Source organism: Lactuca virosa, chromosome 9 (assembly GCF_052849685.1).
Source record: "Lactuca virosa cultivar CGN04683 chromosome 9, Lactuca_virosa_CGN04683_v6, whole genome shotgun sequence".
Classification (NCBI taxonomy): Eukaryota; Viridiplantae; Streptophyta; class Magnoliopsida; order Asterales; family Asteraceae; genus Lactuca; species Lactuca virosa.
The window spans coordinates 145,987,159-146,059,247 of NC_136434.1; the positions used below are offsets into that span (position 1 = coordinate 145,987,159).

At 37.2% G+C, this 72,089-nt stretch overlaps 3 protein-coding genes across 3 annotated transcripts; all 3 read right to left on the reverse strand.

Annotated features, from left to right (window-relative positions):
• Window positions 1–15,392: 15,392 nt before the first annotated feature.
• On the reverse strand, window positions 15,393–16,070 carry LOC145139893 (uncharacterized). Its single transcript, XM_079073563.1, has one exon. The coding sequence runs from the start codon at window positions 16,068–16,070 to the stop codon at window positions 15,393–15,395; it is 678 nt and encodes a 225-aa protein (XP_078929689.1).
• Window positions 16,071–18,611: 2,541 nt separating this feature from the next.
• LOC145139895 (uncharacterized) lies at window positions 18,612–19,463 on the reverse strand. The gene has a single exon (XM_079073564.1). It carries the CDS (start codon window positions 19,461–19,463, stop codon window positions 18,612–18,614), a length of 852 nt encoding a protein of 283 aa, XP_078929690.1.
• A 6,624-nt stretch (window positions 19,464–26,087) lies between these two features.
• Window positions 26,088–28,659, reverse strand: LOC145140479 (mitogen-activated protein kinase kinase kinase 1-like). The gene is made up of 8 exons (XM_079073956.1): window positions 27,638–28,659; window positions 27,482–27,566; window positions 27,326–27,388; window positions 27,084–27,241; window positions 26,929–27,001; window positions 26,784–26,843; window positions 26,583–26,696; window positions 26,088–26,480 (listed from the first exon to the last, which is right to left on the reverse strand). Exons 1-8 carry the CDS (start codon window positions 28,600–28,602, stop codon window positions 26,268–26,270), a joined length of 1,731 nt encoding a protein of 576 aa, XP_078930082.1. The 5' UTR covers window positions 28,603–28,659; the 3' UTR covers window positions 26,088–26,267.
• Window positions 28,660–72,089: the final 43,430 nt, after the last annotated feature.

Sequence of the window (72,089 nt, forward strand, 5' to 3'; positions counted from 1 at the left end):
CATATGAAGCAAAGTGTTCATTGAAAAGGTGCCATCCTGAGAAGTCGACATCTTCTAGGGTTTTGAGAAAAGAAGCGGAAAAGAGAAGGAGGGAAGGATCGGATGGTTTAGGTTGATACCATGTAAAACTGAGATAAATTGAACCACACACCAAAACGTGTGTATGATATTGTATATATACTAATGAATTATAATAATGAGATCCTATAATGTAGGATCTATAGAATACAGATATACATAACATATTTAACAATATATACAATATATTTATCTAATAGTTATCTAATAATCTGCCTTTAAACTAATCATTGATTTCATCTATGTCTACGACGAGATTTGAACCCTCGATCTCAAGGAGGAAGGACAAGATCGGATATGGTTGTGTTAAAAATCCTTTGGTGGTATTATAACATTTAATTAGTGGTTGATACATTTGTTTATCAAATGTTAAAACATGTTTTGGAAAATATTACAAAGTTTTATCCTTGTTTGAGATATTGGCGTGAACTAAAAAAAATGTTAAAGGTAAATATTTAGACCATGTTTATTGCTAAGAAATAGCGACAGTTTATCCTCTAAAAAAATAAAAAATATACATACGTACATTTAATGGTTGCAATTTGAGTCCAGTGACAACTCCAACGTCACGACCGATTGCGACGTAAATTGCCACATGTTATTAGTGCTTTGTATTTTTTATTTATTTGTTTTTCTTTTAAACTAAATAAGTATAATATTATACATTAGATTTATTATAAAAATATAAAAAATATTTTTTATTTTTACACAAAGTCACGACCGATTGTGACGTAAAATGCCACATGACATTATGCCATTAGTGCTTTGTATTTTTTATTTTTTGCTTTTCTTTTAAACTAAATAAAGTTTAGATTTAATACAAAATATAAAAAATATACTAATAAATTTTATTTTTAGACAAAACTGCAAAATTGGTCCCTGTGGTTTCGTAAAAACTGTGGATATGGTCCAAAAAATTTCCGACTTGCATGAAAGGTCTAAAATCAATAATTTTCTGTGGTTTTGGTCTTAAAAATGTTGAAAATACTATATTTCCCTTATTATTTGTTTCTTTTACAGTTTCTTTATTTACTTTTATATTTTAATAATTATAAAAAAATAAAAAATAAAATCCCCTAAACCACTTTCTCTCTCCCTCTCTTTCTCTCAAAAACACACACAACTCTCACTATCCGCATCGTCATCGGAACCTCAACCACCCCTCCTTCCCATCGTCTTTTATGTATACAGATCAGAGTGTCATCGGACATCCATAGCCCAACCGGAAAAGTTTCTATATACCTTCATCGATCTTTGTAGTGAAGAAATTCCTTTTCCACCGCCTTCTTTCCATTGACGAACAATTCAGAAGCTACCACCCGTTCTACCTGCACCTGCATCCAGATTGTTGATGAACATGGTACATGTTTTCCCCTTCTTGATGATGAACATGACACTATCGAAAAACCTCTATTAGTGCCACCACTTTTAACCTTGATCTCATGGCGATTTGCCATTGCGAAATCTATTCAACAAGAACATTAATCATCTTCACCCAATCTTAGTTTACCCTCTTGGTAAATAACGTAAGTTCAAATCAAGATTTTTTCCTTCTGATTTATCATCATCTCGTATTCGGAAGATTAGAATCGATGAGTACATGTTGATAAGAGATGTTTTGACCAACATATGCTTCTCTAAGGGTGTTTTTGCTATCAGGGCAAAGGGGGCTAAACCAAGTCTTGTATTTAGAAGAGTAGAAGCTGCTTTTAGTAACACAGGAAACATGAAGTTATTTGGGGTGAAGGTACTTGTTTGTTGCATCTATTAGTATGTGAGAACAACCTTGGTGTTCCTTTCGGTCATCGCTTTTCTCAATTAAATCTTGAAAGATAAACAGTGAACAGAGATTGAGAGGGGAGATGGGAGATTATGAAAAAGGAAATAGGAAATGGGAGAGGGGTGGGGTCTCCTTTGGTGATGGTGATGATGTTAGTGTTGGTAGCTACAAAAGGAGGAGGAAAGGTGAGAAACGTGGTGTCTTATCCGGTTGTGGCTCGTTAGGGTTTATGGACAAGGTGGCTTCTTCAGGAGAAAATGGTTGGAGTGGGGACGTGCAAGAACTCGATGATCTGGGTTTTTTCATCTTATTTGCAGGTCAAATATAAGGATGAAGATGAAGAAAGAGAAAAAAGAGTCAAGGGTACAGCAGAGAGGGGTGGGGTGGGTTGGGGGGTTTAATTTTTTATTTTTTAAATAATAAAGTATTAAAAATATATACAAAAAAATACAAAAAAGAAATTAAAAGGGCAAAACCATCCTTTCAAGTTTTCCAGGGACCAAAATCACTTAGGACTAAAACCACAGAAAATTCTTGATTTTGGACCTTCCATGCAAGTCGAAAACTTTTTGGACTCCATCTACATTTTTTGCGAAAGCACAAGGACCAATTTTGCAGTTTTGTCTTATTTTTATTTCTCTACAAATATGATATAAGGAATCAGTCATATTCTGATAAGGAGTTCATTGTTTGGGCTTCCACAATGAAAATTAGTACTACAAAAGCTTACAAACTTAAATCAACTTTGAAAGGCAGTTATCAGCATGTAAGGGTAAAGACTGTAGATTATAGAAACTTCAAGAAGGAAATTAGCTCCATCATCGGCTACAAAGATGCTCAACTTATCGTAAACAAGATGACTGATTGGAAAAATAACTCTCCAAATTGTTATTTTATTATAGATGCGATGAAAATAAAGTTTTGAATGCAATGTTTTGGGCTGATAAAACAGAGAAAACATACTACAATGAATTTGGAGATGTTATGTCGTTTGATGCAACCTTTCACATAAATAAGTAAGTTTTACTTATATAATTATGCTTCTAATCACATGTGATTGATCAATGCTCAAAAAGTATGATGATGTAATTATCCTTCTAAACATGTGATTGATTAATTGTCAACAAGTATGATGAGGCGATTATGATTGTAATCACATGTGATTGATAAATGATCAACAAGTATGCCGATGGGATTGTGTTTAATCATTGCTCAACAAGCATGTTGATGTGATTATGCAGCTAATCAAATGTGATTTATCAATGTTTAATATGTGATTAAAATCATTATATTTAATTTATAGCTAAGTACTAAATATGGTTAATCATATGTGATTATGTGTTTTTTTATGAAACAGGTATGGATTTGTTTTTGTTCCATTCAATGTTATTGACCATCATAAATCGTATGTTACAGCCCGAGTTGTTTTGTTAAGCATAGAGGATGTGGATTCATATAAGTGGTTAATCAATATCATTTGAAGGCTCGTTCGAATAAAAAACCATTATTAGTTTTAAGATCAAGATGCAACACTAAAGCAAGCCGTTGACTCTGTTTTTTTTTTCATTCAAAGCACAAATTGTGGATGTGGCATATCATGAAGAAACTTCCAAAAAGGTATGTTTTGTCTATATTTGATTTTGTTTACTCAGATGTGTATAATCACTCATGATTCTACGCAGACTTTTTAAGTTAATAAGAAAATCACATATGATTAAATCAAATCATGATAAACAAATGAATACATTGTTCATGGCAAATGCTAATCACATGTGATTGAATATCTTTATGTATACAAGAGATGTGTAATCATATGTTATTAAAAGAAAATTAACTTCAAAGACAATCTTATTATTAAAAAGTTGTGTATTATTAAATGTAAGTGTTCATAACAGATGCTAATCACATGTGATTAAATCAGATTGTTGGTTGTTTATATGCATAATCGCATGTGATTATTGCCTCGATATATTTTAATATTAATTTGTAAAATGTGAATCACATGTGATTATTGTAGTTATCTATGGAATTTCTTAAAAGCACAAATTTAAGAAATGATTCAATAAGCTTGTTTGGGACGTGTATATCGAACATGATGTCTTTGAGAGGAATTAGGAATTGTTGATGAAAGAATTTAATCTTGAAGAGAAGACATGGTTCAAAGATATTTTTCAAAGTAGGGAATTATGGATACCTGCATATTTTAAAGATTTTCCAATGTGTGATTGATGAAGACAATATCAAGGCCGGAGAGTACAAATTCATTTTTCAATTCAAATTCACAAAGTGAAAATTTCATTCTAAATTTCATGATTAATTATGATAATGACATTCAAAAATAACATACTACACAACGTGAACTTGATCATAAAATGAAGGGAGCACATTATCTTTGGAAGTCACCACGTAAGATAGAAGAACATGCACCAGATTGTACATGAGTAAATTATTTTTTGAAATTCAAAAAGAGATGTTTAAAGAAACATGGTATTCTGATGTTAAAGATTTAAGCGGGGAGATGGATATGAACTTTTTAAAGTTATTTATAACAACTAGAAAATTAAATTAAGAGCAATGTATAATGTATTTTTTTATTCGTACGTGATTTTTATATTATGATAATGTTGTAATAATATCTGATTTATTATAATAAATATAAGAAAAAATATCATAAATGGTCCCTATGGTTTCTCCAGATCTGAAGTTTCGTCCCCTTGGTTTAAAAACATCATAGATGGTCCTTGTGCTTTCAAAACTTTTGACGATTGGTCCTTATTGCTAACTCCGTTAATTTTGTCTGCTAAATGTACGACATTTTCGTCATTTCACTACCACAAGGACCATGTAACGTCCCAAAAATAAGGCCCAAAAATTTCATTTTTGATTTAATAAAAACATTAATCCAAACATTGTCATACAACCCTAAATGACCAAAGTATGTCACTACATCAAAACATATCAGAGTAAATCTCAAAATGCGGAAAAAGGTGGTGTGTGCTCTTGTCACAACTAGCAAATTTAGGGTTGAGATTGTGATTCATGTACAAACAATTCCTTGTGTAATCTTGTTCTTGGAATTCAGAAACGACAATGTTATTCGAATACATGTGTGCACACACTAAGAATCAAGTTGTAGCATCCTCTTATAAGCCCAAGTTTAATCTAATAGCTAAGCAAAACAATTGTTGGACTTGTGATTAGGAGTTCTCGGCCCAAATACCCTAGGTGAAAACCCTTTCTCCTTGGGCTTTATTGGACCGAAAACCCCTTATTTGGGCCAAATTAAGCCCAAAAGCCATACACACTCCAAAAACCAAAAACCCTTTAAGGATATAGGGTGTTTTCGGCCACCCTAAAACCGAAAACCCCCCTTGGGTAGCCACTATGGCCGAAAACCTCATAAGGTTTCGGTTTGGGATAAGACAAAACAAAAAAAAATCACAAAATGTGTGCCAACTCATTTCTTTACATTGCATTACCCCCATATATCAACACTACACATGCAATTAACTTCCATGCAACACATAGATTACCTCCCATGCAACAAAGCACTCATTTTCCTTTGCCTTTTAAATGTTGCGGCCGAGAAGGGGATTTCCCCCACTCATGTCATTTGTTCTTACTCCCTCATTTTCCATCTCTCTAAGAAAAAAACTATTTCCTTCAAGACTTCTCATCTCAAGGCCGATTCTAGGAGTTTTGGTAAGTTCCTTCATGAAACCTAAGTGTTTTTCATACATTTGTTGTCAAGATATCCATACTTACACACATTTTTCGTGTGCTTAATCCTTAGAACCCCACCCATTTTCGAGAATCTCTCAAAGATCAAGTCTAGGCTCGACATCTCTCTCTTTTCCTTCCTTCAACCCACGAAATCACCAAGGTGAGCTTCATACCCACATGTTTTTCGTGTTTTTCATGCTTTTCGGGGGGGGGGGGGGGGGGAGGAATACAAGTCAAGTTTCGTTTATCCATTGGATACTTACATGCACCAACTTGTTTATGGAATGATTTGTGCATTTGATGACAAACACTTCATGCTTACATACATAAAAATCGTGTTTTATAAACTTGTTATAAGTTGAAATGCGTTTGTCCATTGGACAATTTCATGCACTATGATTACATGATGAACATGGACAATATTCTTGTATAAAAAGGTTAATATCATGTGTTAACAACATAAAATTTTTGACACATGTGTTTGTTATCTTTTTGTTACATAAAAATCGTGATTTACTAGAGTCACCCAAAAATAAAAGTATTTCATGTTACAAGTTTATAAACCGGTAAAAAGTTGTTAAACACAATCTACAAAGTTTGATAGTTTTCTTTTACAAATAATTTTGTTAGCAAAATAGTCGTAGATTTGTCATCACTATTTTTGGATGGTTTAAAATCCCAAGAAAAACAATGTGATGTTTATTACTAGCCATAACTATTATTAGCTATTTATATAAAGATTTATAACTAGTTTTCGCAAAAGTGATTACAAGATAAATTGTTGACATAAAAACTTACGTGTCACAGAACACATGTCATAAAGCGTGTATTATGAAACTGTTAAAAACGTGTGTCATAAACTACATGTCATGAAACCTGTAAAATGTGTGTCATAAAACACCTGTCACGATTTTACACTAGTGAAGTCATTTCATTACATACTAAAAAGGGAGTCAAAGTTTGCGTAAATTCGTTAATGCTCTAGTGAGGCATATTCACTTCATCGTACCTACCTAGCGTACACTTTAAGTCCTGCATTATAACCAGAGTCTCCTGGAGGGAGAGCGAGATAGTTGTGTATAGATCTAGGGATTGACAATCCCACACCTGAGCTGTTCGCTACAGCTAGACGAGCCAGTCTAGGGTGACAAATATCTTCCCGATTCCGACGCTTGAAGAACGTCGTGTTCAGGCATAACAGTCACATTAGCATGGTTATAATAACTCACTTAGGGATTAACAATACTATCTTGGTTTACGGGAAGCTTACACTTCACCGTTTTTTTATTAAAATATAAAACTACATACTATTTTTCTGTACATTATTGGTTACATTTCTGGTCTTAGGGTTTGTAAGACTACAGTTTTTCATACATCAAGAAATATTGGATTTTCTGGGAACATACAAAGAAACATACATACATACATTTTCTGTCTTTGGTATAAGACATACAATTCACTATTATAGAAAATATCGGATTTTCTGGAAGCATACAATACTTCTCAAACAAAACAGATACAAACCGTTTTCATACAAAAATGCTTATGAACTCACCAACATTCATTGTTGACGATTTTCAAAATGACTTGTATTCTCAGGTAACCAGTAAGCAGGTACTTAAGTCATCGGGAACTGGATTTTTCTTGCATTTTGGAATCGTTACTTTTCAGTTAATGATGTGTAAACTTTGAACAAAAACACTATGTAACAATGTAAGTTTGTATCTGTTAATGTATGTTGTGTGGGTTGCTACGTCCATTTATATTCAATTGTTATGATACTATTCAATGACGTCATCCGCCCGGACGTTTCCGCCGTCCTGGTTTGGGGGTTTGACAGCTCTGCAATCATCCTGGGCTCTTCCCTTTCGACCCGGAAGTACCTGAAACATAAACTGAAAACCGTAAGCCCAAAGTTTAGTGAGTTCCCCAAAATACCACATACCATACATTAATAAACACATACTGGGCCCCCGCCCCACATCGTGCCTCACCCGGTATCAAGTCCCACTCGGCCTTGGACCCCGCCCGACATCGAGTCCCACTCGGATTACAGATTTGTCATTCGATAGGCCCTGCCCGGTACACATAATAACATATAAACATATAATCATGCTAACACATGCAAGAATCACAAACCAATAGCGTATAATACAGTCATAGGGCCTCGCCCGACATCAAGCCTCGCTCGATATACTAGCACATGACATATACAAAATTCACGCATACATCTAGCATCCTATCATAATAATCATGGGCCGACATTGGTACCTTTTACCCGCTAAACACAGTGAGGAAACTCACCTCAAACTGCTGAATCTCACAAATAAAACTCTGACTGCTGGCCCGCAAAAATCCCGGCGCTATAATCACAAAATAACATCTAATTAATATTTGGATCCCGACCCAACTTGGCCCAAGGCCAATCCCCAATCCAATTGTCCAAAAGCCCAAATATGGCCTAATTTTCCAAATTGGGCCCAAACCTCTTTCATGGGCCTTTAACCAAAAGAGTCCAAGAAAATATCAACAGCCCAACAAGTGAATTCTGATGTCCCAACAAGGCCAAGACAACAAAAGTCCAACATGGCCCAATACCGAGAAGCCCACAAATATGAAGCCCACTGCTGAGTACGCAGGGCGTACTCAGCTCATACGCTTAACGTACTCGCTTTAGGGCTTGTACGCGCAACATACCTGCTTGTATGCCCAGCGTATTCCACCAACTTGTCCAACTTTCTTATTCAACTCTTAAACGGTTAAGACTTCACTCCAACTCTTAGATCTGACTTCCTTAAGGTGGTTTATCACGTAAAGTTGCCAACTTTATGTGCATGCATGGCTTAATGAGGCTCTTAGAGCTCAAAAGAGCTTAACAAATGACTTAACACATGCATGAGACCACAAATACCATAAAGCTTGCATTTTTATGGACAAAGGGACCAAAAGGACCCTAGATATACCATCATTCACTTCTAGAGTGAATCAAGAGGCTCAACAATCAAACCATGGACTCAAAAAGCACAAAATGGCAGCAAACTAGATCTAACATCATGGATTAGAAAGATGGAATCTTTTTACCTCACAAGGAAAGCAAATGATGAACAAATCTCAGATCTTCAAGCTCCAAGCACAACTCTAAATGATTCACTTCTTCTTCTCCTTCACAAAGCATCAACAATCACACTTTAAAGCTCAAACTCTCAAGATCTCACTTAGGGTTCTATTTTCTGGACAAGAGGGGATGGAGGTTGTCTAAACATGACATAGTGAGGATATCACAAGGTTTAAATAGGGTGCAACACCGTAAAATTAAGGACTCATGACTACTCACATATGCCCAACGTACTCTACGTACGCCCAGTGTTTGTGGATGAGCTCCGCGACCAAACTCAGCTAGTACGCCAAGCGTATACTAGGGTACGCCCCACGTAATAACCAAAAGGACCGAAATGCAATACTTTTAATTATGGAGGGTTAAATATGAACATACCAAATTCAAGTGTTACAGACCATTTATGATGTTTTCTCTTATTTGGTTTTTAGAAAAAAATTAAATATAACTATTTAATATATAAAAGGTCCCACCCCTCTCTCTCTCTCTCTATTCTCTCTCTCTCTCTCTCTCTCTCTCTCTCTCTCTCTTCTCCCTTTCTCTATCTCTCTCTCTCTCCCCCCCCCCTCTCTCTCTCTCCCAAAACACATACCACCACCTTTATTGAAATCAATATCTCTTCTCCTCCACCTTCTCATCATCATTCTCGTGGGTTCGATTTTTTAGATGAATGTTAAGAAATAAAGGTAGAACCCACTAAAGCATCGAGATTTTTCAGTATCATAACTACAACCTACGATTGGTAAATAAGAAATCGAGTTTGAGCTTTCATATTCACCCTTGTTTTCCAGAATCTAAAATCTTAAATCACCTCCATTGACCCATCTCCTGCTTCCTTTCATCTTCACCCTTATTTCACTCACTCCTCTTCACAAACAAAACATTCACCCAAAGTTATCAAGTTGAAATCATTTCAAGCCCTAATTAACTTGTAACGAGATTCATAATGAGATTGTAGGTGATGGTGGATGAGAGATTTGGGGGAACATATTGATGATTCTTGGGAGGGATTTTCACGGCTGTAGATGGATTTGATGAATTGTGCGGATGAAAGATGAGAAGAAGGAGCAACAATACGTAGATGATGAAGATCGAGAGGATTCACCATTAAATCGACGACGGAGATGGAAAGGTTTCATCAGATTCTTTGCAGATTTGATTTCATCACTAAATAATGGCAGAATTTTTGTTGACATCGAGAATCAAAGTGGGTTTTGGGGGAGAAGAAACCATTGAAGCATTATCAATTAATGTGGGAAGAAATCATCTCACCACCATCATCAACCTTGCTTCACCATCTCACCAGCTGAGAACCTTGGCCTTGGGTTGGACGAGTAATCAAGGGTTTCAAATGCTTCGGTGGTTCTCAAATCCGATTGGAGGTTGTCGAGGCCAACAAAATTAATAACCCTAAATATTGCACACTAAAATAGTGTACAGTGGTAAAGGGATCGTATCCACGGAGATTGGTTCAACTTTATAACTCTATGGAAATCTCTTTGTAAAAATAACAATAAATTAAAAAAAAAAGGGGGGGGGGGGTTGGTCTTTTGAAATACTTGAAATAAACTAGTATTAAACTAAGATTTAAATATACAATTTCAACAAAAACAAGAGTTTGATGTAAAATCAATAAGAGAAAGATGGTTGACTTTAGGTTTCCTCACTTTGACTTTTGATGAACATATCATCAGAATCCAATGGTACAATACTTGATTTAAATCCTTAATTTGGCTATAGTAATCCAAGAAGCTTGAGATTACCTAGACTTTTATTAGTTGTTGAAATGGTTAGAGAAGCTCATAACAATTTCCTTAGTGAAAGTCATAAATTGTATTAAGCATGTAATTAGTGAAAGTCAACTAGCATTAAGAATTAAAAAGTCACCAAATCCAAGAAGAGTCAAAAGCTTCCACTACCATGTTGGTGAAAATGTTTTTATGATTGTGTGAAGTAAAACTAACACAAAAATCACTTGTTGCTTGCTAATTTGAAGATCCTTTACCTAATCAAGAAATTAGCCAACTAATCACCACAAACACATTTAAACTCATAAATAAAAACATACAAGTAATGATAAGATGTTAAAACACAAAACATTTTCATAAAGATTCAAACACAAGTTCATGGAGTCTTCAACATGCAACAATTAGTCAAAGGATTTCACCAAAAAGGTCGCGTGAGGATGACGGGGTTTTGGCATTCTTCAAGTCTTGGGCCTTCATAGCTTAGCCCATTTGCCCAGTTTGAGCCCGATCAAATCCTAGCCCATATTTCTTCAAGATTTCTTCAATTTGAGTCCAATTTGCCTTCTCCAAATCATTCATAACTTCCGCAAATGCCCGATCATCGATCTCCGCTCACTCGAAAATTCTCCCGCACCTTGCAAATTTAAAGTTCAATTCGTCCAAGCATTCAAGCAATTGAAAAACCCACTCCATGAATCACCTCCATAGCCATCAAGCCCAATGTCCTCGTTGTCCTCCAAGTCCAATCGACTCCCGTAGATTCCGCTCCGCTAGTCTCCAAAAAATCTCGAATTATGCTCAGGAAACTAGAAAGTACCCGAAATGGTTATAAAATAACAAAAAGGAAAATATGCATGAGAATTAACTAAAATGAGAATGAAATGTGTTAAAATAAACTATAAAAAGAGGTCAAATGAAACTATCAAATCACCCCAATAAAAATAAAAAGAATGGATAGAACCGTGAAACCTGATCACCGTTAGTCAACATGGTCAGAATTGATCTTGCTATTATCTCACGAGTTTTTCATCTGATGATAATGGGACCATAAACTACAGTCAGAACAACTCCTCTAGGTGAGTAAGGAGGGATGGTCAGTCGCAGCCCCAATGGAACATGCATACAATGAAGAACATCTGTAGTAGGGAGAAAGCAAATAGACGGGCTCGTATGGAGCTCTTCTTTTTTAAGTGCACACTCTTATCACGAAAGTTGTGTGATCTCACGTTTGTGGGTCACTCTCAAGTGTGATTGGGTTTTATCGCTCGGGCACCATTGTAGGAATCAGTTCACTTAGTGTTGACCCAAACCTCCCGTAGTATCCGACTCAACAATCTCTCTAACATCACCAATTTACGAAAAGAAACAACTCGATCTATATACAATAAGACAAACCTATATAAATTAATATCAAACGTCGGGTGACCAAAATGAAGGAAAATTTGTTCAATAATTGAACCGGTCACCTATCTAAGATTATTGCAGCCATATATCTTTTTTTTAACTTGAATGTAATGCACTAACATATTGAATTTTTGCTTTTATCAAGAAAACTTTTTAACTCAAAATTTGGTTCCCAATATTATGTAAGTGGAACCGAGGGAGTAACAATAATAATCCGAACGGTCTAAGTATGAAAATGACCATGTGTGGAGCGTAAATATGCAAACTCCTTTTCAAACTTGTGATTTTTCAAAAATAATGAAAATGCCCAAATATGGGCTAAAAGACTCTCTAAAGTCTTAAGTAAATCGCAAAAAGAATATGGTGATGTAAAGAGACCGGATATGAATTCTACTCGGGGACAAGCACCAGTGCTTCATCCTAACGGTTCAAACATGATCAAGTGTGATCCTCTCGGCGGTATGGACCGCAAGGCTAAGAACATCCATTGCTATAGTATGTCCTACAGTTGTTAGTATTGCATGCATAATTTTTCGTGAAACTACATGGCCATGATCGCTTACCCCTTTAAGCTTCCAGCATCTGATCCCAAGTATGAAGTCCCAAGTTGCAGCTAGTGGTCCCGGTTTGATGGGTGAGATAGCAACAAGATCTTAGACCAATAATGATACAATAACTGTGAACCTGTTCCATGACATCCAAGGGGGTGAGAATAAACATATAACAAAAATGCATGAATGCTAATGCCCTAAGCTAAGTGCTATGCAAAAATAGAAAGTAGAAAAGAAGAAAATAAAATCTTTTTGGAATTTTATAAAAAAATAAAAAAATAATGAATGCAAATTAGCTTAAAACTAAAATGAAATGCAACCTAACTAAAAAATGCATGAAAAAGTAAAAGTAAAAGGAAATGCCCCCCTCCAAGCTTAAGAACAAGCATTGTCCTCAATGCTTAAGGAAAGGGCGGAAATGACCTAAATCAGAGGGTCGGGCGGCGGAAAGTGTCCGTGGCGGTAGTGGTAGTCCCACATATCCTGGACCTGGCAGGAAGTGGGCGGGAAGGACTGCTCCAGCTGATCAACACGGGTCGCCACATCCTGGATGGCCCGGGTATTCTCCTGTGTCTGAGTATCGATGCACTGAATGGTGGAGAGCATTATGGCGAACTGGTCAAAGAAGGTAGGGGAAATATGGTGGGATCTCGTGTCCACCGGCTGTTGTGGCTGATATTGAGGTTGGGCAAAATGTTGTGGAGGTTGAAACTGATCATCTTCATAATCCACAGGAGGAGGGTAGTCGGATGGAATGACCCATTGTTCGGGGTCGGTTGGTTTGAAAGACCCTATATACTCGTGAGGAAGAATGAGGTATGGCTTATTATCGAGGTTCCAAATGTGACCACCGACTGATTCGCGGATGATTTGCATCCGTTGGAGTGCGAGGATGTCAAGGCGAGAGGACCCGATCGCTTTTTCAAATGGAAGGGTGGAGAGAAGAAGTTGAAGTGGGGGTCTAGATGCAATGAGTGTGATCAAGCCGCCAATGAAAATGTCCCCGATATCCATAGTGGTGAGATTGTAGCATTTTGTGAAGAAGAATGTTGCAAAATCCGGGTTGGGTCCATTTTCGCGAGTCATGCACAAAAGAAAAAATAATTCAGCTTTGGAAATTTGACCCACTTTAGAGCGGGAAAAAATGGTGTATGTAAGAGCTCAGTCAGCCAGGCGTAAACATGGATGAATGATTGAGGAAGCCTTGGAGGAAGATGATGAATACTGTGGCTCGTGAGTGATTTGTTGCCAAAAATGGTGTTCGTTAAAGGTGGCGGGCCAAAGATCATGTTGGGAGTAAGTGTGGTCCATCGGGGTACTCATTAGGGCATTGATGACCCGAAATGGCAATGATCTACTCTCGCCTAGCATTTGGAAGATGATGGTGTTTGTATCGTCATCAATGTGGAATGTGGAGAGGAATTCCAAGGTCGGCTCAACGTAGGTGGCTGCACGATTATGAAGAAACTGACCCCAACCAATGTTGTCAAAAAGTGCTTGAACACCCTCTAGCACTCCGAGAGCTTCAAAAGACTCTCTACGGAGGAACTTTGTTGATTTGACCTTGCGCTTATTGGAAACAAGAAAGTCATATGTTTTGCGGAGTTCCAGTTTTGGCACGCTTATACATTGTGGCACGGGACAAAAATTTGACAATAATAATTTGCAAATCACACTAAAGACCACAAGGATGGTAGCACAATTCCAACAACAAATGGGTATTCAAGATGTAAATAATCAAATGAAAGGAATGAGTGTACCCAATTTGCTTATAGCCGGGACGGATTGTGGAAGCGGAATTAGAACCACCAAAGAGAATCTCCAAGGCACACCCCAAGCTTATGATTTTGCTCCGTGTTTGACGCTTGAATTTCTAGAATGACCCCAAAAGCGAGCTTCAAGGTGATTTTCAGGCGACTAGAGTGGCGGCACATGGAATCGGGCGAAAATTTTTGGTGAGTTTTTGGGGGAAAATTGGTATGGTTAGAAAGCCCTTGAGGAGAGAAACAAAACGGCGTGCTCAGAATCTCCAACGGTGGCCGGAAAGTGCGAAAGAATGCGGCGGTGGGTGGTGGTGGCGCCCGGAATTCTGGCCACAGATCGGACCGGATTTTGGGTGGGGTTTGTAGAGCTTGAAAAATGGGAGAGAATGGCGGTGGTTTCACGAGATTCCAACCGGTAGAACTCCGAGAAATTGGATTTTTGTGAGAAGTGGGTTATGTGTTCTTGAGAGCTTGAGAGAGAATGGTGGAGTTTGTGTATGGTTTGAATGAAGAAGAAGAGTGGCTAGAATGTTTAATCCTTGGTCAAGAGAAGTCAAACTCGGTCAATGTTGGTCAACTCATTAAACTTTTGGTCAACGAAAGTCAAAACGAGTCAACAGTCCAAAAAATGTGGTCTTTGTGTAATACGCTGGCAGGGCGCGGGCCGCGTGGTGGCCGCATTTATTGCTCGATATGCCACTGATCCTTCTGACTCTTTGCGCGGGCAAGACTTGGGCCGCATAGAGGTCGCGTAACCTGAAACAACAACAAAAATGCTAACTGTTTGGAAACCCCATGCGGGCTAGGCGCGGGCCACATGTTGGCCGCGTCTAGTGCTCAAAACTCCCTTGCTCTTCTGATCCTTCACGCGGGCACAGCTCGGGCCGTGCTTGCTGAACGAGCTGGAGTTTGCTTCTTCTAAGCGGGTCGCGGGCTCATATTCATTCTTTTCACGCGGGCCGCGGGATCTTCCTGTGGGTCAAAAATCTGATTTTTCTAAAAACTCGATTCTTAAGCCAAAATGATCGCCGTAAGGCCCGGTTTCAAAATTTTGACAAAAGTTTGGAATAAAACGGGGAATGAAGGGTGAAACCTTTCAAAAATTTATTTTTCAAAATCCGAAAATGCTTTTTAAGATTATTTATTTGGATTTGGAAAAAGTGAAAGCACAATGCTTTCCAAAAATGCCATTCTTTAACGTCTTTGGCGAGACTTCCTCCAATCTTTTCTTCAACACTTCGAGGCATCCAAATGGATGATTTCAAGAGCATTAGCGTTGAAACCTTCATAGAATGGCTTCAAACGGTGCCCATTGACTTTAAAAAATTTTCCCGTCATTTCGCTTTGAATTTCGACTGCTCCATGGGCAAAAGTCTTGATCACAACAAAAGGGCCAATCCATCTTAACCTCAGCTTGCCCGGAAATAACTTCAATCGTGAATGGTAAAGTAAGACCCTATGCCCCGGTTCAAAATGCTTTCGGGTGATGGACTTGTCGTGGAAAAACTTCCTTTTCTCCTTATAAATCCTTGAGTTTTCATAGGAGTCATTTCTCAATTCTTCTAACTCTTGGAGTTGAAGCTTCCTATGTCTTCCCGCCTCATCAATATTGAAATTACATTGTTTGACCGCCCCAAATGCACGGTGCTCCAATTCGACGGGAAGATGACACGACTTTCCGAAAACCAACCTAAATGGGGACATTCCTATCGGGGTCTTGTAAGCGGTTCGATAGGCCCATAAGGCATCATCAAGCCTCAAACTCCAATCCTTTCTTGTCGGATTCACTGTTTTCTCAAGAATACTCTTCACCTCACGATTTGAAACTTCCGCTTGATCGTTCGTTTGAGGGTGGTAGGCGGTTGAGACGCGATGGGTCACATTGTACTTTCTCAATAGGGCCCCCATCATCTTGTTGCAGAAATGCGTCTCTCAATCACTAATCAACGCCCTATGCACACCAAATCTCACAAAAACATTAGATTTTAAAAAGTCGATAATCGTTTTGGCATCATCCGATCTTGTGGCTTTGGCTTCAACCCATTTAGAGACATAGTCAACCGCGAGTAAAATATAAATGTTGCCAAATGAGACGGGAAATGGGCCCATGAAATCAATCCTCCATACGTCAAAAACTTCACAAACAAGGATTGGATTTTGCGGAATTTGATTTTTTTGTAAAATGTTCCCCGTCCTTTGGCACCGTTCACAACTTTTACAAAACAAATAAAATGGTTGGCCAAAATAGTCCACACTCAAGAACCTTTCTCAAAGTTCGGTTAGGTCTGAAGTGTCCCCCACAAGCAAATTCATGACAAAATTGCAAAATGGATTGATGTTCTTGTTGGGGCACACATCGCCTAATGATTTGATCGGGACAATGTTTCCACAAATAAGGTTCATCCCACACGTAGTATTTTGCATCACTTTTCAATTTATCTTTTTGAGCACGTGTGAATGTGTCAGGATACCTTTTTGTGACCAAAAAGTTAACGATATCGGCATACCAAGGAGTAGATTGAGTAAGGGAAAAGAGATGCTCATCAGGAAACTCATCCCGCAACGGGAGAGGAGTTTCATTTGAAGTGATCCGGCTTAGATGGTCGACAACAAGATTCTCGCATCCACTCTTGTCCCGGTTTTCCAAATCAAATTCTTGCAATAATAAGATCCACCGGATGAGTCTTGGCTTTGCATCCTTCTTCGTCATCAAGTACTTGAGAGCCGCATGATCCGAATACACTATAACTTTGGTGCCAAGTAGATATTGCCTAAACTTCTCCAAAGCGAACACTAAGGCCAATAGTTCCTTTTCCGTGGTAGAGTAGTTGCATTGAGCATTGTCTAGTGTCCTCGATGCATAGTATATCACATGGGAGTCCCTTCCATTATTTTGACCCAAAACGGCGCCAATAGCATAATTGCTTGCATCACACATGATCTCGAAGGGGAGATCCCAGTTTGGTGCTTGTATGAGGGGGGCGGATGTAAGCAATTCCTTGAGCTTGTCGAAAGCTTCTTTGCACGCCTCATTGAACTCGAAATCAACCTCTTTTTGAAAGAGTTGGCACATTGGTCTTGCTATCTTTGAAAAGTCCTTGATGAACCTTCGGTAGAATCCGGCATGACCTAAAAAAGAACGAACTTCCCGAACACAAGTCGAGTAAGGTAAGCTTTGAATAAGATCGATTTTTGCTTTATCTACCTCAATTTCTTTCTTTGACACAATGTGACCCAAAATAAGACCTTGACTCACCATAAAATGACATTTCTCAAAATTTAAGACCAAATTCGTTTCAATGCATCTTTTTAAAAATTTGGTGAGATTTGTCAAACATTCTTGAAACGAGTTCCCGTATACCGTAAAATCATCCATAAAAACCTCAATTATGTTTTCAACATATTCTGAAAAGATACTAACCATACAACGTTGGAAAGTGGTCGGGGCATTACACAATCCAAACGGCATTCTCCGGTATGCGAAAGTGTCAAATGGACATGTAAAGGTCGTCTTTTCTTGATCTTCCGGTGCCACCGGGATTTGGTGAAAACCGGAGTACCCGTCGAGACAACAATAGTGAGATTTCCCGGCCAACCTTTCTAACATTTGGTCAATGAAAGGTAATGGAAAATGATATTTTCTTGTGCTTGCATTGAGTTTGTGGTAGTCAATACATACTCTCCACCCGTTTTGCACACGGGTGGGGACCATTATACCTTTGTTCTTCTCGACTACCGTGATTCCCGTCTTCTTTGGTACAACTTGCACCGGGATCACCCACTTGCTATTCAAGATTGGATAGATCATCCCCGCATCAAGAAGCTTCAATATCTCTTTCTTTACAACTTCCATCATAGGCGGGTTCAATCTTCTTTGCGCATCCCGACTTGGCTTGCATTCATCTTCCATTAAAATTTTGTGCATACAAGTGGATAGACTCAATCCCTTGATATCCGCAATCGTCCAACTCATTTCTTCTTTGTGTTCCTTCAACACCTTGAGGAGTTTCTCTTCTTCAAATTCGGTTAGATGGGTCGATATGATAACAGGAAGAGTTTTGTTCTTTCCCAAGTAGGCATACTTCAAGTGTTGAGGTAGGACCTTCAATTCCAATGCGGGTGGTTGAACAAGGGATGGCAACAACTTTGTATGGGTTGGGGGCAACTCAATTTGCTTGACATCAAATCTTGTAGATTTCTTCACCTCTAAATTATTGACCAACCTCTCAACCTCCGGATCCAAAGAATAAAGCTTTAATTGCTCGGCTAGCTTTCCACAATCAAACCCCTTGCTTAGGATCATCTCCAACATATCACCATGGGATAACTCAAACAATTCTTGGGTTATTGGCTCAATAACATCAACAAAGTACAAAGATGAAACATCACTAGGATATCTCATGGCATCATAAATATTAAAACTTATTGTTTCACCATCAAACTCCATTGTTAAACTTCCGTATACACGTCGATCTTCGTCCTAGCCGTCTTCAAAAACGGTCTCCCAATTAAGATTAGAGTCGATTTGGAGGACACTTGCTCATCTAGATTAATCATATAGAAATCCGTCGGAAAGACCAATTGGTTCACTTGCACCAAAACATCTTCTAGAACACCTCTAGGAAAGACACTTGATTTATCCGCAAGAGAGATTATGACACCGGTTTTACTTAAAGGCATGACATTCAATGATTCATACACCGAATAGGGCATAACATTGATAGAAGCACCAAGATCAAGCATGACACTACTAAAAGTGACATCTCCAATCTTGCAAGGAATCGTAAACATTCCCGGATCTTTGCACTTGGGTGTTAGTTTTCTTTGTAAAACCGCGGATGCATTTTCATTCATTGAGATTTTCTCATTTCCCTTCAATTTCCTCTTGTTGGTACAAAGTTCCTTCAAGAACTTTACGTATCTAGGGATTTTCTTGATGGCATCGAGTAAAGGGATGTTTACTTCCACCTTTCGGAAGGTGTCCAAAATCTCTTTCTCCTCCATATTTTTCTTTAAAGTTGCAAGTCGGGAAGGGAATGGCGTTTGAGTGGCTATTGGTGTCACTAGGGGAGTAGTCTTCTTTGGAACTCCGGCTTGTGCATCATTCTTAACTATAGGATCCTCAATGGGAATGACCTCTATTTCTTCCTCTTCTCCCTTTGGCTTCTTTTGTGAACTACTTTCTCCGGTTTGTTTGCCATTTCTCAAGTTCACCACATTGACATTTGGGTTCTTTTCGGTTTGAGAAGGAAGTTTTCCACGGGACTCCAACTTGCTTATGGATGTAACTATATCTCCCATTTGTGCTTCAAGGTTGGAGATACTAGTCCTTGTCTTTTTTTTGGAATTGTTGGGTACTAGTGGCTAAGGATTTGACAATGTCTTCAAGAGACATTCCGGAGCTACTTGGTTGGGATTGAGGAGGTTGTTGGTGATGATGCGGAGGGTGCGGTTTGGGTTGATAGTGTGGTTGTGGATGTTGGTATTGAGTTTGTTGTGGTGGGTAAGAAGGTATAACCAATGCATTTTGAGGCAATGGTCTTGGGTTGTAGCTCATGTTGGGATTTGGCTTCCAACTTGAATTGTAAGCATTTTGATAACCAGAGGGCTTGTTGTGGTAGTTTTGGAATTCTCCCGTGGCGTTCACATGTTCAACATCTTCTTGAATAATGGGGCACATATTCGTAGGATGTCCCATTGTTGCACATATTCCACAAACCATCACTTGTGGATTTTGTCCCATGGATAACTGTTGAACAACGGATGTTAAATCTTTCAGTTGAGACTCTAGATTCGATGTTCCCACTTCGTTAACTTTTTGTTGCGTGTCTCTCTTCAAATCTTGGCGTAGACCAAAGTGTTGGGAATTAGCGGCTATTGTGTTGAAGAGTTGTCTTGTTTGTTGTGGAGTTTTACTAAAAACATCTCCACCACTGGAGGCATCAACTAATCTTCTCTCAATTGGCAACAATCTCTCGTAGATGTGTTGAATGAGGAGTTGTTCCGGAATTTGATGTTGTGGACAAATATAGCACAAGTTGTTGAACCTCTCCCACTAATCATGAAAAGTCTCATTTTAACCTTGGCGGATTCCACAAATCTCATTTCTAAGACTTGAGACTCTTGAAGCGGGATAGAACTTGTCAATAAAAGCTCTTGCCATGTCGGTCCATAAGTTGATTGACCCCGGGGGAAGATAGAATAACCAATCCTTTGCTCTATCGGCCAATGAAAAGGGGAATGCACTTAGCTTGATTTGGTCATCGGTTGACCCTTGTGGCTTCATACTAGTGCAAATAATATGGAACATCTTCAAGTGCTTATGAGGGTCTTCATTCTCTAATCCATGAAAAGTTGGAAGGTGATGGACTAAACTTGACTTCAATTCCGAACCTCCTTCCAAAACGCGGTAATTGATACCGGTTGGAGTTTGTGTAACATCGGTTTCCATCATTTGCATCAAAGTTCTTTCGGGAGCTTCTCCTCCGTCCGCCATTGCAATTGGCTCAATAATGGGTGGATTTTGTTGTAGGGGTGGTGTTTCGGGAATTTCTTGGCGAGGGTCGGGACTAGAATCGGGTTCCGTGTCACTTGATGAAGCGGTTTCAACCTCCGGGTCCCCGTGAGGATTTGAAGTTTGACCACATTCTATTCTCTTTTTGTCATAACTGGCATTTTTGCTAGGAAATTCTATTCTCATGAAACCATCATCTATTGTAAGGCTTGTACTCTAAGTGAATACTACACTCTATGCTCGTTCAAATACATCTCATATGGGCAAGTAAGGGTTGGAAACCCTAGAAATCCCGGCTCAAGTTCATTATGGACTAGGATTCTCTTATTGGGCCTAAGGGACCAATAAATCATCAATTCATCAAATCTATAACATTTTGGACCATTTGGGCCTAGAATGATTCATTCTAACCCTAATGGGCCTTATTGGGCCATAACAACTCCAATTAATCTTAATGGACCTTAGAACCCATTCTTTTATACTATTGGTCTGTGAGATACCCTAAAGGCCCAATGGGCCGAAAGATTTTATGATTAGACTCCAAAAATCCTAACTAAAGTTTAATGGGCTCAAGCTATTCCAAGTCCTACCCTCTTGGCCCAAAATTTCGGCCCAACACCATTTAACCAAAAAAAAAACAAAATAAAACAAAACAAAAGAGGGTGATTAGTGAGGTGCCACCTCACTAATAACCTTTAGTTAACCATGTTATTATTTCACATACATTTATGCACTTAGCAATGAACCACTAAGTAAAAACCACTCCACCTCCCTCCTATTCTTCTTAAATTCGGCCATAGAGCAAAAAAATCACCACCACACTCATTTTACTTACAAATCTCTTAAGGAAAGCTCTCAAGAACCCCTACATCTTCCTTCAAATTTCGAGATTTTATGTGAATCTTCAAAGAGGTTTTCATCTAGATCATCATCTTTGGTAAGTTGTTGTGATACTTAAGTCTTTGATTTTCATCCTTAAGCTAAGAACACTCCCTTATAAAATTTCAATTCGTGATCTAACATCCTAGAAACCATCTAAGTTCGAAAACCACTCAAGAAGGCTTGCTAAAGGCCAAGATCTCTTCATTTCTTTTTCAAAACCGAGAACAACAAGCAAAGGTGAGTTCATACCCCCTATTTTCGATTTTTACTTGGTTTTGGGGGAGAATACAAGTTGCTTTATGTAGATCTATGTATATATGCATGAATATGTGTGTTTTTCATGACTTATTTGTTGATTATGTGCTATTTACTTCATAAATCTAAACATATGTTAAAAATATTAAGTTTATCACTTGGATCTACATGAAAACCTTGAGAAAAGTATGTGTTATCACATATAATACATGTAAACTTGTAGATCTGTGATTTATACACTTAAAATAGCAAAAAGGAGTGTTGTGTTCAAAGATCTATAAACTAAACTCAAAATTCAGCCCTTGGCAGAAAAGTTTTGGTCCAATCTCGAACTGTTTTGACCTCCATAATGATAATATTTTTCAAAACTGTTTTACATACAAAACGTTCAGGTTTATACCTTTAAAATGACTACACTCACGTTTTCATACGATTTTTCTACAATTTTTGGCGAATTTTACAAAACTGCCTATCAGATTTGAAATAATTTCGGACCAGCCTGTGAAGGTGAGCAATTTCACACTTGTTATAGGCCATTAAAAATTATGAGAAAAATTGTGAACAAAATTTCCGAACTTCCAGAATTTACGGATCCAAATTTCGACTTACGATGATTTTTCTACAAATTTTTCAATAACTAGGTAAGAAAAGCCAAAAACCAGAAAAATGTGTGTTTTCACAAAAACCAAGCAAAAAAATGATATTTTTGACAAAAATGGGTTTAAAATGTTATTTTTACCACAAACTAGTCATAAACACAAGTTTTGAACAAAATGGGGACTAAAGTGTTATTTTTGCAAAAATTGGGCCTTAATTGTAAATTTTTGGCTTATTGAGCCAAGAACGTCATTTTTACAAAAAGTGGGCCTTTTATGCTATTTTAGTGAATACTTGAACCAAAACCAACAATAAACTAACAAACGGATTAATTTTGATCATTTCTAGGTTATTGGGCCTTAGTGGCTCATTTATATGTTTGATAGGTTTTGTATACTATTTGCGTGCTATTTGGGCCTATAAATACCTTACATGTGAAATGGGCCTTAGTTGTCCTTTCACATATATTTTGGGCCCATGTTATATAATCTCATTCATATTAGGTTTTGAAATGACTCACATGTTTAGCGATGCCCTGGTGGCTCACTTACATGGTTCGTTGGGCATGGAATGAGTTTTATACGTTTATCTTCGTGTAAATTCGTTTAAGGATCTAGTGAGTTTTTGTCGGTTGACACCTATTAAGTGTTCGATCGTAGCCTGTAGTTATAATCAGAGTCTCTTGGAAGAAGAGCGAGATTTTGTGTATAGATCTATATGGGGATGACACCCCACACCTGAGCTGTTCGCTACAGTTAGACTACATCGGTCTAGGGTGACTATAACCTTATTCTATTCTTCAATCACGTTTGACATTCTATTAAACAATAACACACATGCATTAATACAAGATCAGACATAAACATACCAAATTATTTTAAGAAAATACAGGATTTTCTTGTGATTACAAAGTTATACAAATCATTTTCTCAAATATACTTATGAACTCACCAACATTATGTATGTTGACATTTTCAAAATAACTTATATTCTCAGGGACTCGTTAAGCAGAAGAATCAACAAGAATAGGGGATTTCGTTTTGTGTACTGTCAAACATCATACATTGAATGTTTTGGTCATGTTATTTAAAAGATTGTACCTTATGTAAACAATGGCAGTTGTATTATATTATGCATGGTAATGATGATGTTATGTTTCATTTATATTCACTGTAATGATACTTCAAGATGAAGTCACGCACAAGGCCCCGGACGTTTCCGCCGTCTGGTTCGGGGGTGTGACACTTTTCCTTCGCCAAACGTCTTGCTTCTTTTTCAATTTCCGGATTATAAATCAAAGCAACTGTACGTTGAGATCTGGGCATAGAGAAACAAATTGATTAAAAATAAACCAATCCCCGGCAACGGCGCCAAAATTTGGTGGTAGTCGAGGCCAACAAAATTAATAACCCTAAATTTTGCACACTAAAATGGTGTATAGTGGTAAAGGGATCGTATCCATGGAGATTGGTTCAATTTTATAACTCTATGAAAATCTCTTTGTAAAAATACTTGTAAAAATAACAATAAATTAAAAAAAGGGGGGTGGTCTTTTGAAACACTTGAAATAAACTAGGATTAAACTAAGATTTAAATAAACAATTTCAACAAAAACAAGAGTTTGATGTAAAATCAATAAGAGAAAGATGGTTGACTTTAGGTTTCCTCACTTTGACTTTTGATGAACATATCATTAGAATCCAATGGTACAATACTTGATTTAAATCCTTAATTTGGCTATAGTAATCCAAGAAGCTTGAGATTACCTAGACTTTTCTTAGTTGTTGAAATGGTTAGCGAAGCTCATAACAATTTCTTTAGTCAAAGTCACAAATTCCATTAAGCATGTAATTAGTGAAAGTCAACTAGCATTAAAAATTAAAAAGTCACCAAATCCGAAGAGTCAAAAGCTTCCACTACCATCTTGGAGAAAATGTTTTTATGATTCTGTGAAGTAAAACTAACATAAAAATCACTTGTTGCTTGCTAATTTGAAGATCCTTTACCTAATCAAGAAATTAGCCAACTAATCACCACAAACACATTTAAACTCATAAATAAAAACATACAAGTAATGATAAGATGTTAAAACACAAAACATTTTCATAAAGATTCAAACACAAGTTCATGGAGTCTTCAACATGCAACAATTAGTCAAAGGATTTCACCAAACTCAACCAATATTTGTCTAGCCAAGCATGGCTAAACTTAAGAAAACAAAGTTAGAAAAGATTGTACCCAACATTTTACAAGAATCAAGAGATGAAAAGATGATGTTCTTGAGGTATTCTTGGCCTTCAAAAGTCTTCTAAACTCCAGAGAGAATGTCTCAAAATCGGATGTCCAAGATAAGGCTAAAGAGGCACATCAACCTTCCCAATATAGAGCTCCAAACAAAATCCTGAAAATGCCCTTGCAGAAATCCACGCGGGCCGCGTGGAAACCTTACGCGGGCCGCGTGAGGATGACGGGGTTTTGGCATTCTTCAAGTCTTGGGCCTTCACAGCTTAGCCCATTTGAGCAGTTTGAGCCCGATCAGTTCCTAGCCCATATTTCTTCAAGATTTCTTCAATTTGAGTCCAATTTGCTTTCTCCAAATCACTCATAACTTCCGCAAACGCCCGATCATCGATCTCCGCTCACTCGAAAATTCTCCCGCACCTTGCAAATTAAAGTTCAATTCTTCCAAGCCTTCAAGCAATTGACAAACCCACTCCATGAATCACCTCCATAGCCATCAAGCCCAAAGTCTTCGTTGTCCTCCAAGTCCAATCGCCTCCCGTAGATTCTGCTCCGCTAATCTCCAAAAAATCTGCAATTATGCTCAGAAAACTAGAAAGTACCCGAAATGGTCATAAAATAACAAAAAGGAAAATATGTATGAAAATTAACTAAAATGCGAATGAAATGTGCTAAAATAAACTATAATAAGAAGTAAATAAAATGAAACTATCACCGATTTCAAGATGTAAAAACATGATGGAAAAGGAAAGGTCAGTGAGAGGATGTGGGTTGTGGGAGTCGATTGATCGGTGGTGGCGTTGGTTTACCAGCAGAGGTGGGTTAGTGTGGTGAATTGTAGGGAGGGTGAGACGATGATTCTAGAGAGAGAGAGAGAGAGAGAGAGAGAGAGAGAGAGAGAGAGAGCTTTTATAAATTAAATAATTATATTTAATTTTTTAAAAAAATAAGTGAAAACGTCATAAATGGTCCCTGTGGTAGTGAAATGACGAAATGTCATTCAGTTAACGAACAAAACTTAACGGAGTTTGCAATAATGACTAATCATCAAAAGTTCTGAAAGCATAGGGACCATCTATGATGTTTTTAAACCACAGGGACTAAACTTCAGATCTAGAAAAACCACGGGGACCATTTATTATGTTTTTTCTTTTTTGAAACACAAATCCAACTACCATGTAAGTCACCGGAAACTATTTATAAAGAGTTGTAATATCTCTCATTACTCATTAGTTGTCGACTACTTTGTGATTTCTCTCATTAGTTATGATGAAGTTAAACACTGAGAACACACAAAAAGATAGAATCCTTCGCAATTTATCTCATTAGTTTACTACTTTCTTATTTCATAAAACAATGTGAATGACTCCCCCATCTACAAAAAAAAAAATAAAAAAAAATAACCACCAAACACAATCACTATTTACAAGATACTGTTGCAAAACGAGTTGTTTTTCCAGCAATCTCTGATCTTTCACAGCTCAATCAAATAAGAATCATGTGAAATATACATCAGATAAAACAACAACCATCTAGGTCTAGCTAGCGGGCTGACTTAAAGCCCAATACCCAATATGGTTGTTGAGACTAACCCTTGACCATTTCTACAAATATGCTCAAGGTAATCGGGCCCCACATAGTGGAGAAACAGGGCTTAAGTTCATGCACACTGCGCTCTTCACAAATGAGTGATTCAATAATTGGAAAGCAGTAGGCCGATTGTTCGGGTTAACTTGTAAGCATTGAAGTATGAAATCCCGGGCCTCTTCAGACAATGTTTTAGGAATGGAAGGAAGTTCGCCTCTACCAATTCTGAATAATGCTTGCATCTACAATAACGTAAATTTGGTTAAAAAAAAAAGTAAAAAGAAGAAATATTTACTAAAAAGATTATATAGATATTAAAATATTGATGTGAGTGTTGTATGTACCCCTTCTAAGTGGGAGTATGGAACTCGACTTGTTAGCATCTCCAACACAGTACACCCGAGACTCCATATATCGGCTGCGGGTCCATATCCCTTGTTTTTTCGATTATTAACAACCTGGGATGCACAACAAAATTGTTTCAGACACAGACACAGACACAGACGAAGACGACAGACATATGTTATCAAGAGAATAGAAATAACCTCGGGTGCCATCCAATATGGAGTCCCCTTGCAAGATTTGATGTCATTTAATTTCGTAGCCTATGATAAAAAAGGTGTTAAATATTGTAGATATATTTATATATACTCACAGAGAAATAAATAAATAACTATATGTGGCATTTACCTTTGCCAACCCGAAATCTGCAAGCTTTACAGATCCGCTAACATCGACCAATATATTAGCACATTTTATATCCCTGAAAGATTAATATGAAATTTATATATTTATATATACATATACATATATATAAATCTTTTAGAAGGAGCATGAAGTTTTACCTATGTACTACATTTCGGTCATGAAGATAACTCAAACCACTCAAAATCTGCCTTGTGTATGTAGACACTTGGGAATCCCGCAAGTGATACTTTTGATAAAGATTTGCTAAAGAACCTTTGGGTACAAGTTCGAGAAAGATGTATAGTTTTCCATCATCCTGAAACACCATTTCATCATGTTTTTAGGGTTTAAATGCTACAAATAGCAAACTAGTTTCATTGATAAGAAATAAGAAGCATACCTTATCTGTCCCAAGGTATCGAACTATGTTATCATGTTGGAATTGACTTAATAAAAATATCTCCTGAAACAATGTGGAATATGAAAACATCTCAATGTGCAGCAAATCAAGGGTCAATGATTATGTAAACCATAAATTATAATTATTATAAATCACCTGTTCAAGTTGAAGAATGCTCTGCTGTCCTTGGGTTCCTTGATCAAGCAAAGAAACCTCCTTCACTGCAAAAAAGAATCCATACCTGCAATTAAACGTATAAGTTCCTCTCAGGAACTGGAAAGTGAAGATGGAATAGAGAATTGCATTACTTACTCATTGAAGCCTTCATAAACAGTTCCAAACGACCCACTTCCAAGAAAATCGCCCTTCTGCCAGTTTTTGATATTGAACCTCACAGATCCATTTGGTGAAACAAAAAAATCGAGTTCAGGGGCTGCAGTAGAGCAAACATCATCCTCACAATCGGTTGTATCCAAGATAGATTGAGGAAGAATGGATCTTAATGTCATCGTCCCACTTGGCACTGCATTTTTAGCAACCGGAGGTTTTACATACGCCGCCGTATCTTCAGTTAACGAGCTGATAACTGGAGCAAAACGACGAACTGAAACCCCACCGGAACCAGGATTATCGACAATCACTCGTGGCATAGCAGGAGGACGAGCAAGTAACGGCGGTCGGACACCCTTGATTCTACATTTACCATTACCTTCCGAACACTCGTTTACACGCTTGATCTCACTGATTCCAGTTCCGATCACAGCATCGCCACCATTTCTACCTCCATTGTCCACCAAAACCCTAACTTCCTCCGCCTTTGTTAATCGCAAATATCCAATATCAAGCTGGACCTCGTCGCAATTAACCGTGGCTGGAGATTCAAAACCCTCCGAGAAATCACTCCTTGGAGATTGATTTGTTGAATCCGGAGTAAAACAACCAAATCTAGAACCAATGAAATAATTACTACCCGTTGGAGAGAAAGCTTTGTGAGCTTCCCAATCAGCCGCCGGAATTGCAAAATCTTCCGGCCCAGACAGCCCTAGAGACCGGCAAATCAGGTCGACCTCGCCTTCATTTCCTTCAACCCGGTGACTAATTCCATCCGATAACAAACGAATATCAAGTGATTGAGTTCGATGAGCTGATTGAATATCAAACAAGGGCGAAGACGAAGAAGAAGATGATGAGGTCGATGTAGAAGCGTCATAATCGACATTTTTGAACGCATTTCTTCGTTCAAGCCTCCGCCCTAATTGCTTTTGCTTCGTGTACATGTTCTTGTTTCTCTGTTTCTCCGTCGAGAGCTCGCCTTGGCCAGCAATGGATAACGTCTGCGCTAAAATGGTTGACTTTTTTTCTCGTCAAAGTATTATTTATACAAAGCGATTCTACAAAAACTGCCCCTAACGTTTTCAAAGTTGCAAGTTTTACCCATTGAATTAGAGATATGTCTTGTCTCTTTGTAAGAGGTTGGGTCCGACTCAGGGGCTGTTTGATTTCACTCTGACTGGGTCAGTCAAAGCTTTTATCTGACCCGGTCCGAGTCAAGCTGTTTGATATCAGTGTTTTTGTTCTTACTCGGTCAGTAGATAGACAAATGGAGGTCTGACCGAGTCCTGGAAAAAATAAACGCTGACTGAGGCATAACTCTTCTTTTCCCTCCTCTGCCCTTCTCTTTCGCTTGCCAACATTTTCTTCCTTCATCCTCACCTCTCATTGCTTCCAGTCTCCCATCTCGCTCCTCCTCCAACAGTGGTAAGGTTAAATCAAAAACCCTAGATTCCAAAATTTGTAATCGATTCTCAACACTCCACACTTGTGTCGATTTCGATCTAATACCATCGCATATGAAAATCACACAAAGTGGAATGAACCATTGTTTCCATCGACAGAACACCCTCCTCCAGCCGTCGCTCCCTGTTGTTTCCTTCCTCCGCCGACGCCAGTGACCTCTACAATATGTGACCTAAAAGAATATCACGCAGCAACAATAGCAATAGAAGACGACGCGATTACATCAATCCATCCCCCTCTGACGAATCCAAATCTCCTTTCCGATCGCCACCTTCTCCAGACACTCGGACAGAGCTGGGTCAACACAGGTAAACACCCTCTCTTTCATTCGTGAATAATTGTTGAGATTGAAGAATGAATCATGATGGTCCTGTGCTTAAATTTTACAAATTGACTCAATGAATTATCAAGTGGAGTATTGAATTGAAAGTTAAAGAATCAATCACGATGGTCATATTATTATTATTTGTGACTATTGAGAAATTAGGAAAAAGAACTGATCAATATTTGATCAAACTAAGAATAAGAAATTTTTTTACTCATTGATTTTTTATGAGTATTTGATCAAAATAAAAACTGGAGGTATACTCATTTTGGTTGTTATATTTGTTCTCTCTCCAAGTTGGCTGCTTTAAAAGGTCTCCCCCCAAAGTTGGTTGCTGCTTTTGGTGTTTTTTCAAAGTTCGTTGTTGTAGTTGGTGTTTCTTAAAGTTGGCTGAATTCGAAGTTTGTTGTTGCATTTGGTGTTCTTTCAAAGTTCGTTGCTACATTTGGTGTTCTTTCAAAATTTGTTGTTGTAGTTTCTGTATTTTTCACAACTTTTTTGATTGGCTGCTTGAATGGTTATCAATTGTACAAATTGTCCCTGAATTCATATGGTGTTTAGATGTTGATTTTGTTTCTTTTATATATTTACTAGATGAATTATCGCGCGTTGCGTGTCGCATGTTAAAAATCTATTGTTAGAATATAGTTTTCAGACACCTTTTAGTTAATTCGATTCATCAATTTAGGTTCTTTTATTATTATTATATTTAATGTTTTGCTTTTAACTATGTTAAAAAATATATATTGAATTTTTTTTTAAACATTATTTGATATTTTACTTTAGGTTTTAAATTTTACACTAAATTTTTAAGCTTATTTGATATATTAATGTAGATTATTTATTTAACTATATATTGAAGTTAACAAATTAAGTGTATCATATTGATAAGTCACAAATTCTTCCATTTATGATAATGTTTACAACTAAAAGCATATTTAAGTTAATAAATTAAGCATATTGTATGGAAATATGAAAAGATGAGAGTTTCAAATGAATGTGGTGAAAGAAAAAATGTTTCCTTTATAATATAATATCATATGATGATTATAGTTTTAATTTTTAAGTCATTGTGATATATACAATTATTTGATAATGTTATAAACCGCTTAAAATTGTGTAAATTATATATCAAACGTATGGTAATCTATATATAACGGGTAACTAAATGTATCAACAAAAATATGAACTACAACTTTTAGTAACATAAAAATACAAAACCATCTAGTATAACATTTGTATTAAAAAAGATATATATACAACAAATAATAAAAAATATGAAAAATAAACACTACAACTTTTAATAACATAAAAACACTAAAACATTTATTATAACATTTATATTAACTTTTCATATTTAAATGACAAATCTCTTCAAATACATTAATGTTTTTAATGAGCAAAACTTTACAACATTATAAAAGAAAGAAAAATAAAAAGTTATTATTGATTACTAATTAATAATCATAAGTTAAAAACTCTTGAGTTGTAACTAATAAATATACATAAATTAGAAAACTCTTGAGTTGTAGTGTGAGTTTCAAATGAATACGGTACTTGGAAATGTGTATTTATTATTATTATTATTATATTCATCTAAATAATTGGTTTTGACTTCAATTATTAAACATAAAGATATTTAATTATAAATTTATAACATACATAGGTGCATATATATGTTAAACAAATCACATATAATATATATTTTCGTAAATGTGATATGTAATTCTTGTCGTACTAATATGGATAAATTACTTTTATATGAAGAACATATCATGATAAGTCATCATAATTATATATCAAATGTTAAAAATTATGTTATCTTTTAAATATTGTCTTGTAAATATGTTGTGTAGGATAACCCAACAAAAAAATAATAGAAAATAAACATAATCAAAATAGAAAAACTACAGTCAAATAAATAAGAACATTGGGTGGTTGAATATATAAATAAAAATGTTACATAAATATACGTTTAAATCAAAAGAAAAAACTAACATTCGTCTACTTTGCTCAAACAAAAAAAAACTATATCTGTTTTCTGAATCTTCTTTCTTTATTTAACATCATTCAACCATAGAAACTTGATGACAATTCTTCACTAACCTGGAATCAAAATGTTTTTCTTGAAAAAGAAGAATGAAAAAGATATTCCAAGCAAAACATTGATGTTTGGAGAGTCACATTCAAGATTGAGTAATACATAAAAATCACATATAAAGATCAAATGAGAAATTAAATATAAAGAAAGAATAGAAAAGCTTCATTTGTTTTGGTTGAAAGAAAAAATCATATTACAATTACCATCGATGCGACATAACTCATTTTTTCAAATCAACATATTTGGATCGTGAATGCTTCAACTATATGAAAACTTTTGAATCATAATATCTTCAACCAAATGATGACTTTTTGTAAGAAAAATGTACTAATATAACTGCATATATAATGAAGGTGAAAGGGTGTGGGGGTTTCAAATGCATGAGGTGTTGAACTTATAGAGTGTGTGATTTTCTTGGAATGAGATTATGTGTGATTAATTACTTTGAAGGTGAAAGGGTGTGGGGGTTTCAAATGCATGAGGTGTTGGTAAATTTTTACGGGGGTTTCAAATACATGAGATTCAAGAAAAAATGTTAGCTTTATAAGTATGTATGATGTGTTGGGTAAAAGATATAATGTAAAAAATTAAATGGTAAATCATAATGTAATTATTATAAAAAAAAAATGTAGTTTGAGGGTAATATAGTCATTTTTCATAGTAAGTCAGATGCAAAATCAAACAGCAAGTTTCAGTCAGAAGTTAACCCAGTCAGCTCTAATCCAGTTAGCAACTATCAAACGACCCCTCAGTCATTTTAGGGTGTTTGATATCACACTTAGCAGCCTTTGATTCGATATTGACTCCTTTGATATATTTCTTACTCGGTCAAATTCAGAGTTTTATCTGACTAAGTCAGCATTGACTCAATCAGCAACTATCAAATCATATATATATATATATATATATATATATATATATATATATATATATATATATATATATATATATAACGAAAAACATTTATTAATTAGATTCTTTAAATTTAAAAAATGTATATAACTTTTTATTTACATGTTGTCATTATATATATATATATATATATATATATATATATATATATATATATATATATATATTTGGTTAGTCCATATCATTGGAATACTCACGTATTATAGTTCAATACATATCGATTGAAGGCAAACGGGCAACAAGCTGTGCCGCTAATCCTTTCTGGATGGCAAAACCAATTCTTTTGAAAACAACATTTGTGGATCTAGGAGATATGATATTAGAATGCATGACCCGTTGGACTCTATTAAAGAGCTCCACCGCCTGTTGATTTGCATGTCAAACACTATTTTACATTAACTCAACCATGAAATGACCATGTGACTTTCATTGGCTTTAAGATAAATCTTGAACTAAAATTGGTAAAATATGGTATAATCAATTATTAACGAAGTGTGAGGGTGGTATATGAAAAATACCAATAACATGTGGGGACTTGAATGCAATTTTGTTCCTATTCGAATACCACGGGCGTTTTTTTAACGTCAAATAACTGGCTTGATAACGACTAAAGGTTGTCCAATGAAGATATCAAATAAATTAAGGAGGTGATGCCACGTGGAGCACACTTGAGACTAGAGGATTATGCATGCTGCCAAATGGCAACAGCCAAAAAAACTTTTTGTGGGCCATGTTAGTGTTCGCCTGTTGGGGTTCGACAGCCCATTAATAATATCAAACCCATTAGGTTAACTATCAAATACAGTAATTGATTATCTTTTTATTTATAGAAGAATATTATCTTATTTAGAGTAAATTACGGATTTGGTCTTTGTGGTTTGTTTCAACATGTATTTTTGGTTTGTTTTTTTGAAAAATTAAAATGATTGGTGTTTACGGTTTTCAAATCTTGCAGCAGAGGAATGTGAGACCGTTATTGTTTGTATTGTTTTGTTAGATACACATGAAATGATTAAAATGTTCCTCTTTTTGTATTTTTTTAATGTTTACTTTAACTAATTAACACATAATCCCACCCTCACCCTCGCCCTCACGGCCTCACCCGACCCGACCTCCATTACAACACCATTAATACCAACATTACGGATCATCACATGTGGTAATCCAAACTAATGTTAAAGCTTGTGAAGCAACAACACCTAAATACTTTTCAAGATACTTTGATATAAATGCTGGTTGTGTAGATATGTTGCCCGGCGTGTAACTCGCCTGTTGGAGAAACATGTGTGCAAATTCTACAACATACACATTGTCTCGTAGGCACATAAAGACAGCAAACCTATTTTTGTTATTTTTAATGAATTAAAAAAAAAAAAAAGGAGAAAATTGCAAAAATGATTCATGTGGTATGTCAAAAATTTGAACTTTGGTCCAAAAAAATTTGTAGTTGTACACCTGGTCCAAAATAAGTTTTTTGTTGCGACTTTGGTCCAATTTGCTTTGAATTTTTTAAAATGACGATTTAGCTATATTACAATAACCATTAAAAAAAATTTGTGTTATAGTCCTCACCCCTCTCCCCTCTATCTCTCTCTACATTACATACATTCATACGGGACCTTCGGCTCCGACGAAAACAATGAATCACCAGAACTGATGAATGTTATCGCCACCAACGCCAGAGGATACGAATCGTAAAACCCTAATTTTTTTTCAAATTTTTTAAAACTCTTTCAAACGCTATGATTATAAAAATCATTTTGGGTGTTAACTCATATTTTACAAAAAACGGTCCCATAAAAACATTACAATAAAAATATTGGGTGTTACCATTAAGCATCTTACATAATCATAGCAAGCAATGAAGAATTACATCCATACAATAATTAAGGAACTTAACAAGTTCAACTGTGTTCTCTATCTCATAACTTCTACTTCTATATATCATCTTTCTTCTTGAATACAATATATGATACATGACATTAAAAAAGATATACGTAAGACAATAATGTATCGTGAGCTACGTGAGTTTGTGACCCAAAAACATTTATCACATTTTACATGAAAAATCCTTTCATTCATACCATATAGAATTTTCAATATTTTTCATATCATAAAACATTTTCAATCATTTTCATATCTTAAAGGATTTTCAATCATTTTCATACATGACATAACATTTCATATCGTAAGTGTCATTTTTTATCGTATCATTTCATTAGCTTCTTTTCCATTTCCATTTTCAAGACCAAGGTGGAAAGAACAGATCAATCCACCAAGGCATCATTCCAAGACCGAGGTGGGAAGAACAAAATCAACCCAAAAATGCATCATTTTCAAGACCAAGGTGAAAAGAACAAAATCAATTCACCAAGGCATCATGCTTATGATATCTACTTCGCAACATGGAATGTACCACCCCAATAGATTCCTCTAGACCTCTTATGAGGCATTATGGCCCGGACAGTTTTCTTTTCATTACTTTTCAATTTTTTTCATTACTTTTAATTACTTTTCATTACTTTCCATTTCTTGTCATTGCTTTCCAAGCTTTACACATTTCGTATGTTATTATCAAAACACTCATTTCAAGTAAAGCATTTATATTTAAAAACATTTAAACATCTTTTCAAAACATTCGATCTTCTAAAATGTTATTTATTTTAAAAAAACATTCTTGCCTTCATGACATTCTTTCAAATTATCATTTCCGAAAACATTTGACATTTTCATTTCAAAACATTTCATACATCAAACATTAGTGTTTCATTATCATAAAATCATTTTGTCATGTACCCCAAACTGGGAAAATCCAAACAAGTACTCACATCAATCACACGTAGGTTAGCTAGTGCTCTTATAGTTCTTTTCCCTAGAGCAATCATCTTCAAACACTACCTACACCATATATGGACATAAGTCACTAAAATGACCAAAATACCCATCAATGGTTCCATTACTTAAATTTTATTGTTTCAAACCATTCTTTATGAAGAACTATGAACGTAGGCGAAAACTGTACGTAAATCCGAGCTCATGTGCGAAAGAAAACAAGAAAACCTCTAACAGATGGACATTAAGGCATGAATACCCACGAGCCATGTTTTCATGTCTGCACACACATAAAACTCGATTTTTCTCAAAATAACACCCTACTTTGCATAGTTCTTGAAGACCCTTTTCCGAATCACTTTGTACCATTTATTTAGGATTCTCACACATGATTAAGAGGTGTTTTATCATCCAAAAACACCCCACTTAATTCATTAAGTTCTCATTGAAACCATTTAAGAAAATATTGGTTCTCAAATTCCATAAGAAGGGTTAAGTAGCCAATTGTTCAATTGAGCATTCAAAACTCATAAGGTTTGTTCCAAACTTATTGAACACTCATATGAAAGTTGTCAAGCATATAAGACCACCACTAATCTCATTGTAATTACATAAACTAACCATGAAATCCTCAATTTCATTATGTGTTTCCCAATTTTCTCTTTAAGTCAAAACAATCACTAGAGCTAGAACTTCACTAGAATCCCTTCATGTTTTTGTTCCAATAGCATCTATAGAGTGTCAATTCATACTCATGAATGCCGTTCACTTCTTAGATGCCAATCATTATGTAGTTATCAATATATTTCCAAAAATGCCCTTATGGCCACTAATTCCATGTATATCAAGGAATTAAGTAACACTTTACGTTTTGAATCCAATTCAGTCAAAACTTATACATGATTCTACCATCATGGATGAGTTTGGGCATTACCATTAGTTTTATTGTTTCCAAACTTCAGCTAGGTAATTGAAACCAATCCATTTACACCATCAATTGTAATATCCCCAAATTAGATTCATAGGGTTCACGGAGCTTTTTACCTAAATCATCAATTCCATTAAAAGGATGATTAGATTGAGATTAGAACCATGAAAATGATGGGTTTTATACAAACAATCCTATGTGTGCATGCAACCCTAATTGGATCTATGTTTTCACTATTAGACATACAACTTTATGAACACAAAAGGAAACCTAGCATGCATCTATAATTTTTGAAAATCACATATAAGAATAGAATACATACATTTTGTTGTTATGTAGTAATAACAACTTGTTTCTTGAATCTCCTTAGCTTTTGAAAGCAAGTACCACAAGTGTAGTACCTCTAATGGTCACAAACACACTTGAGTGAGAGGATGAATGAGAGTGAGAGAGAGGATGGAGGATAATAAGCTCACAAAATCGGCTCTACTAGGGTTTCTCCAAGGGGTGCCGATTTTGAGTGCCTTAGGGTGCTATTTATAGTTGAAGTCAACTAGGGTTTCAAGGTGGAAACCTTAATCCCTTAGCTTAGGGCCTAAGCAAACCCATGGACTCCTTTCCTTAAGCCCTTGGACGAAAACTCCTAGATCCCTATAGGATTTTCGGCCAAGCCTTAATAAAGGTGATCCAATGGGCCAAAGTCTCAACTATCAAATAATTACAAAACAGCCCCTGCACTTTTAATTAATTCCTTTAATCCCAAAATTTGTTCCTAATTAATTTATGATTAAATACTAATTAATAATATGATTCCAAATTAATATATTATTCATATAATATATTAAAAAATCATATTTATACTCCAATTTATTATTCTTAACAATAAATCAACCTCTCTCCTCAACAGTCATCCTGTCTAGTCACCAGTGTGAAGGCAACCCAAAAGGACCATGCTACAACCGGGTCAAGTACATACCAAATATAGTTATGGACTTAGACATTAATCCAACAGTCTCCCACTTGGATAAGTCTAATAACTATAAATGCAAGTATGACTTCAGGATCCGATTAGCAATCGTAGCTTTCATAAGCCGCTGTCGAACTCTGATCTTATCAGTAACCTGTCCTTTAGATAAGGGATCGTATAGTCCTCTGTTCTCAAGATATCATGCGGACAATCACATGGAACATAGTCATACTTATTGTCTAACAGTTTGTTTCTCGATCTCTGATTTGTCTGACATAGAACTTAATTGAACACATCAATTCAGTCCTAACCGGGCCCGACACATAAGTCAAACCAAATCATCGAGGGGCCCAGATATCGCTTTTACCCTCTTAGGATAAAAGGAACATATAAACTTCGACTTATATGCATTTACCATTCACTCATCAAATCATGCACAACAATGCGTTTTATAACATCAAGTTACGGATGCGTTTATGCATTATCAATGCACAACCAACTTGCAAACAATAAATCATATATCTAGGTTTCAAGTCCATATGATATTATCGTCTTGCGATCACTCGTGATAAATTCCATGAAGTAATGCCAGCAAGCGTGGGTCTAATCCAATGCTCAAATCTTATTCATAAGCACTCATGAACATTGCAGCAAACTTTTGCTATGTCTAATACACTTTAGACAGTCTACAAACTAATTCATGACAGTCTTCATTTATACCTACTTCCAAAGTATAAGTGACTGTGGACTGTTTGAATAATCTTATTATTCATGAAGTCAAAACATGCAAAAATGAAACAATAGGTAAACAATTAACATAAGACAGTAACTTTACTCATAAATAATACTCCTTTATTTAATCATCAAATGTCAATTACAATTTAACTATTACACGTTTCGAAACTATCTAATCTAAACTAATATCGTCCTTCAGCCCAATGCTCCTAGCGTGCTGCAAGTGCTTAACCCTACTCAGTCCCTTCGTAAGGGGATCTGATGGGTTATCCTCTGACGATACCCTCTTCACTACAAGGAGTCCCTCTTCCACCCGATGTTGAATAAAGTGATATTTCCTGTCGATATGTCGGGATCTGCCATGATCCCTTGGTTCCTTGGTCAAGGCAACCGCTCCTTCATTATCGTAGAATATCTCCATATGCTCCTTTATGGATGGCACAACTCCAAGGTCTCCGATGAAGTTCTTCAACCATATCGCCTCTTTCGACGCTTCGCTCGCCGCTATGTACTCTGATTCGCACGTTGAATCAGCTACGATCTCCTGTTTGGAACTTTTCCAAGTCACTGCTCCTCTATTCAGGGTAAAGACCCAGCGCGACTGAGAACGGTAGTTGTCTCGGTCGGTCTGAAAACTGGCGTCACTATACCCTCGTACCCTTAAGTCATCACTCCCACCGAGGACTAGAAACCATTCCTTGGTCCTCGGAAGGTACTTAAGAATATTCTTGACTGTGGTCCAATGTGCTCTGCCAGGGTTCCCTTGATATCTGCTGACCATGCTCAATGTGAAGGCCACATTAGGGCGAGTGCAGGTCATAGCATACATGATCGAGCCAACTGCAGAAGCGTAAGGTACTCGACTCATTTCTTCTATCTCAGCCTCGGTACTCGGACTTTGAGTCTTACTCAATTTGGTATTGTTTTGGATTGGTAACTCCCATTTCTTGAAATTCTCCATACTAAAACGTTTTAGTACCTTGTCCAAGTAAGTATTCTGACTAATTCCTATTAGTCTCTTACTCCTGTTTCTCACTATCCTTATTCCCAGAATATAGGCAGCCTCTCCGAGATCCTTCATAGCGAAACACTTCCCAAGCCAGGACTTGACTTCCTGCAGGGTCGGGATGTCGTTTCCTATGAGTAGTATGTCATCGACATACAATACGAGGAAGCTAACTATACTCCAACTGGCTTTGACATATACACATGATTCATCCTCGATTCGCAGGAAGCCAAACTCTTTGACTTTCTCGTCAAAACAAAGATTCCATCTACGAGACGCTTGTTTCAATCCATAAATGGATTTCTCAAGCTTACACACTCTATTAGGATGCTTTGCATCAACAAAACCCTCTGGCTGACTCATATAAACATCCTCAGCCGACTTCCCATTAAGGAAAGCGGTTTTGACGTCCATTTGCCATATCTCATAGTCATGAAATGCAGCAATGGCTAGCATCACCCTAATAGACTTTATCTTCGCAACCGGCGAGAAGGTATCATCATAGTCAACTCCGGGAGTTTGAGTAAAGCCCTTCGCAACCAATCGCGCCTTATAAGTGTGTACCTTCCCATCCATGTCAGTCTTCTTCTTGAAGATCCACTTGCACCCGACCGTCTTACGACCTGACACATTGTCAACCAAATTCCAAACTTGGTTGTCATACATGGACTGAATCTCGTTGTCCATAGCCTCTTTCCATTTTCCAGACTCCGGGCCTGCCATGGCTTCCTTGTAGCTATTAGGTTCATCCAAATTTATTAGTGTACTATCACTAATAAACGTATCACCCTCGCTTGTTATATGAAAACCATACAACACAAGCGGAACACTAACTCTACTGGAACGTCTAAGAGGTAAGGACTCGTCAATTGGTTCAACAGGAGTTTCCTCCTCAAGTTGAGCGCCAGTGTTAGAGGTTCCTTCATCGTTCGACTCTTGAAGCTCTTCAAGATCGATTTGCCTCCCACTGTCCCCTTGGCTTACAAGTTCTCGCTCTCGGAAAACCCATCTCCTCGCAACGAAGACAACATTGTCACTTGGTCTATAAAAGAGATATCCAAAGGACTTCTGTGGGTAGCCGATGAAAATACACCGCTCACTACGAGGTTCGAGCTTGTCGTGAGTCTCTCGTCTTATGAAAGCCTCGCAACCCCAAACCTTGATATGTGCCAACGAGGGAGCTTTCCTTGTCCACATCTCGTGAGGTGTTTTGGCATCCTTTTTTGTTGGGACTAAGTTAAGGATATGGGTGGCAGTCTCTAAGGCATAGCCCCAGAATGAGATAGTTAGCGAAACATGACTCATCATGGAATGAACCATGTCTATCAAGGTTCGATTACATCTCTCAGCCACACCATTCAACTGCGGTGTCCTAGGTGGCTTCAATTGCGAAACGATTCGGCATTCCTTGAGGTAGTCGTAGAATTCAAGACTTAGGTACTCTCCACCTCGATCGGATCGAAGCATGTTGATTTTCCTGCCCAACTGATTCTTCACTTCCTGCTTAAACTCTTTGAACTTTTCAAAGGTTTTTGACTTGTGCTTGATTAAGTAGATATACCCATATCTACTATAATCATCGGTGAAATTCAAGAAGCGGCTTGCATCCCTTGTGGTGGATCGGCCCACACACATCGGTGTGTATGAGATCCAATAAACCCTCACCCCTTTCACAAGTACCACGGAAGGGTGACTTGGTCATCTTTCCAAGTAAACAAGACTCGCACACGTCATCGTCCCTAAGGTCGAATGACTCATACACTCCATCCTTTTGGAGTTGGGCTATTTGTTTCTTGTTGACATGGCCAAGACGACAATGCCACAAGTATGCTTTGTCCAAACTATTGGAATAATCGATACACAACACATCATTTCCTAGATTACCTACAACTATCACAGTTTCATATATTCCATTACAAGGCAATGCTTCAAAATAGAAAACACCATTAAGATAAGCATTAATAGAACCCTTTTCATTATCAAATGAATATCTAAATCCTTGTCTATACAAACCATGAAAAGAAATGATGTTTCTTGCCATTTCTGGCGAATAGCAACAATTATTCAAATCTAGTCCTGATCCATTACTAAGCACCAAAGAGTAAACTCCAATCTTGGTGACAGACGACGCTCTTCTGTTCCCCATGATCAAGTTTATCTTCCCATGCTCCACATCCCTGTTTCTTCTTAGGCCCTGCAAATCAGAACAAATGTGAAAACCACACCCTGTATCGAGAACCCGAGAAATAGCATGCGATGAATCATTAGATTGAATAATGTAAATACATGCGTAGGATGGCTTGATCTTTCCATCCTTGATATCTTGCAGATATTTCGGGCAGCTTCGTTTCCAGTGCCCTTTGTCGTGGCAGTGATAGCACTCTGCATCCTTCGGGTTTGAAGTGGGTGCAGCGGGACCAACCTTGGTTCCACTTAAAGAGGTGCCATCATGGGACTTTCCCTTATGGTGGCTCTTTGAGGGAGCCTTCCTCTTCTTACCCTTCCCCTGTCCAATAGCCAAGACGGGGGCAGCTGTAGCGGTAGGAGTTGGTACAACGGATTTATCCTTGAGGTTGCTCTCAGCAGTCCTCAAAAGGCCTTGAAGCTTGCTCAACGTGACCTCCTCTTTGTTCATGTGGTAGGTCATGCGGAACTGGTTGTAGCAAGAAGGCGAGGAGTGAAGAATGATATCAATCGCCAGCTCTTCATTGAAGTTAACATTTAACTTCTGCAGGCGGTCGACATATCTTTGCATCTTCTGCAGATGAGCAATGACAGACTCTCCGTCCCTCATCTTGGTCGTGATCATCGAAGTGATGGTCTCGTACCTCTCCTGCCTGGCACTCTGGTGGTACTTGTCTAGTAGATCATGATGCATTTCATAGGGATAGTAGTCCTCGTAAGACTTTTGGAGTTCTGGAGTCATAGTTGCGAGCATGATGCAGTGGACTTTCGTTGCATCTCACTCGTGTGCCTCAAAGGCAGCAATATCCTCGGGAGTAGCAGTGTTGACATTCACCTCCTTGAGCTCCTTTTCGAGGACATACTCCTTGTCCTCATAGTGGGTAACCATTCGGATGTTCCGGATCCAATCATTAAAATTGGTCCCATCGAAGATCAACCTCCCACACAAATTCATGAGTGAGAAGGAGCCGGAAGAGGTTGAGCCTGAAGCGTTGTTGTTTGAGTTCGACATCTGAAAAGGAAAAGAGACAAAGTTTGATTAGAAAAGAATCCCCAATTAAACACCCAAATGAGAAATTAGGGCTAGGATCCAACAACATTATTTGCAATTTAGAAGAGGGATGTCGTAATCTAAACAACAAATAATTTGAAGGTAAGTGAATGACGATTCACTGATTTCCTCCATGAAAAACGAAAAAGATTAAGTTTTAAATGTATTGAAAACTCCTAGATCCTTTGAGATTCATTGAACTTTTCAATGGCATGTTTAAATCTCTATATGCCCTTCAAGTTTGTGACTGGGATACCGAGGATGACAAACAAGGTGTGAATAACCATGCAAATGTACTTGGTGCCCTCAATGTTACAGCCACCTAATCAATGTGTCAGTTATCCACACACGCTCCATTGATCTATGACAAACATCGGGTCACCCTTTGCCACCTTTGCTTAGAACCAAATTAGTGTGCCGGTTAACCACACACGCTCCACTAACGTCTTAGCAAGGGTACAAAGTGTAATTTCATGGAATAGCATCATTTTCACATTTTTGCTAAAGTAACTAAGATTGGGAATTTTTATGAAAGCATTTAGTTACTTTATTAATCATTATACTTTTAATGAGGAATTATTTTGTCCTATCCTACCCGTTCGGATAACGACCCTCCGCCAATCAAGGAAGCGGTGGGTGAGAGTGGACACCCATTAAACTGCCATTTTATAGGCATCAACCTTGTACCTGTTGGATTAGTGTCTAAGCCCGTAACTATATTTGGTATGTACTTGACCCGGTTATGCATGGTCCTTTTGGGTTGCCTTCACCAAAGCAACTTGACAAGGTAATTTGATATGAGAGAGAGGATATTATGGTTTATTAATATATTATAAGAATAATATATTAAAGGAGAAATCATATTTATTTAATTAGTATTAGTCATAAATTAATTAGGAATTAATTTGGTGACTAAAAGAGATTAATTAAATAAAGGGGCATAAACTGTCAAATGCGTGATAGTTGAGTTTTGGGCTGGGAAACCTAATGGACTAAGGGGGAACGAAATTATGATGAAGGATCATCATATTTTCGTCCAAGGGCCTTATTCCAGAAGGTTCCTTTGGCTACTTGGTGGCTAAGGTATCCATTAGGGTTTAGACTGAAACCCTAGCAGTCTGCACTATAAATAAGACCCTAAGGCTCCAATTTTCGGCCACTTGCTTCCAAGAGAAACCCTAGGGCCAAAAATTAGCATCCTCCCTCCTCTCTCAAAGTTGCCTTCTTGCTTGAGGTGTTTGTGATCCATTAGAGGAGTTACAATTGTGACTCTAAGCTCAAGAGAAGAAGATAAGAAGATCTAAGCCAATCTTTGAAGAGGTAACATCTAGATCTGATGTATTAAGTTAATTTTCGAATTATGTATGCTAGATTAGGGTTTGCAAGTCTTGGATTCAATGCATGTACAATAGAGAAACCTAGATCCAAGCATTAGGGTTTGTATGAGCACATATGATTGTTCTTATGCTTAAAACCCATCAGTGGTATCAGAGCCTTGATTGGTTTCTGTTGTATGTGATGCTTTAACTGTTTAATTGCTGAAAATCGTTTTTTTTTTGCCTCTGCCCGACTCAACTCGGCGAGTCAGTATCTGGACTCGGCGAGTTGCCCCGACTCGGCGAGTCCAGGTCTGACTCGGCGAGTCTATGTATCAGGCAGAGGATATTTCGGGATTTTGTTGCTGTTTTGTCATGGGATTAATGCCTAAATCGTTTTTTGAAGATAAAATCCGAATTTTATTATATTTGAATGATTATCCCTGCCACAACAAAAGATAATTTCAAATCTTTTGAATAATAGTTTCTTTATATGATAAATATGGATTATTTGAATTATTTGGTAATTATCTTGTGACTAAAATTGGATTAGGTCAAATATAGATAATAATAAAATGAATTGTTTAATTTATATTATTTGTTATTTGATCCCTTGTGTTTTGAAAAGTTCAAAACTTGTCCTCAAGTTTTGAAATTTAAATTTTACGATTAAAAGTTTAATTTTGAATGATTTAAATTTCAAATCCTTAGAATTTTACAAGTTTAAAATTCAACCCTATACTATTATATTATTACAAGATTAATTAATATATATGTATAAGAATAAGCTAGTCTTATCGCTAGTAGGCCTCATTCACGAAGCCAGTCTATAAGGTGGGTATAAGGTTGCTGCCTATAAAATGGCGCTTAATGGGTGTACACTCACATCCACCGCTTGCTTGATTGGTGGAGGGTCGTTAGCCGAACGGATAGGATAGGGCACTTAATTCCTCATTATAAGTATAATGAATATTGCAAAGTAACTACAATGTTTTTCAAATTCCCATCTTAGTTACTTTAGGGTAAAATGTGAAAATGATGTTATTCCATGGAATTACACTTTGTACCCCTGTCAAACGTTAGTGGAGCGTGCGTGGCTAACTGGCACACTAATTTGGGATTGACATTGGTGACAAAGGGTGGCTCGATGTTTTATCATAGATCAATGGAGCGTGCGTGGCTAACCAGCACATTGATTAGGTGATGAAGACATTGAGTGCACCATGTTGATTCGCATGGTTATTCACAAACTTGTTTGCGATCCTCGGCATCCCAGTCACAAATTTGAAGTGCATATCGAGATTTAAACATGCCATTGAAATGTTCAATGAATCTCAAAAGAAATCTATGAATTTTCAAATACATTTAAAACTTAATTTATTTTCGTTTTTCATGGTGAAAATTAGTGAATCGTCATTCACTTACCTTCAAATTATTTACTTTTAGATTACGGCATCCCTTTTCTAAGTTGTAAATAATGTTGTTGGATCCTAGCCCTAATTTCTCATTTGGGTGTTTAATTGGGGATTCATTTCTAATCAAACTTTGTTCCTTTCTATTTCAGATGTCTAACGCAAACGCAAACAACAACACTTCTGGGTCATTCTCGTTGATGAACCTATGTCAAAAGGTGACATTTGATGGCTCGAACTTCAACGAGTGGATGAGATACATTCGCATGATAATGAGGACAAAGAATATGTCCTCGATGAGAAGCTAGAAAAGATCAACCCAGAAGAAGCTACTCCTGAAGAGATGGCCGCCTTTGAGGCCCACGAGCGTGATGCAACGAAAGTTCAGTGCATCATGTTAGCCACCATGAACCTCGAACTCCAAAAGTCCTATGAGGACATGTATCCATATGAGATGCACCAAGATTTGCTGGACAGGTACCACCAGAGCGCGAGACAAGAGCGTTATGAGATCATCACCAACATGATCACCGCTAGGATGGGGAGTGGAGAATCCCTAACTGCTCATTTGCAAAGAATGCAAAGGTATGTTGATCGTCTTCTCAAACTTAATGTTAAGTTTGATGAGGATTTGGCTATCGACATCATCCTCTACTCCTTTCCTTCCTGCTACAACCAGTTCAGAATGACCTACCATATGAACAAAGAAGAGGTCACCCTGAGTAAACTTCAAGGGCTCCTAAGGACAGCTGAGAGCAACCTCAAGGACAAATCTATTGCATCATCCTCTACTATAGTTGCTCCTGTGTTGGCAATTGGCCAAGGAAAGGGAAAGAAGAGGAAGGCTCCTTCTAAGAGCCACCATAAGGGTAAGACCCAAGATGGTTCCTCTTCTAGTGGGACCAAAGCAGGTTCTGTTAAGCCCTCTTCTGACCCCAAGGAAGCAGAGTGCTTCTATTGCCACCAGAAGGGCCACTGGAAACGAAGCTGCCCTAAATATCTGCAGGATATTAAGGATGGGAAGATAAAGCCCACCTTTGCAGGTATGTATTTAATTAAATCTAATAACTCATCACTTGCTACTTCATGGGTCCTTGATACTGGATGTGGTTACCACATTTGTTCTGATTTGCAGGGGCTAAGAAAAAGTAGGGAAGTGGAGCATGGAAGGATAAACTTGATCATGGGAAACAAGAAGTCTTCACCAGTAACCAAGATCGGAGTTTATTCATTAGTGTTGAGTAATGCGTAAGGGCTAGATTTAAATAATTGTTTCTATTTGCCAGATATGGCAAGGAACATCATTTCTTTTCATGGATTGTTTAGACAAGGTTTCAGATATTCGTTTGATAATAGTAATGGTTCTATTAATGCTTATTTGAATGGTGTATTTTATTTCAATGCATTACCTTGTAATGGGATTTATGAATCTGTGTTAGTTATAGATAATTTAGGAAATGATGTTTTGAATATTGATTCGTCCACAAGTTTGGACAAAGCATGCTTGTGGCATTGTCGCCTTAACCATGTTAACAAGAAACGCATAGCCCAACTCCAAAAGGATGGAGTCTTGGAGTCATTCGACCTTAGGGACGATGACGTATGTGAATCTTGTTTACTTGGGAAGATGACCAAGTCACCCTTTACTGGTACATGTGAAAGGGGTGAGGGTGTATTGGATCTCATACATACAGATGTATGTGGACCTTTTAGATCCACCACAAGGGACGCTTGTCGCTTCTACGTGACTTTTACAGACGATTATAGCAGATATGGATATATCTACTTGATCAAGCAAAAGTCAGAAACCTTTGAAAAGTTCAAAGAGTTTAAGAATGAAGTGGAGAATCAGCTGGGCAGGAAAATCAAGATGCTTCGATCTGATCGAGGAGGAGAGTACCTAAGTCTTGAGTTTCACGACTATCTAAAAGAATGTGGAATAGTTTCGCAATTGACGCCTCCTAGAACGCCACAATTGAATGGTGTGGCTGAGAGACGTAATCGAACCTTGTTGGACATGGTTCGTTCTATGATGAGTCGTGCTTCATTACCAATCTCATTCTGGGGGTATGCCTTAGAGACTGTCGCCCATATCCTTAACTTAGTTCCCACCAAGAAGGTTGCCAAGACACCTCACGAGATGTGGACAGGGAAAGCTCCCTCGTTAGCACATATCAAGGTTTGGGGTTGTGAAGCTTTCGTAAGACGAGAGACTCACGACAAGCTAGAACCTCGTAGTGAGAAGTGTTATTTCATTGGCTATCCACAGAAGTCTTTTGGCTATCTCTTCTATAGACCAAGTGACAATGTTGTCTTTGTTGCTAGGAGAGGAGTTTTCAGAGAGAGAGAACTCATAAGTCAAGGAGACAGTGGGAGTCAGATTGACCTTGAAGAGCTTCAAGAGTCAGGAGATGAAGGAACCTCTGACACTGGCGTTCAACCTGAGGAGGAAACTCCTGTTGAACCAATTGACCAGTCCTTACCTCTTACACGTTCGAGTAGAGTTATTGTTCCACCCCAGTTTTATGGTATCCGTATTACTACTGACGGGGATACGTTTATTAGTGATAGTACACTAGTAAATCTGGACGAACCTAATAGCTACAAGGAAGCCATGGCAGGCCCAGAGTCTGCTAAATGGAAAGAGGCGATGGACAGCGAGATTCAGTCCATGTATGACAACCAAGTTTGGAATTTGGTTGATAATGTACCGGGTCGTAAGACAGTCGGATGCAAGTGGATCTTCAAGAAGAAGACAGACATGGATGGGAAAGTGCATACTTATAAAGCGTGATTGGTCGCGAAGGGCTTTACTCAAAGTCCTGGAGTTGACTATGATGAGACCTTCTCGCCAGTTGTCAAGATAAAGTCTATTAGGGTAATGCTCGCAATAGCTGCGTTTCATGATTATGAAATCTGGCAGATGGACGTAAAAACCGCTTTCCTAAATGGAAAGTTGGCTGATGATGTTTACATGAATCAGCCAGAGGGTTTTGTCGATGCGAAGCATCCAAATAGAGTGTGCAAGCTTCAGAAATCCATTTATGAATTAAAGCAAGCATCTCGCAGATGGAATCTTTGTTTTGACGAGAAGGTCAAAGAGTTTGGTTTTCTACGAAACGAAGATGAGTCATGTGTTATGTCAAGGACAGTGGGAGTATAGTGAGATTCCTCGTATTGTATGTCGATGACATACTACTCATACGAAATGACATTCCAACCTTGCAGGAGGTCAAATCCTGGCTTGGGAAGTGTTTCGCTATGAAGGACCTCGGAGAAGCTGCATATATACTGGGAATAAGGATAGTGAGAGACAGAAGTAAGAGACTGATAGGACTCAGTCAGGATACATACTTGGAAAAGGTACTAAAATGTTTTAGTATGGAAAATTCCAAGAAAGGGGAGTTACCAATCCAATGCAATACCAAACTGAGTAAGACTCAGAGCCCAAGTACAGAGGCAGAGATAGCTGATATGAGCCGAGTACCTTACGCTTTCGTAGTTGGCTCGATTATGTACGCTATGACCTGTACTTGCCCTGATGTGGCCTTCGCTTTGAGCATGGTCAGTAGATATTAAGGGAACCCTGGTAGGGCGCATTGGATTGCTGTCAAGAATATTCTTAAGTACCTACGAAGGACCAAGGAATGGTTTCTAGTCCTCGGTGGGAGTGATGACTTAAGGGTGCGAGGGTACAGTGACGCTAGTTTTCAGACGGATCGGGATAATTACCGATCGCAGTTAGGCTGGGTCTTTACCCTGAATGGAGGAGCAGTGACTTGGAAAAGTTCCAAGCAAGAGACCGTGGCTGATTCAACGTGCGAATCAGAGTACATTGCGGCAAGCGAGGCGTCAAAGGAGGCTATATGGTTGAAGAACTTCATTGGAGACCTTGGAGTTGTGCCATCCATAAAGGAGCCTATGGAAATTTTCTGTGATAATGAAGGAGCGGTTGCCTTGACCAAGGAACCAAGAGATCATGGCAGATCTCGACATATCGACAGGAAATACCATTTTATTAGACATCGGGTAGAAGAGGGACTCCTCGTTGTGAAGAGGGTATCGTCAGAAGATAACCCAGCAGATCCCCTTACGAAGGGACTGAGTAGGGTTAAGCATTTGAAGCACGCTAGGAGTGTTGGACTAAAGGACGATATTAGTTTAGATTAGATAGGTAGGAAATTTGTAATGGATAATTTTGTATTCAACATTTTGATGATTAAATAAAGGTGTGTTATTTATAAGAAAGTTACTATCTTGTTTTGATTATTTATCTGTTATTTCCAATTTTGCATATTTTGACTTCCTGAATAATAAGATTGTTCGAACAGTCCACAATCGCTCATATGTTGGAAGTAGATATGAAAGAAGATTGTCATAAATTTGTTTGTAGATTGTCTGAAATGTTTTAGACATAGCAAAGGTTTGCTACGAAGTTTATGAGTGCTTATGAAATTTGTTTTGAGCATTGGAATAAACCCGCACTTGCTAGTATCACTTCATGAAAGTTACCATAAGTAATCGCAAGATGATAATATCATATAATCTTTAAACCTAGAGATATGGTTGTTGTTTGCTAGTTGATTATGCATTGATAATGCGAAAACACATCAGTAACTTGATGTTATAAAACGCATTATTGTGTGTGACTTAGCTAGTAAATGATAAAAGCATATAAGTTGAAGTTTTTCTGTACCTTTTATTCTAAGAGAATAAAAGCGATATCTTGGCCACTTGATGATTTAGTTTGACTTATGTGTCGGGCCCGGTCAGAATGAAGTTGATGTGTTCAACTAAATTCTATGTCGAATAAATCAGAGATCGAGAAACAAAATGCTGGATAATAAGTATTATCAGCATGATATCTAGAACAGAGGATTATACGATCCCTTATATGAAGGACATGATTTTGATCAGAGTTGACAGAAGCGTATAAGAGCTGCGATTGTTAACCAGATCTTGAAGTCGTATGTGAGATATAGTTACTAGACTTATCCAAGTGGGAGACTGTTGGATTAGTGTCTAAGCCCGTAACTATATTTGGTATGTACTTGACCCGGTTATGCATGGTCCTTTTGGGTTGCCTTCACCAAAGCAACTTGACAAGGTAATTTGATATGAGAGAGAGGATATTATGGTTTATTAATATATTATAAGAATAATATATTAAAGGAGAAATCATATTTATTTAATTAGTATTAGTCATAAATTAATTAGGAATTAATTTGGTGACTAAAAGAGATTAATTAAATAAAGGGGCATAAACTGTCAAATGTGTGATAGTTGAGTTTTGGGCTGGGAAACCTAATGGACTAAGGGGGAACGAAATTATGATGAAGGATCATCATATTTTCGTCCAAGGGCCTTATTCCAGAAGGTTCCTTTGGCTACTTGGTGGCTAAGGTATCCATTAGGGTTTAGACTGAAACCCTAGCAGCCTGCACTATAAATAAGACCCCAAGGCTCCAATTTTCGGCCACTTGCTTCCAAGAGAAACCCTAGGGCTGAAAATTAGTATCCTCCCTCCTCTCTCAAAGTTTCCTTCTTGCTTGAGGTGTTTGTGATCCATTAGAGGAGTTACAATTGCGACTCTAAGCTCAAGAGAAGAAGATAAGAAGATCTAAGCCAATCTTTGAAGAGGTAAACATCTAGATCTGATGTATTAAGTTAATTTTCGAATTATGTATGCTAGATTAGGGTTTGCAAGTCTTGGATTCAATGCATGTACAATAGAGAAACCTAGATCCAAGCATTAGGGTTTGTATGAGCACATATGATTGTTCTTATGCTTAAAACCCATCAGTACCCCCCTTATAGATCGGCTTCGTGAATGAGACCTACTAACGGTAAGACTAGCTTAATCTTATACATATATAATTATTAATCATATAATATTATAATAGCATAATGGTGTATTTTAAACATTTCAAAATACTAGGGTTTTAATCAAATTTAAAATTTCCGAAAATTAAAACCTTTTAATTTTAAAATCTTAAATATTAAAACTTTGATTTAATAATTATCCCAAAATTAAACAATTAATTTAAATTATTAAATCTTGGAGGATTATCTATTAAATTAAACAATTAATTTAACCTAATCCTTTTATCCCCTAAAATTCGAAAATTTGGGATGAGATAGTTCAAAAAATCTTTAATTACCTTTTAAACAATTAAAGGGATAATTACAAGATATGGCATTATCCAAATCCCTAAGATTTAGGAATCTTATCTTGAGGAAGAGGCAATTTCGAAAATCCTAGGGTTAGACAACCCTAAATTCGAAATCTTGGGGCCTAAGGAAAGGGTTTGGGAAACCCTAATAAAATTTCGAAAACTAGAGTTTAGGAACCCTAATTTCGAAAATCAAGCCTTTAGGGTTTATTGGCCATAACCCCTAATTTGTCATATTCATACTCTTGTATCAAATCTAATTGAAAACAAAACCAAAAGCTCTCATACCACTTATGGGTTTTATACAAACAATCCTATGTGTGCATGCAACCCTAATTGGATCTATGTTTTCACTATTAGACATACAACTTTATGAACACAAAAGGAAACCTAGCATGCATCTATAATTTTCGAAAATCACATATAAGAATAGAATACATACCTTTTGTTGTTATGTAGTAATAACAACTTGTTTCTTGAATCTCCTTAGCTTTTGAAAGCAAGTACCACAAGTGTAGTGCCTCTAATGGCTCACAAACACACTTGAGTGAGAGGATGAATGAGAGAGAGAGAGGATGGAGGATAATAAGCTCACAAAATCGGCTCTACTAGGGTTTCTCCAAGGGGTGCCGATTTTGAGTGTCTTAGGGTGCTATTTATAGTTGAAGTCAACTAGGGTTTCAAGGTGGAAACCCTAATCCCTTAGCTTAGGGCCTAAGCAAACCCATGGACTCCTTTCCTTAAGCCCTTAGACGAAAACTCCTAGATCCCTCTAGGATTTTCGGCCAAGCCTTAATAAAGGTGATCCAATGGCCCAAAGTCTCAACTATCAAATAATTACAAAACAACCCCTGCATTTTTAATTAATTCCTTTAATCCCAAAATTCATTCCTAATTAATTTTTGATTAAATACTAATTAATAATATGAATTCAAATTAATATATTATTCATATAATATATTAACAAATCATATTTATACTCCAATTTATTATTCTTAACAATAAATCAGCCTCTCTCCTCAACAGTAATCCTGTCTGGTCACCAGTGTGAAGGCAATCCAAAAGGAACATGCTACAACCAAGTCAAGTACATATCAAATATAGTTATAGACTTAGACATTAATCCAACAGAAAAATACTCAATGGAGTTTAGAAAACCAAACCCTAATCATTGATTGAAGCCAAATTCGATATTGGGGTTCAATCATAAACCATGAACTCGAAAATAGAGTTAGAGGGGAAGGATTTCATACCTTCTTGGCCTTGGATTGCTAGCTCTTCTTCTCCAATTAGAAACCCTAGTTTCTCCATACTCCTTCAAGATCACTCCGTGGAGTATCTTCCTTTCTCCAATTTTGTTTCTCTTCTCTTTAAATGAAGGGAACCCCATCTAACTAGTGACAACTTTCGACAATTGGCAGAAATGACCCTTAACCTTCCTTGTTCTCATATTTAACACCATTTGACCAATAACTAGAAGGAAACTTACATATTTCACACTTTGAACCCAAAATAATTCATTTTATCTAATTGGTCAAATGATTAAATTTAAAACTAGTCACAAAGTTTGTTATTTGTTGAAACTAGTCCCTCAACTTTACAACTTTTGTCAAATTTACCGTTACTTCAATTATTTTCACATTTGTATAAAAAGGTTGACATAAAAAGTTCTCCTTCATCTATTATATAAATTTAGTAGTCCTTTCCACTAACTGAGTCAACCCTTTGGTCAACTTACTTCACCAATTGGACACTTTTCCCCCTTTAACTTTAAAATGTTACTATTTTCACTTATAACTTTGAAAACTTCATAGCAACTAAGGATAAAATTAATCCTTGATGATTTAACTATAGGAATCACCTTTCATTTGTTTGCTTAATTAGTTTAAGAATCTAGTCTTAAATTTTAGGATGCTACATAAATGTCAAACCGTCGCCAGTCTGTACGACCATCACAGTTAAAGAAACCCTCCGATCTCAAACCCCATGAACACTCCGATTAGGGTTTTAATCTTCAGCCCCCATCGTCTCCGCCACCAACAACATCTGATCTAGGAGAACCTTCTAGAAATAACAGTGCCTCTAATGAATCGGCTTCCACTACCGGAGAAGACAAATTAAGATCTGAAGTGTTAGGGTTTTATCATTATCAGTCATCTGCAAACAACAACGAGTCTGACGACGACACCATCATCTAGAAACCCTCTCCCCTTGATGTATGTCACTTCACTGACAGTCATCACTGGAATAGTCACCTTCGCATTTGTTAGAGATCTAGAACACCATCATGAGATTTGGAACACCCCTCGATCAGTCATCACCACTGGAGTTATGCAAATACACGAGTTTGTAAAGATTTGGGTTAATCGATGACGACATGGTTCCAGATGTTGGTGGTGGTTTCACCTGAAAAAATATGATGGAGGCGCTAAGGTAACATCACGTGAAAATAGATGATGGCAGAGCTAAGGCTTCTGATGAAGACAACGATGGTAACGACGATCGTAGGGTTATCAAATTGTTTTTTTCTTTTTCTCTCCACATCATGATGAAGATCACAATAAACAGATCCAAATTTGCGACATGGTTCTAGATGTTGGTGGTGGTTTCTAGCTAGAATGGTGGTTGGGTGGTGGCGATGGTGTTGACTAGTAGTAGTATTTATTGGAGGGCAATAATGTGAAGAATGGGAGGACTAGTTTAGTAGCTGGAAAAGAAGGAGTGGAGGTTGGCGTTAAAGTGGTGTTTATTTTTCTTTTTGTCTTTTTTTAATTATTGTATTAAAAGAAATATGAAAACAAAATAAGGAGGGTAAATTTATCCATTTAATATTTTTCAGAAAAAGTTGGACCAAAACCACAACAAAAACCTTATTTTGGACCAATGGTGCAACTCCAAAACTTTTTGGACTAAAGTCCCAATTTTTAAATTACCACGGGGACAATTTTTTACAATGTTGTGTAAAAAAAAGATGGAAAGTCGAATTCCAATTCCGTCACTAATTTTCTACCCTACATGTTGGTAAATCTTGATCTTCTTGCATTACATAGGCAAGAAAGTTGTTATTTCCTCCAAACAATGGGTGGCTTGCTTTATTTTTCTCATGAGGTCCTTTCATGCCACCTATCGCTAAATATTCATGTTCTTGGCCTAAAGAGGAGGCACCATTGTTGCATGTTGCCAAATTTGGTTTCTTTACCACTGTTAAGGAAAAATTTGATGGGTTTTACATGTAGCAATGCGGAAAAACATCTTAAACTCTTAAAGGTGCATGCAACCTAATTTTATCTATGTCATAACTCTATTGAAGCAATAAACCAATGAAAAACAAAATTAAACCTAGTAAAATTGAACACACATACCTTTGGTTTGTTATTGTAAACAAACCCTTTAGACAATCCAATAGCTTCTTGAAAAAAAAAACTAGCTTCAATTTTGTGTAAGCCTCTAATGGTTCACACCCACAACACAAGAACCCTAGAAGATTTAGGAGAGACAGGAGAGGTATCAAATTTCAGATTTTCTCTCTTGAAAGAGTATGGCCGAAAATTTACAAGTCCAAGACCCTATTTATAGCTGATTAGGAAACACCTAGAAACCCTTATTTGAACATAAAATAATATTATTTCAAATAAGGTAATTATATGGTTTCTAGTTTATCCTCATGAAGGCTTCCAGAAAGCTCCTAAAGAGCCTTAAAAACCGTACCTAGCAGGAGGGTTCTAGAACCTGTCCTCTGCTTAACTTTTGAACAATTACGACTATAGTCCTTTAACTTATAATTAATTATAATTAACCCATAATTAATACCAAATTAATTATGATTAATTCTAAATTATTTATAACTATTTCTAATTAATATATTAATCATATAATAATATGTTAATGAATCATTTATCTCTCTCTTAAATCAATCTAAATAATTTCTTGGTTATGAGGGAAACCCAAAAAGGACTTTACTCTTATTAATCAATATTATACCAATTTAGTTAAGACCTTGGACACCTTAATCCAACAGTCTCCCACTAGGATAAGTCACTAACTATAATTGCTCGTATAACTCTGAATAACCATTAAAGAATGTTTTTCAAGACACTACCAGACTTTGTTGGTCCTAAGATAAGTGATCATATATTCCCTTGTTCTTCCTGATACCGTATGAACTTGATACATGGATTAGAATCAATCTCTTGTCCAAGATTCTGTTTCCCAATAATCTCGTTTTGTGATGACGTCGTAAGACTACTAATTAAACACATTAATTCATTCCTGGCTACGCCCATCACTATAATCTCAACATCAAAACACCGAGAGGCCCAAAGATATCACTTTTATATAATCATTAAATTTCACTCATCAAGTCATACATGAAAATACCCTTCATAGCACCCAATTATGAGATGCGTTGGAGGAAACCAATGCATAACCAACTTGCAAAATATGACTCACATACATCCCTTTTAAGAATAGAGGACATTATCGTCTTAGAATTACTTGTGATTAAATCCATGAAGTAATCTCTAAGCGTGAGTTTAACCAATACTTAAAATCTCTATTTCTAAGTACTCATGCATTTTGCATCAATCCCAATGCAATGTGCATTCTCTATGGCCAATCTACAAACGATTCATGACAGTCTTAAATCAATACTTACTCCCAAAGTATGAACGATTGTGGTGCTTTGAATAACTTAATATTCAGGGAGTAAAACATGCAACGATGAAACACAATAAAATCAATCGACAAATAGCATTAAACACATTAAATATAAAGTAATCTCTATTAACTAATCATGATTGAATTACAATTTAAATTGTTATATAGTTTCAAAATAACATAAACACTAGCATATAAAATATAATATCGTCTCTTAGTCCAACGATCCTAGCATGCTCAAATGCTTGCCCTTGCTGAGTCCCTTTATGAAATGATCAACATGATTCTCTTCTGATGAAACATGATTCACAATAAGTGCACCTTCTTCAACCTTATGTCTAATGTAGTGATATTTCCTCTCGATGTGCCTAGATCAACCATGATCTTTAGGTTCTTTTGATCAAGAATAATCCCAATCTAAAACTGTAACACCCATAAAATTCGAGCCAATTTAAAACTTTTTAAATCATTTAAAACCATTCATTTATTACAATTTGTTTTCAAAATAGTTTAAACATCAGAGTTCCCATAAATCATAATCATCAATAGAGGAAGTGTACGGCCACGCCTTTGCCTTCCCGCGGTCATTCGCTACACCTGAAACAATAAACTGAAACTGTAAGCTCAAAGGCTTAGTGAGTTACCCCCAAAATACCCATACACACAACGACACACATACAATAACAAACAGCATACTATGGGTCCAATTATCCATCGGGATGGAATACCCCAGGCCCTCAACCATCGGGTTGGAATGCCCACATACTACGAGTCCAATCATCCTCGGGATGGAATACTCTCGGCCCACAACCATCGGGTTGGAATACCCACACACAATACATACATAACAGATACTATGGGTCCAATCATCCATCGAGATGGAATACCCCAGGCCCTCAACCATCGGGTTGGAATGCCAACATACTATGGGTCCAATCAACCATCGGGTTGGAATACCCCAGGCCCTCAACCATCGGGTTGGAATGCCAACATAACCAATCAAACATGTGCACCTTTATCAGATAATCATATAACAATCTATAAAGACAACATACTAGGGTCCTATGATCCTCGAGATGGAATACCCTCAACTACCAATCAATCATGTGCACATATAATAGGTAATCTCCTACCAGCATACAGACAGTCAGACCAAACTATAGGTCACTAAGCATAACCACATCCGATCTACCAGGATACCGATCTAACAGATCATACTAACATATAACCATCCTATCTACCAGGATACCGAGCTAACACATCATACCAGCATATAACCATCCTATCTACCAGGATACCGATCTAACAGATCATACCATCATATAACCATCCTATCTACCAGGATACCGAGCTAACACATCATACTTGCATATAACCATCTTATCTACCAGGATACCGAGCTAACAGATCATACCAGCATATAACCATCCTATCTACCAGGATACCGAGCTAACATATCATACCAGCATATAACCATCCTATCTACCAGGATACCGAGCTAACATATCATAACAGCATATAACCATCCTATCTACCAGGATACCGATCTAACAGATCATACGAGCATATAACCATCCTATCTACCAGGATACCGAGCTAACATATCATACCATCATATAACCATCCTATCTACCAGGATACCGATCTAGCAGATCATACGAGCATATAACCATCCTATCTACCAGCATACCGAGCTAACATATCATACCATCATATAACCATCCTATCTACCAGGATACCAAGCTAACATATCATAACAGTAACAATCCCAAATAACAAATCAAAGGACCGGCCTTGGTGCCTTATACCCTTGAGTACAGTGAGGACAACTCACCTCGCAATGCCGATTTGAACTGAAGAATCGAACTCCTGAATCGTTGCCTCACCAAAAATCCCGAACTATCCAAATAATAAATACCAAGTCATTGCACAACATAACAATCTTGACTAAGGATCCACACAATCCATCATGTCCATTGTCTTTATTGGGCCAAGGTCCAATGCCAAGTACATAACCTTGAAAGTCCTTATGCAAAGCTCACTATTGGCCCAATTTACCAAATTAGGCCCAACTCCATAATTGGGTCTAATTCCAAGATCCATTATCAAAACTTGGCCCAAAACATAATGTTCATAAAGTCCAGCAAAGGTCCAAATCTAACTAGTCCATAAACAGCCCAAAACCCGAGGCCCAAAGGCCAAAGGCCCAACAGAGGACGTACGTGGGGCGTACTCCTCTGGTACGCGGGGGGTACTCCTCCAGATGTTGACCACCATCGGGGTGGTTGACCCAGTACGCTGGGCGTACTAGATTTACCCGGGGCGTAACCTCGCAGATCTTAAAACTTCCATAAGTGCTTAATAGATTAAGCACTTAAGCTCAAACTTCAGATCTACTGCTCAAATGTGTTCTAGGACCATAAAGTCTCAAACTTTAGGACTTTGATCGACTGAATAGAGCTCAATACATGGTCTTAATCCATTAAGACCTCCTACCAAGAACTAGGGACCCATCTAGTTCAAGGGACCTCATTTTTATGCCTTAGGACCCATTCTAGGGTCTGAAAGGACAACTCAAATCGTCCAAAACAAACTATGCATCATAATGGGACTTTATGGGACAAAAAGTGTAAATAAACTACCAACGATATATCTAGAAGAAATATGTATAAAGGTAACAACTTTATACCTTCTGGAGCTCCCAAAACAGATGATGAACCAAGATCTACAAGCCAACCTTCCCTCCTTGGCTCCTTGAGGCACAAGCTTCTTCTTGAAGGTACCAAAAACACACTTATAAGCTCAAGAATGATCACTAGGAAGCTTGGTGGGTGTCGAGACCACCAAATAAAAAAACCTTAATACGACGACATACAAAAATGAATTGTAGTAGCGGTAATAGGGATCGAATCCACAGGGATTGATTCGAATCAAATCTATGCATTCAGTTTCTACGAAATAAAAAAATACAATGATATGGGGGGTTTTCAAAATGTTAAATGCGATAAAAACTATTTTACAAAAATAAAAAAATGGAAAAATACAAAATCTATACAATAAAACATTCCAATATCGGGATAATTCACAAGTTCAATTAGTTGACTAATCATCATAATTTTGTGGTGCAATGGGTTTAATGGATACTAATTTGGCTAAAGCAACCTAAGAAGCTTGAGATCACCTAGACTTTTCTTAGTTAATACAATGGTTAGAGAAGCTCATAACACATTTTCTTAGTTAAAGTCATAATTTCCATGAAGCATGTAATTAATGAAAATTAACTAGCATTAAGAACCAAAAAGTCACCAAATCCAAGAGGAGTCAAATTGTTTCACTACCATATTGGAGAAAATATTTTCATGATTGTGTGAAAGACAAACAATCACAAGAACCATTTGTCACTTGTTAATTTGATGATCTATTACGTAATCAAGAAATTAACCAACTAATTAAACATTCACATATCTAAACTCATGATTAAAGACATATGAACATAAATAGATGTTTTACTAGAAAATATTCTCATAGCATACCATCAAAACCACACAAAGCTATTCCTAATCAATTAATTGCTCCATAGATTCACCCAATATTAAAAATAAAAACTAACTAGACAAAATAATAATAACAATAAAAATGATAGAAATTATACCAATACCGATTACGAAATGAAGATGATAAAGCTCCTTGAAATCGTCACTTCTTGTTGCTCCAAAAAACTTCATTCATAATCCAAGTATCAATACAAAAATTAACCTAACCTAATCTAATGTAAATAGCTAATTACAAGATAATAAAATCAATGATAAATATATCAATGATAATATCATTTGAAATGTTCCAAAAATAAGCAATAAAAGAAAGAAAGGAAGGAGGAGAGAGCAAGCTAGCGTCGTCACTCCCCTTTTCTTCTCTGCCGGCGAAATTTAAAATGAGATGCCCTACTGCATCTTTTAAAGTTTGCGTTCAATTCCCAGCACAACTTCAAAGTGGACTCAATCAAATTGAAACATGGGCTGCTGGACAAATAAAGATAATGGGCTGCCTTTTGAATTAGTTGGGCTGCCAAATGGGTTGCTGGACAGCCTTCTACCCAGCTGTTCACGAGGCCAAAAATAATATCAAAACTTGTCCGAATCCATTTCTTTTTGGTGAGGTCGAAGATTGATGAGTTATGAAGATGCTCGTAAAATTTTAGCTAAATCGGACAAAGTTTGCCCCTCCGTCTGTTCGCTTGAAGAAAGCGGGTCAAAGCTATCAAAATCCGAAAAATTAATTTATATCGCTTTGTTTTTCTTTTCGCTCCCGGATTTTGCTACGAGATTTCAATCTTGGTTGCAAGGCATTCAATGTGGCTTTAACAATGCTCCAAAATACCATCTTGCTCGTACAAATCTGCACAAAAAAACTTCAACGAGTAAAAATATTCAAAACAATAAATCTAACGATTTAATGCAAAAAGAATATTAAAAATGTTAAAACTAAAAGAAAACGATTGCTAAAATATATACAAATAATTAAGCTATCACTAGGGTTCTCTCAAGACGGCTAAGGGAGGTGTGGAGGCTGAAAGAGATGAGAGGGAATGGTCCATAAGGTGCTTAAATACTCCACAAACCCTAAAAGTTAGGGTTCCATCCTGGCATACGTACGCCCAATGTACACATGCATACGCCCAACGTACACATGCGTACGCCCAGCGTACTAGGGCGCGCCCTAGTACGCTTAGCGTACCACATGTACGCTCCGCGTACTACTTAAACTTCCAAACTTACCATTTTGCCACTAGGGTTTCCTTTTGTCACTTCCTTCTAAACCAAGGGCCAAAATGCCCTAATTAAATCCGAGGGATGAGTTTGAAGCTACTGGAAAAATGGGATGTTACAAAAACATGTCACTATGGTCCTTCCAACCAATATTATACTTCCAACTGTCCACAAGCAACCAATCCTTTGGTATAACCTCAGAATGTTCTTGACAGTTGTTCGCCTTTAGTCACACCAATTTCTAGTCCTTTTTCCCTCTCAATGCCCAAGGCATTTGGAAAAATCAGAACACGTGAATATTATAGCATATGTAATCGATCCTATATATGAAGCATATGAGACTCGATTCATAATGTCTTACATAAAGACCTAATATTTTATCAATTTCTTGCTACAATATTTCCATATATCGAATTTCGTATGTTAAATCATTTCAAAATGATATTCATATATGTCTAAGACTAAGTTCTAATAAACCCTTCAATCTAAACTTTTAGATTTGAAACAAAGTATCAGTGCCCTCTCCCTTAAGCCTTACTATAGCGAAACAATTTCCAAACTTTACAACTTGCAAATTGAAATCTTTGTCTCCTACGAATAATATTGCTAACTTGCAATACTATCATAACAATTATGCTCCGACTAGTATAACACTTATGCTCTCACTTTCATAACAATTATGCTCCCACTAGCTTTAACATATATCCAGAAATCAACTGGACTTCTAGAAATCAATGATTTTGACTTTCTTACTAAAGTACAAATTTCTGATACGTAATGCTTCAATAAGTCTTCAACTAGACTTCTCAAGCTTATACACCTTTCATTAGATAGTGTATGTGTGTGTGTGTGTTCAAACTCTTTCACAACTTATAACCATATGTCCTAAAAGTTCAAACAATTCATTGCCGTCTCTCACAATTTGAACTATGAAAAGGGATGTTGTAATCATATTGCGAATTTGAGAATGCAATTATCACAACCACTAACCATAATGATATTTATTAGATCTTTAAAATCTACTAGCGAAAGTGTTTCCTCATAATTATTCTCATAAATTAGAGTGGAACCTTTTGCCACTTAGATTATTTGTGGTGTATAAGTTCCCATCAATGTGTATCTATCATTTCCAACCTACAATCACAAGACAAGGTTAAGGATAAAACCAAACTCAAATTTAGCTTCCCTTTCATGGATTAAACTTTGCTTACTCTTAATTTCTTGCCCCCTGGTAGCACAAGGGGCGACCAGTGCTTCCATGTTGTTAAGCAGTTCACCCATATTGATCAATGTACTTTCACTGATCAATGTGTTCTGCCTTTACAGTCAAATGAGAACCATAGAACTCATAAATGTTGTCAACTCAACTGGATGGTGCACATAAACAAGAATGTGTCAACTTAACACGATAGGTTATCAGCCTCAGGTCACGTGCTGGTGATAACTAATAGGTTTATTCTTGATTGACCCCTGAAACTCTTCAAGATCATTAAGACTCCCACTGATGTTTTGACATATAAGTTTCTCTCTCAAGGAACATTCCTTGATGAGTAAAAACAAATATTCAAAAGTTAGAGTGATTCTCGACAAGAAACACTTCATGGAATTGGCCTTGGTTCATCCTTTGTTTTAACCAAAACATCACAACTTCCAATTCCAAATGTGCTAAAGTAAGAAAACATTATTACTCCACATTTCATGAGGTTTTATAAACCTACTTAGTATGAAATAAGTTTCAAGATACGATTCGAAGTAACTAGAGCATGGATCTAAAACTTGATTAGAAACGAAGTATGACCTATCTCTCGATTGAACCATTTCAACAATATCTGGTTCCTCTTCTTAGTCAAACAATTACAGTAAGATGTTATTCAAGGATCAATTGTGATATAGTTCCATAATCATCAAGATGATCATAAAACATGATACTAAAGTACTCTCATTTCCTTTTAGATTGGAGAAACCTTTATCTTTATGCCTAACAGATTCTTCTTATTCATTCTGTCACTCTTTGAAAAACTTTTCAAAGTATCAGAATTATGTTTAATCATATAAACACAACCACACCTACTGAAACATCAGTTAACTATGACGAATAGACTTATCGTCCTTTTGTGGTGGGTCTGAATAGTCCATATCAACATGTAGTAAATCCATTAGTCCTTCACTTTGACTCACATGAACATGTGATCAATGAATTATTCGTAATCTTATAATGACCAAGGTTCTCATACATCACACAATTCAAATTGCATGACTCCAAGTTTCTATCACAAATTGAAACTTGGGTGATGAGAATTCTTTATCACTTAGTCAATTATGACATTTCTGTTGGATTAGATGTTTAAGCCCATAACTATTATTGGTATGTACTCGACCCGAGAGTAGCATAGTCCATTTGGGTTGCATATCATCAAGGCGATTTGTTAGGATGGACTCTTGAGAGAAGGTTATATATGATTTATTAATATATTATAAGTTATAATATATTGATGTGAAGTCATATGTTTTAATTAGTATTGATCAAAAATTAATTTAGTGATCAAAGGAGACTAATTAAATCTATGGGGACTAATTATGGTAATTAGTTATATTTATATGTGTTGGGCTTATGATCCATGTTGGACCAAGTTTATGTATGGATACATAAAGAGTTGGGCCACATGAACCATGGATTATAACACCCATGGGTATGGATTTGGGTTATACCCATGACCTTTGGAATCCTACATATAAATATGTCCATTCATAGCCAAAAACGCCTAGACTTGTACTTGGAGTTCATGGAGGTGTTTTTGGTGCATGGAGATTCTCTCTCAAGAGCCACATTTGTCCATGATGTGTTGTGACTTCATTTGAGGCTTCCACACTATTGGGGCTAAGCCCTTAAGGCCAAATACATCAAGACTTCAAGCTACATAAAAGGTATGTTACCCTAACTAGTATCTTGTATGGTATATGTCAATTGCATGTTAGTTATAGGCTTAATACCTTGGAAACATCATTGCATGTATAATTAGTGAAAACATAGATCCAAGGTATTTAGGGTTGTATGTGCACCATAGGATGTTGTAGTATGCAAAACCCTACAATTTCCACAAGAGATATAAGAATCAAATTCATAATTAATATTGCTAATAATAGAAATGTAACCAACACTTTCATAAATGTCATTGCAAGGAAATATAACGTAAACCAACAATATAAACCAAAATTTCACTTTTACTGATAACAAACGAAAATTGGAACTTGTCCTTACAATGCATAAATGAAAACAATGTTTCTAGACATTTATTAAGCAAAATATTAAATTATTATAACTCCAAAGTAGTAGCTTCAAAAATCGGATCATTGAACCATGCGACCGAAATTCATATCCCACAATCAGATTCAGCTTACTCTTCTTAAGCTTCATTCTTTCTCTTAGATCCTGCAATACCATCAAAATGTGATCATCACATCATGCATTAATAGCCTATGAATAGGAACTTGTTAAGATAATGGATGTACCTGAAGTAGAGTCACACAACTTGACTTTCCCATCTCTAAGATGTTTCAGATAGTCTGGGCAGCTTTGCAACCAATGTCCCTTCAATTAGCAATAGAAACATATGGACCTTTTAGGGTTAGCACATGGAACTATCTCAGAACTAGCATTTCTATTTACCATACGATCAAACGGTTTGACCTTGGCCGGTCCCTTTCCATTGGGAACAAAAATCTTTTCTAGACCACCATTATTACTATTGTCAATGTCCATGGAAATTTTGGAATTAGATCCTTCAAATACTTTTGCTTCACTTGTGCTCTTGATCATTTCTGCTTCAGCAACAATCGACATATGTGTTAGATCAGTTAGGGTCACATCGTGGTTGCTCATATAAATGTTATAAATGAACTGACTATATGAATTAGGAAGCAAATGTAGAACCAAATCAATGGCTTGCTCCCTTGGGAAAACGACACCCAACCTATCCAATTTGTCAATGTACGATTTCATTTTCAGAACATGCGTACACACAAAATTTCCATCTTGATGTTTACATGCCAATAACGCACGAGTAATTTTGTATCTTTCGACTCGAGGGAATCATGACGTGGGGAGAGTCACTGGATGATGAGGAGGAAGAGTTGGAGAAGTATGATATCCATTTCCACCATTGCTCAAAGAAGGGAACATACTTTCACCTTGATCAGAATGTGGAAGATCATCTTCAGAAAGAAGGGGAAAACCACTTCCCAAAGAACAAGGAATACCATTGTTGTCTTGAATTGACATCCATAATAGGAGAAAAGATAATTCAAGTTAGTTGATATTTAATCCTTAATTATTAACCCATAAATTTGAATTAAGGCTAGGATCCATATTTTCAATTTGAACTTTGAAGATGGGTGCCGTAATCAAATTCGAATCTATTTTAGGTAGGTAAGGCTTTTATCAGTTTCAATCTTATGAAACTCCTAGATCTTTTGAGATTCATTGAATCTAATCAATGACATGTTTAATATTGATTATGCTCTCACTTTTGTGACAGGGATGTCGAGGATCACAAACGAGATGTGAATAATCATGCAAATTAGCTTGGTACTCTTGATGTCATTTATCATCTCGTTTTTATGTGCCGGTTAACCACATGCGCTCCTTTAATCAACGATAATTTTCGAGACACCTATTACCACTCTTTATTAGTCCCTCATTAGTGTGCCGGTTAACCACACACGCTCCACTAACGACTTATAAAGTGTAATGTGCAATTTCATGGATTAGCATACAAATTCACATTTTTCCTAAAGTAACTAAGAGTGAGATTTTTTAAAATAGTTTAGTTACTTTTTAATCGCATTATACTTGTTAATGATAACTAATTGTCCTATCAAACCCGTTCGGCTAACGACCCTCGACCATACAAGAGAGTGGTGGGTAAGAATGGATACCTAATGATGGTCATTTTACAGGCCGCTTCCTTAAACTCCCCTTATAGTATGGCTTCGTGAATGAGGCGTACTAGCGGTTCGACTGAATTTTCTTATACATATAATATATATTAAACTTTCAATTACATACATAGTATAAGGTGTATGTAGAACTTTTTTAAAATTCCAAGGGTTTAATCCATTAATAAATTAAACTTTTAATTTAATTAATTTTAAACCATTTTATGGATTTATTGATTATCTTTTAATTAATCACTTAATTAAATTAATAATAAGATCCATATGGATGTATTTTAAACTTTTCAAAATACTAGGCTTTATTTTTAAATTTCAAAAATTAAGAAATTAATTTTAATTTAAAAGTAAACCAATCATGAATTCAAGATAAGGATATCCAATTACTTAGATAATTATGAAGTTTTACTTATTTAAAAAATTATTTAAGGTAATTATCCTAATCAATTCATGAGATAAGCAAAAACTCGATTTTATGGACCTGATCGTCCACCACATCGTGGTAAATAATTACCACGTCGTGGTCGAACGAATTTGCATGCCACCACGTCGTTGTGGCGGAACAGAATGATGATTTTGTTTTGCTTATCCTTGTTCAAGTTCAACAATTGTAACAATTCAATATAAAACAAACCCTATGCTTTGATACCACTGATGAGAACTATGCAAAACATATAAATTCCTATGTGTGCATGCAACCCTAGTTATAGATTTATGTTTTCTCTAACTGAACATCCAACTTTGAACAACAAATAAGAAACCCTAAGATACCTAACATATTTTCGAAATTATACTAATTAGGGTTAGGAGAAACATACCTTGATTATTATTGTAGAGAATAACATAGAAACCTTCTTGTTGATCTCTTGGAAGCAAGCGCCACAAATGTCATGCCTCTAATGGTTCAGACCCAAACCCTAACAACTAAGGAGCTTGAAGAGAGAGAGAGAGAGGAGAAAGGTGAGGAATTTCAGAATTCCTCTTAGGAATGAAGGCATGGACGAAATTCAACCCCAATGGGGGTTTATATAGGTGATAGGAAGGTATTGGACAAGGCAGGTATCTCCAAGATAACCCTAATCCCTTTTCTTCCACCCTAAGGCATCCAAGGCACCCTTAAAGCCCAAGGAAACCATAGAAGGGATTCTAGAATTTGTCCCCCTATGGGAGGTTCTAGAATTCCTCAATGCTCAACTATTAAACATTGTCACCTTTAGTCCTCCTACTTTTAATTAATCTAATTAATCCCAAAATTAATTCTAATTAATTTTTGATTAATTATTAATTAAATAATACAATTTCCAATTAATATATTATTCTCATAATATATTAACAAATTATTTATTTTGATTTCCAATTAATTTATCAACCATATAGTAAATTAATAAATCAATCTCTCTCTCTAAAAGACATCCTATTCAATTGCTAGGTTTGAGGGCAATCCAAAAGGATTGCGCTACTATCAATTCAAGTATATACCAATTATAGTTATGGGGTTAGACACCCAATCCAACAGATATGTCTCATGTATTTGTTGTGTGAAGTATGTGTGTGTGATTATGTATACTTGTTGCGTGAAGTATGTATACAATTATATATGCGATTCCATTTTATTAGGCTACTAGGTATGTGACATAAATGGTGTAGGGAGACTATATACGATTATATATGTGATTCCATTTTATTAGGCTACTAGGTATTTGACATAAATGGTGTGGGGAGACTAAGGTGGCAGTCCTCAACGACATGGCTACGCAGGGGAACACCACCCCCTTAACACCCTGTTTCTTGCTATGGAGATGATAATGAGAGGTAACGTCTGGCGGAGAACCAAAACTCAATCCGGGAGGCCACGTGACCATATTTCTTCATTTAGTTTCATAAATTCTTTTATATACATTTGAAGAGAAAATTAAAGTGGTGTGGTAGTGTAACATCCCAAAATTTAAGACCAAAAAATTCATTTTTAGTTTAATAATTCCTAAAACCAACGGTATAAAAACATCCATAAAAACATCCCATGTCAAAACCAAAGTGTCAATAATCAAAACATGTTATCATAAAACAATATCAGAGTGTAATCCCAAAGATCTCATGTGCGGAAAACATAGTGTGATGCGCTGCAATCGTCGGCTCCTTTCCTTTGAAAATGAAGTACCTGAAACCAAAACTGAAAACCGTAAGCACGAAGCTTAGTGAGTTCCCCCATCATACCACATACCAAACAATAAACATACTGCCAGGCATATCTGGGTGCCCGACCTACCCTGCTGATCATATCTGGGTGCTCAATCTACCCTTGTCAGGCATACCGAGGTGCCCGACCTACCCCTGTAAAGCATATCTGGGTGCTCGACCTACCCTGCCAGGCATATCTGGGTGCCCGACCTACCCTCCGATTTATTTCAACCGGTTATGGGGACTATTTCACCCATACCACTACCACATAATAACATATCACAACATACTGTTAGACATATATGGGTGCCCAACCTACCCTGTCGGTCCTTACAACCGATAATGGGGTCTATCCACCCCTCCTACCACTATCACATAATATCATATCATAACATACTGTCAGACATATCTGGGTGCCCAACCTACCATGTCGGTCCTTACAAACGATATTGGGGTCTATCCACCCCTTTTACTAGGGGTGTGCGCGGTGCGGTTTGGTGTGGTTTAGAGCCAAAACCGCAAACTGCACCGCATATGCGGTTTGAGTTATTTAGAAACCGCAAACCACACCGCGATCGTTAAAAACCGCATTATGCGGTGCGGTTTGGTGCGGGCGGTTTATGCGGTTTTGCGGTTTAACTAATTATTTACTTTAAATTTAATGATAATACTATCAGTGTCATCACTAACGGCTCACTAAGTGGTCATTAAGAAATTTGGTGGTCAAATAATTGTGGTCATTAACTACTTATGAATATACATAAGTTAAAAAAACATAGTGACCATAAAATAATGGTCACTGAATCTTAGTTGAAAATGAATTTGAGACAATAAAATATAGTAACTGCGTTAAATTTTGGATTAATTAAGATTACATTTTAAAAACTTAAGATAATGTCACTAATTGAGGACATGTCAAAATATTTTCGAATATATATATATATATATATATATATATATATATATATATATATATATATATATATATATATATATAATCATTAATTGATTTTATCAATGCGGTGCGGTATAAACCGCAATTTTGTAATCGTAAACCGCAAACCGCACCGCATAATGCGGTTTAACAAAAATACAAACCACAAACCGCACCGCGAGTGTTTTAAATCGCGTTATGCGGTGCAGTTTGGTGCGGTGCGGGCGGTTTATGCGGTTTATTGCACACCCCTACCTCCTACTACTATCACATAATATCATAGCATACTAACACATAACTCATAACAGATAGTGGCATACCAGACAATTATCACACAAACAATTATCTTAACTATAATCAACTACTAGTGGGCCGATATTGGTGCCTTCGACCCACTTCTACTGGAAGGTAACTAACCTCGCACTGCTGAAGTCCCGCAGACAAAACCCTGACTGCTGGATGACAGATTCTCGAACTGTCAACATCAAAACAATACCCAATTAATAATTGGGTTCCAACACATAACCATAAGTCCATGCTTGGGGTAAAAGACTACTTTACCCCCTTCTTAGCTTGATTCAAGCTCAAGGCCCAATCCAAAGGCCCAAAAGTCAAACTATGAATCAAAGCCCAACATATGGCCCAATTTTCCAAATTGGGCCCAAACCTCTACATGGTCTTACCCTAAGGCCCAACCATTTAGTCCAGTTCAACCATTTGGCATTCCAATGGTGCAACCTCTCATAATCCTTAAGGCCCAGTTATGGCCCATCTATGGCCCAATTTTCCAAATTGGCCCAAACCCTCACATGGGCCTTACACTAAAGCCCATCCATATATTCTTAGTCCATATGATTGTTATTGGATGGCTCATCAATAGCCCAATCACCAAAGCCCAGTAGAAAGGCCTAACTTAAGGCCCAAGCAAGATTAGGGTTTCTCACATGAAATGATGATTAGGGTTATGTGTTCCTTACTTAACCCATTAAGGACTTAATCCATTAAGTCTATCACTTTACTAGATAAATCATATGGTGTGGTCGGCTTAATACATAATCTCAATCCGTGCATAAAAAATGCGGGTCCCGACCATCCAAAACCCATATATCCAAAATTAGGGTTTTCTAAACCCTAATTAGGGTTTCCAACCCAATTAGGACCAAAAGCTAAGTCTTTAGATCAATTAGGGTTTCATTAGATCAACTAGGGTTAAATAAGTCGGGCACCACCCACTACCACCTCGGGTAGTGGTGGTCAACGACGGCTCACGGCGGCGGCGACCACCTCACGGTGGTGGTTATGGTCCTAGTCCAATTATGTCCAAGCATCCTAAAAGCAATCTAAACACAAGAAAAAACACATCGCCACCCAACACGACGGCTGGTGGCGGCAAGTGGCGGCAGCCACCACCTCACGGTGGTGGTTATGAGTTTTCTTTGATTATTTCGTCACCGATAACAAACATACAACACAAAATCCTAAATAAAAAAACACACACACACTAAGATAAACACACACACACAACTACCCTTGTGGTGGCCGACGGTGGTACAAGGCGGCAGCCACCACCTCATGGTGGTGGCGGTGGCTTTTCCGGGAATTTCGGTCAACAACACCCAAACTCTTGCTTTCTGTTTGCAAAATGATCTCATCCACCCACCTGCCGGCGCATGGTGACAACAGTTGTAACATCTCAAGTCCAAGTATACCTTGTAACCCTTGATCTTTTGAGCACTTGTCCATTTTAGCCCTTTATTGAGAAAAGGCGGTGAATGAGTATGCGGGGCGTACGAGAGTGTACGCTCAGCGTACTCATATGCGTGCATTTGACGCGGAAGCCACCTAGTACGCTGGGCGTACTAGGCCCAGAGTGAAAAACCTAATTTAGGGTGAGTCCCCTATATAAAGGATATGATGGCCTCATTTCTGGCCACCAATCTCAGACAACAAACCTTAGTGTGCCATAACCTTCGTTTTTTTGGAGCTTGAGAGTGCATTTGAGAGCCTTTGAGAGTTCTTGTGTGGTCTTGAAGAGAAGAGAAAGCTTTGGAGAAGAAGGAGTGGGAGTCCAGGCTCTTGGATCTGAGCATATCTGAGTTGGGAGCTTCATATAGAGGTATAAAGCTTCAAACTTTCCCACTCTTTTGTTATGTGCATCACAGTAGAGTATTTTAGGGTTTTGTCCCAAAAGGTGGAGACTTTATGAGATCTTGAGCTCCAGAGATTATGACCAACCCCCTTTGAGTGTATTAGCGGTGTAATGTCATAAAAATCCAATATTGGTCGTTGGAATCAAGCCATGCATGAGTTATGAGCTTCTTGAGATAAAAGAGTGAGTATTTTGTGTGTTTGTGACCATATCAGCCATGCAAAGACTTAAAGTCACTGACTTTATGGGGTAAGAGATATTAGGGAGTCCAGATCTGTAATATGAGCCAAGGTCTTAACTGGTTAAGACCAAATGAGTGAGCAGAGTGAAACTGGAGCGTACGCTGGGCGTAATTCCAGTACGCACAGCGTAGGGGTCACGTATCCCCGATGAATGCATGGCAGCTGAGTACACCCAGCGTACTTCCTGTCATTGACTTTTAGGGTTTGGTCAATTTGTGGACAATTATGGCCATTGAGGGGTAAAATGGTCTTTTGCCCTTCTGTGAGTTTAGTGTAGCCTCTTGAGAGCCGTGATTAATTAGGGATAATTTTCGTATATGTTAGGCGGAGGCTAGACCGGTGATTTGAGTTCGAGATTTTCCGATTTCTTGCAAGGTGAGTCTTCTCACTATACTTACCATGAGTGATACATTTGTGTGATTGAGATGTTTATTGTGCTTACGTGTGTATTTTAATATTCTGCATTATGTCATTGTGATTTATGCTGAATATTGTTATTATGAGTTTACTGAGTTGGGAACGGAGGGTCCCACTGAGACACATTGATCGGATGGTCTTATTGAGTTATGGCCTAGAGTGGCTAATGAGCTGTGTGTGGTATTTTGGGGAACTCACTAAGCCTCGTGCTTACCGTGTTATGTGTTATGTGTTTCAGGTACTTCCGATGATCGCGGGAAGGCCCCGGCTTGATTGTACACACACTCGCATTAGAGATATGTTTTTGGAGGATCCTGGATTTTGTGATAAACAACTTTTGAAAAATAATACGTGTTAATGTTGATACTTGAGATTTTTGGGAAATGTGGCATGTGTTTATTGTGTTTGAAAATGAAAATTTTGGTTTGAAAATTTTCGGTGTTACAGCAGCGACACGGGAAGGTGGCCGCAGCGGCGGTTTGCGATGACAACCATCACCTCACGGTGGTGGCGACGGTTTCTCTTGACCCTCTGCCCAACAACACGTCAACATACGCGAGCAGAATACACACGAACCGACGACGACTTTGTCTTCAATGGAAACGGGCAACACAGGTTCGCGGTGGTGGCTTCGGCGGTTCGGTGGCTATGAAACAGTGGCAAGGAACGTCTTCGCCGGCAGCAATGACGCCAACGAATGCTGGTGGTTATCGACTCCATCTGCAATGGTCTA

Coding starts and splice junctions, on each gene's coding strand:
- LOC145139895 (XM_079073564.1), bottom strand. CDS start 19,463: ATGGGAGATATAGTTACATCCATAAGCAAGTTGGAGTCCCGTGGAAAA.
- LOC145140479 (XM_079073956.1), bottom strand. CDS start 28,602: ATGTACACGAAGCAAAAGCAATTAGGGCGGAGGCTTGAACGAAGAAAT. Junction 27,002..27,083: donor GACCGAAATGTAGTACATAG/GTAAAACTTCAT, acceptor TTAATCTTTCAG/GGATATAAAATGTGCTAATA. Junction 26,481..26,582: donor CATACTCCCACTTAGAAGGG/GTACATACAACA, acceptor ACGTTATTGTAG/ATGCAAGCATTATTCAGAAT.
- LOC145139893 (XM_079073563.1), bottom strand. CDS start 16,070: ATGGGGGCCCTATTGAGAAAGTACAATGTGACCCATCGCGTCTCAACC.